This window comes from Passer domesticus, chromosome 1 (assembly GCF_036417665.1).
Source record: "Passer domesticus isolate bPasDom1 chromosome 1, bPasDom1.hap1, whole genome shotgun sequence".
NCBI lineage: Eukaryota > Metazoa > Chordata > Aves > Passeriformes > Passeridae > Passer > Passer domesticus.
This window is the reverse complement of record NC_087474.1, coordinates 156,038,584-156,101,214: the sequence shown is the minus strand read 5'-3', so window position 1 is coordinate 156,101,214 and position 62,631 is coordinate 156,038,584. Positions and strand designations below refer to the sequence as shown.

The following is a 62,631-nucleotide window of genomic DNA, read 5'->3' as shown; positions in this document are numbered from 1 at the left end:
TGACTCCTACACCTTTGCTCCCATTTCCAGGGCAGCTATTAGCAGTGTCTGTGACTCTGCCTGCTCCAAGCACAGGTCACCCTGAGATATTATTAAATATTACACAAGATATTTATTTCCTGGGGAAGCCCTGCAGCCCCGAAACTGCCTGGTGGCTCTGAGATGCATTGTTTCCCAGATCACTAGATGGCACTATTAACTTAAAATCATGGCATAGTTCACCGGGAATCTGTCTCCAAGCCTCAGACGAGGAAAAGAAATAGCAAAGGGTCTCTCTGTGTGAGGAAAGGGAGGAAGAGTGGAGACCATTGACAAAAGAGTCTAGATTTTTAATTTTCCCAGCTTCTAAAACAGTTGCACTTCTGAAAATGGTCCAGGGCACTTAAAACCACATGAGAAAAAGCCCCAGGCTAATTTGGCTAATTTGGATCTGCTCACAAAGAGGTCCAGGATGCATCCTTGCTCCTAGGTGGGCTGGCTCCTTTCTCACCTCCTGCCCGGGAGCCTGTGGAGTGCTTGTACCTGTGGCAGGAGGATAAACACAATATAAGTTGTCTCATTAAGTTGTTACTCTTCTTAAAGCCTTGAAGCCTATGGGATCAGCCCTGGGTCCATATAGTAATGAAACATCCATATAGTAATGAAATAGGAAAAAAAAGGTGCTTGCACAGAAAATCACAGTTAATTAAATTATGTTCTGAAAGCAGCAGCCGTTTTCTGTCCTTTAGTGAGCTGATATTATCTGTCTCTCATGGTTGGTTAGTGGGAGAAATTACTGTTTGTTGTAGGATCCTTTCCAGTTTGGGTCAAAAAGCAAGGGGATGCGCCAATTTGTTTATGTAATTGCACTGTCTGCTCCTCTCCCTCTGCCTGTGGTACATTCAGTCTCTCCTGCCCACTCTGTGGTGTGGGGCTGCTGCTGAGGTCAGTGGAGCTGTGAGAGTCCCCTCGTAGCCCCTGGGCTGGAAGTTTCTCAGCACTGAGCACAGGGCCAGGACAAGATGCTCCAAGCACAAATAAATTCAGGAGCAGAATTCATTGCTTACTTCTGGGAGCCCAGAATAGACAGGCTGATGCTGGTACCCCCTTATAGTGGTGCTGGTGGGTTAGCACCCAGAGTGGGAAGGTTTAGTGGTTTGACTTACATTTTTGAGAAGTTTTGAGTTGAGTCCCATGCTCAGTGCCGCCTTCTAGGCAGACACCACCATAAGGAATCTTCTCTTTTCCTGGCACTGCTGTAAAGCAGTAAAACTCTGACAGAAATTATGGATGAGACAATAAATTGTATTACAAGAAATACTTTTGGAACCCTCTGAAGTCTTAGCAATGGTTAAACTGGTGTGTGTTTCTGGTGAGGGCAGAGCAAAGGTGGAATCGCTCCTCCAGGATTCTGCTTAAGGAAATGAACACTGGAAACCTAAGAGATTCAGATTCCCCAGCTCCTAAATCAATTCACAGCCCTGAAGGAGATGCTTGGATTCCCTGCACAGTGAAGATGAAGAGGTAGGAAAACAGAAATGGGACCTGCAAATGTCCCATCTTGAACAGAGTGTGGCAAAAAGCAGGTTCTGAGAAAGGGGTTGAAAATACAGTTCTCTCAAAGATTTTGGAGCTGACCTCTGGACTGCCCAGAGATTTCAGTTTCTGCTCAGGGTCCAATTCTTTTGGCAACTCAGTTTTAAATCCTCCAGCATACTGCATACTCAGTTCTCCTTTTTTCCATGTCTAGCAGATAGAGATTCCAGGAATTCCAGAAATTCTGCTTTGCCTTCTCATGGAGACAAACACACATTTATGATTGGTGTTAAGACTCACCTTGTGAAAGAGGGAATGCAAATTCAATTACTATGTAAATATTTCAACATAAAATGCAAGAAATGAAACAATTGAGTGGTCCATGTCCTCCTCCCTTCTCCCCCTCCCTTTCCTTCAGGATACTTCATTACCTGATGATTACAGCCTAATCTTAGGGGATTAGAGATGAAATATTGAAATACAAGTAGTCCTTCTCCATCCAAACTATGATAATGTCTGAGGGAAGAACACTGTGTGACAGTGAATTTCTTGTGGGGGGAATATGAAAAGTTTTATATCAATGGCTTTATTTGCTGTTTTTTGTTAGTTTTTCTTTTCTCAAAGAAAGCTCTTTGAGATGCTGGAGGTTTTGTGCTATTTCTGTTGAAAACTGCAGACCACAACCAGAGCAAACTGTGAGGAAGTGAGTGTGGGAGGGAATGAATAATAAAAAAACCCAATAGGATTTAATAAAATGGGAAGATATTGACATGGTAAAGGCAGGAACTCAATAAGGAATGGACAATGCATGATTGATGGTGAGTGCTGTGTTGTTAAGCACTAATTCTGAGATCTCACTGTGAGGGAAAAACATTTTTCTTACAAGATACCAGGTGTGTGGGGAGAAGTACGTTTTCAAAAGTCATGTTTAAAAAAAGCTTTAAGCAGAAGGACGTGTCTTTTTATTTCCTCTCCACCCCTTGTACACACATGCACACACATACACAAAGCTGTGGCGAAAACAAAAACTGTCTGTTATCCTCCTGCCTCTAATTCCTTCACAGATTCCCCCCACTTGTTTTTCTGCTGTTATTGCAGCCAAAGTCTTCTGACACTTTTGTATGGCTGTGACACCTGCCAGGAGAGGGGAGAAAAGAACAAATCCTGCCTTTCCCTTCCACAGATCTCGTGTCAGTGGTGGCTTTAGGAGAGCACAGCTGCTGCTCTTATGGCAGGACAAATCAGCCTCTTTTACTTTCCTCCTGGAGGAGAGGCCACCCTGACCAGAGCAGTGATGTCTGCTTTTAGGAGTAGGTTGACTTTTGGGCGTTTTTCTTCAAATTAGGTTAGGGGTGGTAACTCTCAAAAGGAAGGAGCCACTGCAGAAGGTGAAATGCATTAATACCCTGGGTCTGTCATCAGCCCTGAAGATTTTCTTGAGCTCTGTTTTACCTAAGGAGAGTTACATTTCTCTTTTGTGCTTGATTGAAGATTGACCTAATGAAGCAGCTGCACCTATCATTGGACTAGTTAATTTTCTCACAGTCCTCACAGAAAGATTTTGAGAGGAAAAAAAAAAGCAGGAAAAAAAAAACAAACAAAAGAGAGGGGAAAAAACCAACCCATCTACATCTCCAGATTCACATCCCAGTCCTGCATCATTTAGCAGAACTTTAATTAGAGGTCTCTGTTTGGGGTTGTTTGTCGTTACCTTGCCCCATATAACACTAACCATACAATAACTATGTGGCAGTTTCTTTCTATAGAGCCTCAGCAGAGAGCTTGCAGCAGGATTTGCAGGTGGAATAGACAGTGCAGCTCATACATGTACATGTAGGAGGGAGGGAGGGAGGGGAGGGCTGGAGGGAGGCGAGTGGGAGAGAGAAACAAAAAAAGAATAACTTTTATTAGTAGAGTATAATTTTCTGTACACTAAATACAAGAGTAGAGATTTATTTCTGGGAAATGATGAATCAAGTCAGATCTGGTGCTTGTACAAGGGTGACAGCCTGGTTTTCCTCAGGCAGGAGAACAAAATGGAAAGCAGCCGCGTGACAGCTGCTAATCCTCCTCTGGAAGGCATCCAGCTGATATGGTGACAGGGCTGGCATGGGCCCTGTGGAAAAGAGAAGGGAATAGCCCCAGGGAAAGTGTGCCCAGAGGGTACAGTGCAGCACCAGTAGAGGTTTCTCACCATGCTTTAGCTAAGCTTTTATTTCCACCCACAACACTAAAATCCACTGGAGCAATAAGTAAGAGTTTAATGTGCTCTGGTTTTTATGTTAAAGGAAGGAATCAAAGCCACCTTTTCAGAGTCAGTAAGCTTAATGCTCTAGGAGTGAGGTTCACTGAGCCATGGAAATGCTTAACTTTTATGTTTCTTGCCGTGTAGGGGAAGGCATGAACTAGGCATTGGAGGCCTAAAATTGCTCTACAGTGGGGGAAGAACCAAGTCAGTTAAAAGGAAGTACTGATGAGAACATGCAGGAAAGCCATTCCTTTTGTATATATGTTATCTTTGACTTAAAATTAAGTAGAAATTCCTTGTGGGAGCATCTGGCCAGGGATGCCTACTTAATTGATCTAATTCCAGAGCTGGGAGCAGCCCAGGGATGCTCTGCTCAGCCAGGGTAGTAATGTCTCTGGGACAAGTGTGACAAACCATGGCGAGGCACAAAGTGGTTGGGATGGGACCAGTGGCCTTGACTTTGACTCCAGGAGGACATCTGGTATCTAAAACTCCTTTGGAGCAGGTATATGAGAGGGATGATGTGAAATCTCCTGGGAATGTTGCAGCTCCTTTTTAGACCAGCCTGAAAGTGCAAAGTGCTGATGTCTAAAGTTGAAGTCATAGACACACATAAAAATCTGGCACCACAAGGAGCCATCACTCCCACATTTTCTCAAGGGGAGCCAAAGTACACACTGACTTTAGACCAGACTGTGGGAACCTCCTAGCTAGACCCTGCTCTGCATGAAGGAGAGAAGACCCAAACCCAATGTAACCTGCCTTTAAACACACACACATTTTCACATTACCTTATCTTATTATTGACTAAGGGAGAAAGAAGGCCCAATATTGTGCTCCCATTCCAGTGGAATTTTTGACAAGGTAAATCAGAGCCACTTCCATGACATGGTGGAAAAAGGAAGAGGAAAAGGAAGGAATAGGAAGAGAAGAGAAGAGGAAAAGGGAATTAAGGGATGTTGCAAAGTGGTTTTACCTTCAGTAGAGGCAACATCCAGAATTACTTTGAAAAAACCTTGTATTTTGTCAGAAGGGTTTTGTTCCATTGACTGAGGGCATTTAGGAGCAATATTCACTGAATAGATTTCAAATTTCTCAAAAGAATTTTTGAGGCTTTTCCATAGTAGGAGCTTGATTTTATCTTGCATGGGGTTTTTGGTGTTTTTTAAGGAAAGCCCTGTGTTTGTGTGCAGTGACAGATGCTGCTACACCCATATACAAAAACATGAATTCCTTTTAACAACTGTAGGCTGTGTCAGAGTGGGATGCCATGCAGGTATGAATGGAGGGATGATCCATCAAAATACACATTCCTCTCACACTACAAAAAGCTCTCCCACCATATCAGGAGTGCTAATGGAAGGAACTACATTTGCTATGGCCACCTGGGAAATCCTTTTAACTAGTCATCAGTTTATATAAAATCCTGAAATAAGCTATTGTTTACACAAAACAGATTTTTTTTTTGGGTAAATTGTTACTTCTGAGTTGTTTTTTCTTTTTTCTCCAGCAAACTCCATCTGATACTATTTAAATTACTAAAACATCACTTCAGTATCAATTTCCCCTGTGAAGGAAGATGAATCTGGGAGAAAGACTGAGAACTGTTGTGTGAAAATCACATCACCCTCTCTAAGGGGTGTTAGTATAATTTCCTACCTTGAAATCAGGAAAATAAAAAAGTTATGTTGATTACAGAAAATGACAGTAACTTATCTGGAAACAGTAAAACAAAAGCAAAACAGATAAAACCAAGCATGGTACTAGATAAATTATCACCTTTTCTATTGCTCTGGTACACCACCCTACCCTCAAATTGGAGGCCAGTGGTGTCATGGGATATGATGGTCTTTTCTCCCTAAGATCATGCAATAGAACAAGAGGAAATGGCCTCAGCTTATGCCAGGGGAGGATTAGAGTGGATATTAGGAAATATTTCTTAAGTGAAAGAGTTGTCAAGCATTGGGCCAGGCTGCCAGTGTTTGAGTCAACAACCTGGAGGTATTTCAAAGGTGTGTAGGTGTGGCATTTGGGGACGTGGTTTAGTGATAGACTCTGGCAGTGCTGGGTTAATGGTTGAGCTTGGTGATCCTAGAGGTCCTTTCCACCCTAAATGATTCTAAGATTCTATGATTGACTGATTGCAGTGTCTCCTTTCAAGACTCCTACAGGCAGTGTCTTCTGCTCTTGCTGCAGACTTTGGGACTGTGCAGGGGGGGAGATTTTTCAGAAGGGTCATCAGAAATCTTCTGTAGAGAATCAGTCTGCAATCTGCAAACATCCATCCTGTGGAGGGCTGCATCCCCCAAATGCGATGGCAAAGTGCAACCTCCCTAAATTATAATAAACTTTGATTTAACTGACACAGTCATCTGGTTTTAAATTAGAAAATAGGAAGACAACCTGATTGTTCTCTAAATTTTAATTTCTTTGGGGAAGAAATGGGTGATCTTATAAAGAGCTGTTAAAGGAAACTAGAATGAGAGATGGTCTGGTACTCATGCAAAGACTTAACAGCTGATTGTTTTCATTTTAGAGGTAAGAAGAGCTAAATGAGCCAGTATAAAACACAGTTTTCCAGAAGCCTGAATGAGACTAAACTGATCTGTGCCCTCATTCACTTTGTCAGAAAAGAGGTGTTTTTCTACATATTCAGAAGATGGCTCATTTCCTCCAAAGGAAGATCTCATCTGCCTGTGGAGCATCATAGCATCCTCAGATCTCATTTTTCTGCTCTGGTGTTTTGCCTCAAGCCAAACGCAGATGTGAATTTAATTTGGATTGTGCAATTACATATTATGCACACTACAGTTTTTTGCTGTGTTCTGTAGCTACACTCTTATATCTGAAGTATCATAATACTGCTAACCTTTACAAATGTCTTATAAAGTAAATTTGTTTTCATCCCACGATTGCAGAGATGCAATTGTAGCAAATTGCTGGCATAGTGAGTTTGGTGGGAGTGATGGGAAGGATCATGCCTTTCAGTGGAATGTCTCAAGATGGCAGAAGCCAATCCACATTTTAGGGTCTGCATCTCTGATGACACCAACAGGGAATAAAATGATCAGTGTCTCATTTTGATGATGACAGGTTTTTACCACACAAACAGACAGCTGAAAATAAAACAAAACAAAAGCCTTGTGGAGCCGTCAATTTTAAATGTATTGAGTCTGCATTGAGAAAAATATTTTGATATCTGCAAAGCCCCTAGTAAGGATGTTTACAAAACTGCATTTTTGAGACAATCAGCTGACTGGTAATGAGTGTTTAAAAGCCATCAACACTCCTTCTCTACTACCATTAATATTTACCCTTGGCCTTCCAGCTAAAAGACACTTGTCATCTATGACTAAAAAATACAGACAAAAAGCCTCTTCTGAAAATACGTATTTGTGTTTCCCCTTCAAGTGGTCTTTCAAGCTCATGTTGCAAACCCAGGTAGGAGAAGCATGAACTTCAGCACATTTTGAACTTTAGCTCACATTTTTTTCTCAGAGCCCTCACCTTTTTATTGAACTGAGGCTGTTGAGGAATATATCTTGTCCAGGTATCTCAGCTCACAATCTGTACAAGAGGCCAAGAGCTGTTTGGGATAACAAAGGACAAGAGGGTGGGTGATTGCCAGCCAGGGGAATGGATGCTGAGGTTGCAGCAGAAGCAGGAATTGCTGATCTTTTGGATAACAAAAAGGATGAAGACTGGTGATGCCAGTGAGGTGGATGGATGGGGAAAGGGAGCTGGAGCTGAAGTCACACAATGAAGAGCAAGACTTGCACCAGGAGACTGTGAGGGTGTAAAAGCCCAAGAATTCATTTGTTGGTGACCCTTTTTGGTGGTGCCGAGCCTGAACTGTTTCTGTGTTGTTGCACCATCAATAAATGGTTTTATGGAATGAGACATCCAAGACTGGTATGGAAAACCTGGGGTTGAACTGGTAAGGAAACCTGCTCTGGCTGTGAGAGGGGCATTTGTAGGGAGTCAAGCAGGGATCCATGGGCTCTCTGCAGCTGCCCACTGTGCAGGGGCTTTGGTCCCTACAGTTAAAGTCCCTGGCATTGGGAGTGGGACTTCTAGAGAGTCTTGTGAATGGGCAGGCTGGTGAGTTTCCTTAACAACATCAAGACCATATGATAAAGACAACTTCTGATTGTTTTTCCTTGGCTTTAGTTTGTTTGCTTCATTTTTGAAGGATTTGAAAGCAAAGCTTTAAACAAACCTGACCCGGCTGTTCATTCCACATTTTCCAAAGTTATTTTGATCTGTATTACCCACACTAACAGGAATAATTGTACAAAATGTAACAATGTTGAGCTGTCCTGGCTGTTTTTAGAGAAATAAAGAGATAAATTAGTTTCCTTTGCATTTCAGATTCCCTTGGAAAACAAAAAATAAAAATCCTGTGCTATAAGAAATAGACTTTGAACATCCTATACCCTTGAGAATCTGCTGCTCTTGTTTGTTTTCTCACTTAATTTCTGGAATTAGGTCTATTAGGCAGTAAAATCATACACCCATTAGATGGCACTGTTAGTTTCCACTTTTCCCTCCATCACACCTGATGAGTTTTTAGAAAGAAGTGGGTCAATAAAAAAAAATAAAAAAAAAAAAAAGAAAAAAAGAGGAAAGCCAATCTGAAACAGATTTGGGCTGTGTGCAAGTCCTTTAGAGTCAGGAACAAACAGACCAGTCTGCACAGAGCTGATTTTCACAGATGCTTTGGGTTCCCCTGGCTGGAGCTGGGACCGCTCCACACATCTAATAATAACCCCCTATGATTGTCACTTCTGTCTGGGAGCTGTTTAGCTGGACAAACACGTAATTTCAATGGCAATTTCTGCACTCCTGGATGTATAGACATCTGGCATTTGCCAGGTACAGAATGTACTATACAGCCAGCTCTTAGCTAGGCTCAGTGGGATTATTGCTGCAATTTTCTGTTGTTTCCCTCGATGTGTGGCTGCCTCATATGAAAGGACAGTGGTTATAGTGTGGTCATGGAGTGTGCTTAAGAAGATATGAGCAATTTCCTGCTCTGTCCTTGACCCTCCCACATCCCCCCCCGTGTTCCCAAACAAATAAACAATAGAAATCCAGTCTCAATGCCTCTCTTTTCCACAGGAGTTTTTGCCAAATACTGCCAATACATAGCTTTGTGAAGGAAAATTGGTGGGCTAGAACAAACATCTAAAATACACAAAAGCAGATTGAACAGGAATATTTTTGGCAGCTGCGTGGAGGTAGAATGGGCTCTGTGACAGCTGATTTTAAAGCCACTAAAGTTAAGCACAAACAGGAAAATGATCAGAAATAGAGGGCCATCGGTTATCAACTTTTTTGACAAAGAGATATTCCTTTGCCCTACACTTTTAAAACATTTTTCCTTTCCTTTATCTTTTTTTCTTTCCTTTATTTTCTCTTTTTTTTTTTTTTACTATATTTACCAGAAAAAGAAAATTGAAAAATGGAGAAATAACATGTTCTAGGAATGCTTCTTGGCCATACAAAATCAAGAAAACTCCAGTAGTTTGGGAGTTGCAGCGTTAATGTAGCTGTTTTTGATTTGTGTTTTTCAGCTGACCAACCATTTACAAATAAACAGTTTCTTCTCATTTATGTCAACCCCTTAATGCAGAGTTTGAGTGTACATTCAGGCTGCTGTGTTTGATTACAGCAGCATATGAAAGCTTCTAGAAACAAAGTTATGAGCATTTGAACTGCCTTCTTTGCTCAGATTGTTAGTTTTGTGAAACTTTTAGGAAAGTAAATATCTCCGTGATCTCTGTTTCTCAAAAGGGTTGTGAAACATAGGAAGAGACTGCCCAGGGAAGTGATGGAGTCACCATTCCTGGCGGTGCTCAAAAGCCGTGTGGTTGAAGCCCTTGGGATGTGGTTCAGTGGACTTGGCAGTGCTGGATTCAAGATTGGACTTGATGATCTTAAGAGATCTTTTCATACCCAAATGTTTGTATGATTCTTTTGAGGGGAAAAAATGCCCAAAGAAGAGAGAAGGGACTTGGTCTACTGAAGTGATTGACCCCTGGGAGAGTTTCCTAATCTAAGCAAATACTTGTTGGTATTATTCCAGGGGTAACATTGCTTTTTCACAATTCTAGATTTGTCATAGGGCTTAGAAAACCCCTTTCTAGCATGTTTTGTAAATGTTGATGAGATGAGTTGTAGGAAAGGTCACACCTTTCCCTTGTTTTTTCCTCAGCCTTTCCACTCAACAGCCTTGCTCATGAAAAAGCAATGCTGCCTTATACAATATAATCTAAAATATTGCTCCTTCTACACACTTGCACTTGTGACCCAGGAGCTATGAACCCTGACCAAGCTTTTTATTTCCATATAAGCATTTAGAAATTTTTGTGTTTTATTCCCAGTTCCCTGTAAAACCTGTAAGACAACAGACATTTATGAATTCTCTAGCCTTTCAGTCAAGGTAAATGCCTTCTACCATTATTCCCAGCATTACTGCTGAGATGAGACTGAAGGCACACATACCCTTTGCATAAACATTGAGTACTTTGGTAGTGCACGTAAACTGTCCACGTAAAATACAGATTTGAAGCAAAATGTTAGAATGTAGTTGGGGAAATTTTCACTACCTTCATGCTCATTTATCACTTGTAAGTGAATTTTACCCTTTCCTGGTACCACATTTAACTCCATGGTCCTCCTGATGAGAGTCAAGGTTTAGACATTTACACATGATTCTCCTTCAATTCACTTTCAATCAAAATATTTTTGGTAAATCTTTGAAGGATTCTTAAATTTAACTCAGTCTGCATCCACTGTGTAAAATCTCTTCCTGCAGCAGCTGCTGAAATAATGGACCCTCTTCAGGGACACCTTGAGACAACAGCATCCTCAGAACTGTGAGGTTGTTTAAATGATAGGTTTTGATTTCCTGAGTAGCTCTGTGATAGTCAGGATAGAAATGTCAGTATTCCCAGTCTAATTCCACAGGGAGCAGTCATTGCAGCCCTAAAGGTGGGACTAGAAGCTTTTACAACTGCTTTCCCAATTGCTGTCAGTGGTAATGATTCTGGTGGTTAAACCTGGCCCTGTCTGGGAAATTTTCGAGCAGAAATGTACAGAGTCACTGGCACAAAAATATATGAGAAAACACAATATATTGCTAAGATAACTTCAGAAAATTAATATAGGTATATTTAGAAGCACTGAGAATATGTAAATATTCACTGTAATTTTTTTTTGCTAAAATTCATTTCAGGAAGATGAGAAGGTTGAAATGAAGGGGTCTTGTAAAGAGCCTCTTCACTGAGAGTAAAAAAGCTAATTTTGCAGTAATATCACTACACTTTCTGTCTTCTATATAAATATTTGTTTGTTTGTTTGTTTTGTGGCTAAGGAAAATACAATGAAAACTCCCAGAACAATACCATGGTTCCTTTTTCCATTTTCTCTAAAATAAGCATGGAGGATCTGCGTGTAATGGACTGCTCCAGAAGCAATGAATATTTCTACTGGCTTTTAAAACTAGCAAGTAGCCATCATCTCTATTCTTTGGAAACCACCAGAAACAAGATAGTTCAATGTTCCTTACTGTGGTGACGAAAACTTAGGTTTAGAGTAAGTTGTGGAGCTGATTCAAACCTTATTTTGTGCAGGCAGACACAAAACCTGTGGCCATCTCAGAAACTCCCACACTTCTTCAATTACAGTAAGTAATTGAAATTGATCTGGTGGTACAGCTTTCAAACACCCATGGCCACTTTTAATGTCATCTTGATAACAGACATAGAGAACCTCAATTCAGGAGACTGCATGTTTAAAGCTAAATATTTGCTGTTATCATTAATATGGCAGAATTAAACCCAAAAAAATCATTATGTCCTTTCACAAAGTAATTCACAGGGACTAAGTTCCTTTCATAAACTCTTCACTATTGTGCAGATTTAATTATTGATGGCTATTCCTGAATTATAGACATTCATGGAAAAGTGCAGATATTTGGGAGGAACACAGGAGACTGAACTAATGGTATAAAATTATACGAAGGAAATGGGCGGCATTAGGATCAAGGTTTTGTTACTGTGTGGAGCCATTGAATGCAGCATGCACACATTCTGCCTGGGAAGATCAGACAGTTGCAGTGCAATGACTGGGGAGTTTCCCTCTTAGAAGAGGGAAACTCCCTTTCCCTTTTGTGTTTCCAGTGGGAATAACCAATGCCCAACATAATTCCCACAAGACTTTGGAATCATGGCATGGATATCTCCAGCCTGGGTGGGCAACTCCTCAGATACATGTATGATCTTTAGGTGCTCTTCATCCACATCCATGAAGAATGATCTGGCATGTCTTAGAATGTGTCGAAAGCCAACAAAGACCCCCATGTGTCCCCAGACTAATTTCTGAGGCTTTCCACCAGAGAAGTGAAAGCTCCCCCTCCTCAGGGGAGGTACCTGGGCATTTCCACTGAGCCTGAACATATTTTAACCCATCAGACTTTGTGTTGCTTCCCCTGCCCCAATGGATCAAGACCATCAAACCAACAGACAGTCAAATTGCAGCAATCAAGACTTATAGCAAGATCCACAGGTGAGGATATGTTTTTATTCTTCAGGCACTTGATCAGTAGTCTCAGCCTTGGGAGCCCTGGATGTTTGTGTGGATTTTCCTAAATTGTGTCCTGAGTCATTCAGTGGAGGTGTCCAGATCTTTCTATCATCTATACAAGGAGTTGAAGCCCCAGCATTTCTAAAGCATTGGTTTAATCTAAAACAGTCTGAACTTGTATTTATGCATTCTTTTACAATATTTAATTTCCTTGAAAACTTAAGCAGCCACCTCAGACACCACCCTTTAGCCTTCAAATTAATAACAATCATATACTCTTTCAGATGAGCAGAGTTACAGTACCCTCAGAGCTCCACCTTCATTTTTCCTCTCTCAACACAGAGAAAAGATGCCTTATTATTATCCACTGAGGAGGAATGGAGCCCTGAAACATCCAGAGACAGAATATTAAGTAGATGACTGGGGACAGCTTGGTACAAATACTCACTCACAGTCAAGACAGATGAGTTGATAAAATACAGAAAATCACATGCTCAGTTTTCACAGTGGGACTACAATTTGCTGATACTTCTAGAGAGAGTTCTTGCTGCTTGGAGATATTTAAACAACTACTTGGTGTGAGGCATAACACAGCTTTGTTACCATACTGTGGCAGTAATTAGTTATCCTGTTTGTGCTTGTGTGGAGATGAAGGGATTGACACACTAATAGGTAATATTTATTCCTATATTTGTGCTGAAAAATTTCATGAAAGGAACATGAAAAATCAAATTACCACCTCTTGTGCTTGCTATTTGAGGATGTGGGTACGGCAGGAGATGGAGCAGCAGATAAATTCTTTCAAGAAAAACTATTTTGCTGATTTTGTTATGAAACAAAATGATGATTGTCATGATGATTTTGATTTCATCTTTGGACAAATCTTAAAAAAAATAAACCACAGCAAACAAAAATCAGTGAAAAACAGTCAGGGTTTCTTCTTTCTGTTTTTAATTTTATGTCTTGACAAATTCACTAGAAACAACATGGCACTGGAGTAAGTTCCTGCAGGGTGTAAACGTAAAGATATAAATGATGCATGTAATTTTTGATTTTTGCTCAATTCTGCATCCTCTTGAGTTTAATGATAGCAGAAGATTAAGACAGTTATCCTACTCAAGAAATCAGTAGATCTTTGGACTGCTAAATTCAGACCTCCTATATGCTGATATTTTGTCCTACCTAAAGAATCCCACAGAAACAAATGTGTGTGAGGTCACAGAATCACGGAAATTTTAAGGTTGGAAAGGATCTTAAAGATCCCTAAGTCCACCCATCAACCCAGCACTAGGATGATGTTCACCATTAAACCATGTCCTCAAATGCCTCACCTAAATGTTTTTTGAACACTTACAGGGATGATGACTCCATCACTTCCCTGGACAGTGTGCTGCAATGATTTACAGCCCTCTCCATTAAAAAAAATTAAAAAAGAATATTCCTAATATCTTATCTAAATCTACTGTGGTGAGATATTATTTCCAAAGTGACAGGGGCATTGCAAAAAAGAATGAGACCAAGGAGATGACCCAGTCCTTACTGACAGCCCTGGGATCACCACATGGAGGAACAGAGTTGTGGTCACAAAGGCCAAGCAGTGCTGATGTCCCTACAATTTCATACAAAATGTGCTCCTTTGCTTAATACTCATGCACAACGTGAGGGTTGTCTTGTAAAAGTTCCTCTTTCACCTAAACTTAGGTGCACAGAAGTTATTTCTGGGGAGCATTTGGAGCCTTCCAAACACAGCAGCTAGAGAAATCTTGGGTAAATGTGTAAATAAAGTTCCTGTGGAATTAAATGCTTCCAAATCTAGAGTAAAACTTCTGAAGGTAAAGTTCCACTTCACCTTTTGTGGAGAATCACCACCTCTTGTTTGCTTGGAATCTAACAATTGCATTTGGTGATTTGCAGAATTTTTGCTGAGAAGAGAGAAAAGGAAACAATTCCCTATTCATCTTTTCAGCGTCTGCTCACATTTAGACTATTTTCTTATTTATAAAACATTTGCCGTGCAGGTGAAAAAAATCAATTTGCAAACTGCATTTTCTGTTAGGATAAATAAATCCATAGGAATTACTAAAAATCCAGGGGCTTGGCATATTCCTAAGCTCCTAGGCCCAAGAACAGAATTCTGTTCATAGTTGCACTACCACCAAAGTGAGCTGAATAACCAAATCAGGATTCAGTCTGCTGTCATCTAAACCCTACCAACAAGACAGTGCAATCATGGGTTATTATTATGTGCTCAGTTAGAGTGATTATGTGTGGGACTGAGTCCAGTTGAACAGCCAAGGCCAGATTTTGTTTATTTGCCTGTAAAGCTTCTAGCACATTTCAGCCATGGCATAAAGAAGAACTATTACCATTTCATTAAAGAAGTCTGACAGTAAAAAATCCTGTGCAAATTGAAAGTGATATGATTGCTACAGCATTAGATTGTTCCAAAGTCCACAAATACATCTACAAAAAATAAGGAGAAAATAAAAGATAAGAGAAAGTCAATAGTGAAATGAACCTCAAATCCTCAAAGTACTTGTTTATAAACCCATGACATCCATACTTATTAAAACAAAGGAGGATGCTAAAAGTACAAAATTATGATGTGTCAGTTTATCTGGCAAACAGCTGCATGCTCTTTTCAAATTCCTTGCTACACACAGATTTCTGTGACTGAATCAAGAGCAAACAAAACCCATCAGGAGCACAAGCATATGAATCTATTAACAAATGAAGGATGTGTCTGGAGCAGTAAACAAGAGAACATATGTGTATTAAAACTGGTGAGCAAAAGTTCCTGGGAAAAGAAAAAAAGTGGAAGGAAGAAAAGCAAGTCAGCAAGTGATCTGATGTGCTGGGAGATATATAGATTAAAGGAAAGAAATATGCAAGCAATCTCATATTAATTTTAGCAGATTCTGTTTGAAATATATTTCTGCCCTCTCAGGAGAATGGCTGGAATTTCAAAGGTGTTTCAGTGATACTCTGGCTGAGGCACAGTTGGAAATATTGAACTGTGGAGTTGCTGATTGTACAATTGTATGTATTCCAACTTGTACTCCAAATAAACCCCCAAAAAACAACACCTCAATGGTCACCAACAAAATCCAAGCCCCAAAACTGATTATTGCCCTGCATTTTCATTTGACTCTGCTTCTCGAGTCCACCTATGTCTTTACCTATACTGGAAATTAGTTTAAGTGAAGGCTCTTTCTGCATAGTTGCTTTCTCCATTGAAGAAATCTCTGCATTTCTGGAATGCTGTGATTCCTGTCTATCTTTCCTGAGCAGTTGCTGGACTTGGATTAATTTTTGATTTTTAGTGGAAAGTTGCTAGCCATTGGTATGCCCTGTGAACCACAATTCATCCATTCTTCCATTTTATTTAGATTCATCTGGGAAAAAGTTCATTATATTACTCAAAAAGGCACCTGTTTCTTCCATTAGTGAATATGCAGTTAAAATTGGAAAATAATCCCTACAATCTCCCCATGCTCTTTCATACAAAGAAAGAATACATTTAGACAGAATTTGCCTGTGAAATCTGTTCAAATTTTCGTACCAGGTATAAAGTGTTAGGGAAGCCTGCTCATTCTTGAGGACAGAGCTTCCTAATCTTATGAACAGTGGTACTCAGAAAACTCTGTCAGAGGTGATGGGATATGACTTCTCTACAAACGTAAGTAACACACTGCCTGAAAGCAGTGAGATTTTTCAGTTAAAATAGGAAGTCTTTGGGGCATCTGCTGACTGAAGCTGGAACACTATTTTGCTGTAAGTACAGATGGCAATCTATCTAATTCATAGCTTAGAGAGAAAGGAATCAGCTAAACCAGATGAAATTTTTTAAAGACTTTCTGTTTTTCCCCTAAAGACAAATTTTCTTAGCATATCCTTAGAAATCACCTATCATTCTGAAAATGCCAATTCAACATTTAAATCACTTTTCATGTCATGCTTGCTTTAATTCTGTTGCATTTTCAGATGAAGTGTCTGAGACCACAGTTGCACAGTGCTGCTGGAGGCAAATAGGTAGGAAAAAGTTGCCCAGAGAAAGTTTGGATGCACCATCCCTGGAATTGTTCAAGACCAGGCTGGATGAGGGGCTCTGAGGAACCTGGTCTAGTGAAAGGTGTCCCTGTCCATGGCAGGAGGTTGGAACTAGGTGATCTTTGAGATCCATTCTAATCCAAACCATTCTATGATTTTATGGAACATGAAGCCTGCAGAAGTCCTGTGGAAGTGGAAGGTGTTGGTCAAGCACAGACAGGTTCTCTCTAATGTTTGTTGGACAGCAAACCCCTCAAGAAAAAAATATATAGATAATGGTGATGGAATTCACTCAGAAATTCAAACAATTTAGATGGCTACAGTATAGGAGTCTATACTGGAAAGACTTGTGAACATTTTTGCTAGTTACTGAGGATACATATCCTCTAGATGCTATGAGTGTTACCACAATGGTAATGAGGATGAATTTGGGGCATTATGAAGAACTTGAGTGCTTGACAAGGGGATTTCTTTAAACAAAATACATTTTAATACACCAGACTGAAAGATCAGTGTTGAGAAGTAAGACATTTATGCAATTCTACTGCACAAGTAAGTACAAGGCAAATTAGAACATGACAATGCTTCATTCTCAGACTAAAAAAAATAAAATTAATCTTTTATTGTGAAGCACAATAGGTGTTTTTCTCCTTCTTCCTTCTTTCCAACCAACATTTTTCAGTGATGCACAAGTTCAAAACTGCTCACAAGGTATTCTTCCTCCTCAAGCCCCTTGCTGAGGAGGCTTTTCCTACCACAGTACATTCATTTTCTGCATTTGTGTTGCAGACCTACCCAAGGTATGTATCATTCCTTCTCTGCACAGCAATTCTCCAACTGTTCCAAGGGAAAATCTTCTCCCTCATTCCAGCAGTTTCTGCAGCAGGCAGAGTACAGACCCCAGCAATATTGTGTCCTCCTTCCAGGCACTACCTTTCAATAGACTAATACGAGTAGTATTCATTCTACCAAATCACTTCATAGCAAATAAAATAGACCACTCACAATCTCTGTTGAAAAGGTCATTTGTGTTCTGGGATCTTCTAATACCTACACATTATTGAGCTACAGATCGTTTGGAAGGAGAAAATGCTTGTCCATAGATAGAGGGTCCCTTCTGGTTTTGAGAGCACTTATTCAAGAAATCCTGCCTACATAAAGTCAATCAAATCAAGATAAAGACAAATATTTTGCAGTGTGAATTTACAGTTACAGCATTTTCTTTTCAAATGTCTCTTCAATTCTCTACACTTCACTCCTCCCTGCTTACTGAAATATGAATATTAATACTTTTGTTCACATTTACCTGGCACATGTACAGCAGAAATCAATTTTCTACTTAGGGCAATTGTTCAGCAGGTATAAATGCTTCTCCATACTGCTTGTATCCATTTTCTGTTGGATTTTTTTTGTTTACAAATTGCAAACCAGTAGGAAAGTGTTACAACTTCAATCATAGTTAAATCTACAAAGTTCAAAAAAAGAGAAGGAAAAAAAAGAAAAAAAATTGAATTGCAATAACAGAAATCTGAATGTATGAAGTGCTAAGTGAAAAATTGGGTAGGATGTTGTGTGTCTGTGTGGAGAAATCAAACTGGTGTTCTATTAAGGCACTTTGTCACTTAAATGGCACAAGGTGATAGAAAGAGAAGGCATAAGCTGTACTTCTTCCAAGCAAAATAAATATTTTTCAGAGCTCAGTGAAGCCACAATGGTCACTGAAATTCTTACATGAGATTAATTTTCTTCAAGAATAACATGCTTCCATTTCAGCATAAGATGAGCAGTAAACAATACAACAGGTGGCTTAAAACAAAGAACACTTCTAGAACAGGGATCCAGTATGCTTCCTGTGAGAGCAGACAATATCACCCACCAAGAGAAGAAGCCTTTCTCTGCTATCAAAATGCTAAATTTGAATGCCAGCACTTGAGCTTGATTGTTTAAAATTTTCTGTCAGCATAACAGTCCAACTGCTGCTCCTTTTTCAGAATTGTACAGTAGTAATATTGGAAATCTTTGTCCTCTGACATCATTTCTTGGGCCAAAAAAATATATATATTCTGTGGTGCTTTCTTAGAAAACAGAAGGGGTGTCAACTCATTCAGACCTAAAGGTGGTGTCTTAAATCTCTAAATCTAAGATTTCCATTCCCCTTTCTTCCCAAGAGAGCATTCTGCTCTATAATCATCTTTTCAGGGAAACAGAATATTTGTCATGGAAGAGATAAAAAGTTTGAGATTAGTTCTTTCTGCAAACTTCAAGCAGATGTACTCTATTCTAGATAGCATGAGAAGTCAGCTAAGCCATGCAAAATAAGAGTTATGCATATGAGATTTTTGTCAGCATTTTCCATGATATTTGGTTAGAGGGAAGTCCAAGATAATTCTTTTCTATCTGTTTCCACTCCAGAATTAATTTCGAGTTCTTGTCTCTGAAATGGCCAGAACAATTCTTTTCAGAGGTGTCTAGTACATAATATACAGCTTTCCTACCCAACTTCAATTCATGTCCTGCAATTCATTTATATAATCCAGACTTGAACTACCTTACCTAGACCAATAGCACTTAATTCAAGATGTTCTTGCATTTGAAAGATGGATATCAATGTCTAATACAACACCTATTACTTTTAGATCTTCTGTTAGGTATGATAAAGTCTTTGACTGTTGCACGACGTGAGGATTAGGTTCAACATGGAGGTTACAAAACTAAAAGTAAAGGACACAGATCTATTAAAATAACCCCCACCATTCCCTCTTGTCCTAAAATATCCCATTAAGAATGAAAACACTGGTTCCAGCTACTCATTAACCTGTTTAATTTCCTAAGTAGAGGTTAGGGAAAAAAAAAAAAAAGCTTTAGTCAGAGAGAAAATTCCTGGTCATTCATCTAAATGTTTCTAATTGCAAAGCCTAGCTTGACCATTTAAATACAGACAAGCTGGAGTAATTTTTTTTTTTGTGTAAAAGGTACTTCCAGCTTTTGTGACTAAAAATAAATGATGAAACAATTTATCTCCCAGACTACAAAACACTTATTTATAAACTAATCCCAAAGGATAGTACATTAATACTAATGACTATGAAATTAATTGGTACTAGCTCAAATTGCTAGGAGAGGCCTACACTGAGGTATGTTATTATCAAATGTTTTGGCTTGTTTCCCTAATTTTAGAATTATTGTATGACCTATCTTCTGTATTTCATATGTTGAAGTAATATAGCTACAAATTAGTTGGCATTGGTAATAGAATAGCCTCTCATGGAGAGACTCATTACAACAGCATCCCACAGGTCTCTGATAGATACCCCTATTTGAAGAGCAATTATATAGCAAGGTAGAGAAAAAAATTCCCTTTTTCTTCTCTAGCATGACTGTGTGATAAGTTTCTGCACACATGGCTTCCTTTCCTTGACTTCCCTTTTTCTTGGTTCCCCCTGGGTCATAAGCCTTAGGAACATATAGTTGTTAATGAGATTTTGGAATTGCAGCCTGCTCTGGTTGAGGTGGCATTTGATGGTTACCACCCTCTTCTGGACCTCAGCTACTACCTACAGCCTTTTTAAACAGGCAAACAAAATAAATCCATTCTGCTTAGTAACTGAATTATAGAATCATGGAATGATTTGGGTTGGAAGGGATCTTAAAGATTAACTAGTTCCAACCCCCCTGTCATGGACAGCGACACCTGCCCACACTGGTGCACATGATGGTGCAGGCTGCTGACAGGATGCAGACATTGCTGACCAAAAAAGTCTTCAGTGGAGAGAATCGAAATACAGAAAAATTCAAATACTTATATTCCTTTGAATATTAACAACCTCATTGTCATTATTGTGTTCCAAAAGATAGGAAAACCCCAATTTGGGAATGCCCAGGTGCTAATAATGTATGTGTAATCTCTACATATATCTTAGGGATATATGGATGTATATTAATGCAGATGTATACAAATGTGGATAATTATGTAGGGAGAATTCATCGGTATGTGAAGCTGGGAACTGCTGGAGAAATTTGAGTAAGTATTGTGGTAAAAGGGAAAAGCATTGATGACTACTATAATCTGGTTTACCAGACTAAATTGAGAGAGGAGGAGGAAGATCAGAGCTTTGTTGGCACATCCATACACAGGATAAACTTCTGGAACCAGCTGTCTTGTTCCACAAGAGATGGGTTTGCAGTTTACCCATTATGCCATAGAAAAGCTAATTCTGGGATATGCTGAGGAAAGCAGACTAAATCTTCATTGTCACTGTCAGCCTGCCTCAAGAAACAATTGCCTTGACCAATACCACATTTTAGGAACAGCAGAGGAACATCCGGCACTGTCCTTAATGAAATTTAGGTTTTCTTCACGAATAAAAGCAAGAAGTGAACTCTGCTCTGCTTTTTATTAATTACTATTATTTACTGCTTGGCACAATACATAATAGGAAGCAAAGCATTTGCTTTGCTTAAATGAGTTCAGAATTGTATTATCTTGTGTGGTAAGAAAGAAAGCAGCACATTGAAAGTGTGTAATTAACTTGTACCATGAATGATGGGGTGGAAAACAAAGCCCAGTGTACAGCTAATGTGGTAGATGAAAATAATGTGCTCTCCTGCACAACATTCTGGAGGTGCACATTATCCCTACCATTCATTGCTTCCTGAGTCATGGTGTTATTTGGAAAATAATTTCAGCCAAAACAAAGACTGAGCCTAAATCAAATGCTTTTGTGCAGGAAAAAAACCCCCCAAACAAAAAAAACCTTGGTGGGAAGGAAAATAGTGCTGTCCCCACCCCCCTTCTTTGTCTAGCAGTGCAAAGAATGTCAAGGACCACAGCATAGCAAATAGCCCATCTGCAGCTGAACTGCTTGACAGTCCCAGGAGCCTCTTTGGAGCCATCAGCACAACTACCCTGGCTGCATCCTCCTGGTTTTCTGTAGTCCAGTCACTTCGTGTTAGCCATGTCACTCGTGGTGTGCAGCAGGTCAGACAAAGCATGATGCTTGGTGTCATGTGAAGGAGCTGGAGGAAAATGTTCTCTGAAAAGAGTGATGATTTTGTCCTGTCTTTAAGTATCTCAAACTAAAATATCCTTCCCATATATAGCCTTTTTTTTTCCCTGAGTATTCCTGTGGCTGTTGTCAACTCTGACTGTGAAGGAATCACTGCACTCATCTATTTAATGCACTTCTGGGACAGAGAGTGGCACACAAGAGGCAGCCACAGCACAGGAGCTGGAGAAGGAGCTCTGGGACAAGGACACCAGGGCATCTTTCTGCAGAAAACTTCCTGCAGAAGAATTCAAAATACCCTGTCATAAATAGTTTTTTTTTCCTTTTCTAGCCCTTTTCTTAAAGGGACTAACTCACTTTCTGCAGCATATTGGAATGGGAAAAACCAGACAGTTATATACACAGCCAAAATATTTGAAACTTTGAGACTTTCAGTTTGATAAGCACCTTCTGTCCTCACACGCCTTATCTCCACTTTGGTTAGCAGAGTCTGCTTTGCATGTGAAAGGTGACTACATAGAGATCAAAATGACCAAATTCATAATGTTTCTTATTAAAGCATGGTTCAAAAACCATTAAAAAGCAGTCAGAAAATATTCTTCAGGCACTGACAGGAATCTCCAGACTGTATGCAACCCGAAAGACCCACACCAGAAACAAAATGAAAAGCTACAACTTGTTTATCTCATTACCAAAATACTCCCTGGAGCTATCAAAGTACCAAATATAAACAACGAGAACTGGGCCATTCAAAATAAAAAAATAAAAAAACCAAAACAAAACAGCTAATTTATTAGGATACAAGACCAAGTAGGAGAGGAAAATAGGGATAATTCTCCTTTTTTCCTTTTTAATAAAAATGGCAGTAAGGTTGTAGCTGCCTCATCTGCTGTGAAAACACTTGAGGTGGAGCAGAGATAACCCTAAGCCAGTTCCTTCTCTCCATTTCTCACTCAACAACAATTTTTTGTCTTTGAGACCAGACATTCTTAGTATAAAACTGCTGGTACCATGCTATTATAAATAAAATCTGAGCCCCAAAAAGGAAAGGGTCTGTCCTTCCTGTAATATTAGATTTGTGCTATGGAAGACACTACTTTGATAAATAGAGGCAGTTCTGTGTTAAACTTCAACAGAAATGACAACTTGCACACTGAACCCTTATCAAAATACCCCTTCAGGTGAGGAACGAAAAAACCCAAAAGCCCAAACTAAAGCTAAAAAAAATAGTCTCTAAACTAAACAGCAGATTTTCACCCTTGATCCAGATTATGTCTACATTTTTCATTTTTAACAGCAAGTAGGAAAAAAAGTGAAAAAAACCAAACCAAAACAAACAAAAAAAACCAAAACAAACAAGATGAAGTCCAACACAGCCATCCTCATTAACAGTATGTGTCCATTTTCTGGGTGGAAAAGCTGGCTGTGTGGGCCCATACTTTTCCAGTCTTTTCATCTGAAATAGTCAAGGACTGACAGACTTTTCAGACCACAGCCAAGACATAGTGAGCAGCAGGACAATTTTTCTCTTAGCTTTCCAGGGAAACAATCCAGGGCTTTCCATCATCCTCCACCTCAGACTGTGGATCAAATAACCCTCAGAAAAGTCAATGCTTTTTTGTGTACTGGGGGGCTGGTTGAAGTGAAAGAGGCATTGTGCTCAGCCCATTCTTTATAACCACATATGGAGGGCAGCACACAGCTCTAATGCACGGCAGAAATACAGGAAAATGGATCCAGATTTCTTTTGCATGTTGTGACCTCAACCTGTATTCTGGATTTAAAGGATAGGCCTGAAAACCTCTACACAGACATGCTTTCTTTATACTAAGAAAATACTTGGTCCTTGCCACCTAGACTGAGTTTTTCAGCACCAATTTTTCCAAAGAATGAATTGTCTTCACACTGGAAATTTGGATTGCTGAGAGAAACTGAGTAGAATTAAAATTTGAGTCCATCTCTCTTTTTCCTTCTCACAGAAATGTATATTATCTATAAAAAGATCAGTGATCCAGACAGTTCATTCTCTCCCTTCTTCATTAAAAATTACTTAGAATAAGACAGTCTCAAAACCTCAAATGCAAAGAAACTTATTGCTTGTCAATCCTTATACATTAGAACAGATTTTAATCTCCAGACAAACAGTCCTCTGGCATTTTTAGATGCAAAATGGAGTGTGAGTTTAAGTAAAAAAAAAAGAGCCTTTGCCTGAAGGATTGCATTTGGTCTGCCTACTAATGCTACTTTGCATTTACTTCATTACCAGCAGGGCACAAATTGGGTCACAGGCTGTGTGTCTGTACAGCACGCTGCTGGCACCGTGGGTCTGGCTGCTTTGTTTTCCTCTCCATTGAGTCACACCTTTCCCTCTCCTCTCAGTAGCTGGGCAACCAAGCAAAAAACCTGCACAGAAAAGGAGCAGGATGGCAAAGCACACCCTTCCTAACTAGGGTTGAGTTGTTACCCATGTTTTCTCCAAGCCTTCTAAAGAATATTTGTCCAGACTAAAAGGCTGGCATTTTGTTTTGCCAAAAACTTGAATATCTAATCATATAACATGAGTTAGAAGAAATGCTGGTTTTGGGTCCTTCTTTAGCCACTGAAGGAGTGATTCCTTCAGAAAGATATTCTTCCCTTTGACTGTAAAAGGAACCTTATGTTCTTCACTTAAGTGAATATAATTAAACGTTTTTGGGAGAAACCTCTGGAGATCTTTAACACAACTCCTCCATCAGACAGAATGTCTGTCTCCAAAGGTAAGTTGATTTCTCACAATCTTTTCCAGACTGTCTTCCAAAAGCTCCAAAGATGGAGACACAGCATTTATCATTCTACTGAGGGAAAATGTTTTCCTCATTTCCAGTAAGAATTTAGTTTCTTGAAGGAAGCCTGCTATCTCTAATTCTCTAATCTTCCCTAATACTAGGAGTTTTGATCTGTCTTCTTTTAAAGTGTTTTTTTTTTCTTTTTTTTCTTTTTTTAAAATTTTTTTTGTTTTGTTTTGTTTTGGGTTGTTTTTGTAATGGTGGGGGCCCTTACAGCCACCTTTACCTTTCTCTTCTCGAGGCTGAGGAGAAATTCCATTTCCAGCTGAAATTCCATTTACCCCACCCTGACTTTGTATACAGTGCTCTGTAGACCCTGATCACCTTAGTGACTCTCCAGTGGATTGCCACTGGTTTAGTCACAAAATAAAGACAATAAGCAGCATGAGATCACCAAAGATATCAGCATTACTCAGCAACTCCCATATATGCAGGCAAGTTCAATGGTGCAAAGGGAAATCAGAATTTGCAGTTGTGCAGTTTCTTCCATTTCTAAGCCATAGCTCAGTACTGATCAAATTCTGTGAAAATCACTGCATTTAGAGTCACACTAGGGCAGCCTTGCCAACACTATCCACTTTATCCTCCAGAAAATTATGCCATAAAATGAACAAAATTATTCTTGCTAAAAACAAAATAAAATCCAATTAAAAAGTAGGCAACCTATTTTAGTAATATCTACAAAGTGCAACAGAGCTGGAAATCTCTAAACATTGACTTTTACATAAATCCTTTGTGCATATCTAATCTGATTTTTCACCATAGGTATGCCTGCACAACCAGTGAGTAGTAAGTTTGCAAGGCATGATAAGTCAGGAAAAATCTCTACATCTGGACAGGGATTTTCTAATTGCTCCTTAAGCAAGTCAGCAGAAGCCCCCTCAAAACATATGATGCAATATAGGTCAAGTATGGCCAAACAAACTCTTTTCTTTCCAGGCTTTAGTCTTGAAATCATGGTTATGCAAGCACATTTTACTTATCCATCCGGTTGCACTCTATTTAATAAACTTAAATGCATGAGAATGAGTCAATACAGGAAGAAATACAGGTTATGATAGTGAAGATTCAGTTAAGATGGATTCTAATTCCTCAGTAAAATCAAACAGTGGTTCATAATAGAAATAGAATCATTTATGAAGAAAAGAGCATTGCAAAAAGGGAAAGCTATATTATCCAGTTCTACATATTTTTATTTCTTATCTTGCTGAAGGACATTGTCTCATGTGTATGTTGTATATATTATTGCTCTAATTTGAAATAGAAGCATGTTGTCAACTCTTTAAAGTACTTTGGAAGGACAGTAATACCCAGTGATTTTTATTTCTTTAAATGTCTTGTGAGTAGTGATTCTCAGCATATTTTTTATTATTTTTCACACAAGAAAATAGTTTTGCATGTGGTTTTGAGCTAAAAAAAATGCAGACATGCACTGACATAGACATGCACGTGCGTAAAGACAAAGAACTGAATACATTGCATTCTTTCCCTCTCTTTTGGATTTCAGTGTCAACAAATAGAATCTCAATTATTAATATGCAGACAAATTTCCCTAAATTACACCTTTAACTATTTTTATGACAGTGCTGACAGTGTTATTACTGAGCAGAAGAGAACACCCTGCTGAACAGTATTTTCCTGCTTTTAGCACGAAAAAGAGGAAAAAGCTAGGGGAAAAAGAAGAGCTTTTATTTTTCTATATTTCTTTTGGTGATGTGCTTTTTATGCAAATATCTCATAGTTTTCTACAGTAATGGTACCATTAAATGCCTTGAGATTATTTGTAAGAGAAAAGCGTTACCTTGAGATTAAGACATAAAGTACTAACTGCATTTTTAGGAACAGAGAAGATTTCTCTGTAAAGAAGTTAATGTTCCAAAGAAAGCTTTGTTTATTTGAAAGGTTTTATGGTTGTGCTGTTTTCTTCACTTAGCACCTTAATTCTCACAAACCATACGGCTGTCCAGATGTTTAAAATAAAAAGCCCATTTGGGTATTATCAGAGATTACTGAGAAAAGATATACAGACATGATGTTTAGCCTTGCAACATAAATTCTCAGGGCATGTAGTACCCAATAAATGCCCTATACTAGATCTGATGAAACTGAACACATAAATCATAAAAAAATAGGGAAAGGTCTCATAATACTATTTACCTCTAGCCAGATGCTTTCTGAAAAGAATCTACTAGCCAGGGTGATAATCCTTTTCTATTTTCCTATTTATTTTTATTTCTTCTCACCAAGGCATTACTGGGAAATGTGCTTACCGGGGTGAATATGTTTCTGCCCAACCCAGATGCACTTTTCAGATGTTCTTGTTGCTTGTAATGCCTTGAGAATAGGGTTGCCTAACATCTAAAATACATACATTCTCCTTATTGCCTGAATCTTTCATCTCCTCTCCTCTGGGGTTGCCTAATATGCTCACCAAGCTATTATTGTTTTGCTTCAGATAGCTTGGCCCTCTTGCCGAGTTTCATTTGCTGTCACACAGTCACAAATTACAGCATTTACTTCACGCTACCTCCATTCCAAACCATCAGTTTGTGCTTGCTGAACTGGAGAACATGATGATGGATCAAGGCACATTTGTGCTAATCCATTGCAAGTTGATTCTCCAAAGAATGAAGCACTGTAGTAGTTTCTGGCATTTTCTTTCCATTTTAATTTGCTTATGCTGTTTTCTAGTAATAGTTTGCTATCCCTGGCTTTTTTCCTTTTCTTTTTTTTTTTTTATTTCACTTTTCTTCTTTGGCTTTTGACAGATGATAAAAAATAAGAAAAGAAAAAAAGGAGGAAAACAGATGGAAAAGTGTTTTTTGTTTTTTAGTTTTTTTTTTTTTTACCTTCATAAACAAACCTTTAAAGCAAGCCAGCTTTTCTGCAGGTGTAAATCACTCTGGCTCCATTGTGCACACCATTTCATGGCAGCTGAAGCTGTAATACAGTACTTGGAAAATGCCTGTGCTGTAGCTGTTGTCTAGACTTGAGTTTCAAATGGAGACATGTATCTCCTAAAGGACTCAGTTGCACCACATTATCTATATTCACTGACAAACTGCATCTTCTGTGTCAAATCCTTTAAAAAATATTTGCTTCTTCATGTATGAGAATTCAAGGCTAGAGTGGTCAATCAAGGGACATTACATCAAAATCAATTAGTATGTGTTCCAAGAATGGTTCAGTAGGAAAATTCTGAAGGAATGGGTTAGCATTTATATGATTCCTGAGTGAGTCAGGGTCTGGCTGTAGCTTCTGGATCTTCACAGGACAACAGGAGGGTGCTCCCTTCTTGAAGAATCCATTTTAACTTACCATTAGGAATATTCAGTCAAAGGATCATGGGTAAGTGTTGTGTCCTGCACCTGAGCAGAAATAACCAGCACAGGTTGGGCTGACCTGCAATAGTGCAGATCTGCTGAGAAGGACTTTGGAGTGTTGGTGGGTGACAGCTGACCATGAGCTGGCAGTGCTCTGGTGACTAGGAGGGCCAATGTAGCATTTATATTCTCTAGAAAAATCCCTTTGCTTAGGATTTTTCTTCTAGGAAGCTGAGAAGCCTCAGAGAAAAAAGAAAACAATTCATATTTAATTTCCTTTTCTTCTGTTTTGCTCATGTAGAATGTGTTTAGAGATTGTTTACCAACAAGTAATTGTTTCATTAGTTTCTAGTGTGAGTTATTTTAACTCATTAACCAATCAGTGCCAAACTGCATCGAGACTCTAGAAAGAGTCACAAATTTTCATCATTATCTTTTCAGCATTCTGTAAGTATCCTTGCTGTATTCTTATTATATTTTAGTATAGTATTCTTTAATATAATATAGTATCATAAAATAATAAAGTAACCTTCTGAAAACATAGAGTAAAATTCATCATTCCTTCCTTCATCAAAGCACCCCGCAAATACAATAGGCCAAGAGTATCCTGGGCTGCAGTGGGGACAGTGTGGCCAGCAGGTTCAGGGAGGTGCTCCTTTCCCAATACTTGGCCCTAATGAGGCCATTTTTAGACCTTAAAGATCATTGAGTTCCAGCCCCAGACACAGGAAGGGACACCTTCCACTAGAACGGGTTACTCAGAGCCCCATCCAACCAGACCTTGAAAAATTCCAGGGATGGGGAGGCCACAGTCCCTCTGGGTAACACGTTCCAGTGCCTCACCACCACTAACACAGTAAAGAATTTTGGTTTTACTATCTAATCTAAATCTACCCTCCTACAGCTCAAGGCCATTCTCCCTTTTCCTATCACCACATGCACTTGTGTACGTGCCCTTCAAGCCATTGAAAATTAAAGAGTTATTTACTTATCCAGAATCCCCTGTACTATCACATGTAACTTAGCTCTTTGTACTTGGCTTACAGTCCCTGAGGTCTCAGGAATGTAAAATGTGTAAGAGGGGACCATGTTTCTGCTGGCAGGGTGGGATTAATTTGGATTTGCTGGACTTCCCGTGTGGTTCTCTGGAGTCTTATTTTACTGAAGTATTTCCACTGGATTCTAAAGAAATATCTCACCAAGTTGAACTGATCATGAATTGCAAACATTGTTCTTAATGAATAACAATCTGTATTTTTCATTTAGTTATATATTTGGAGAGTATCCTTATTTTTTTAAACAAGTGTCAATAACTATAAATTCACCTACTGGACAATATAAAAATGAGAATTACTTATTAGAATAAATTTTGTTAATTGTAAGAGAGATTGATAAAAGGACGTTGTGAGTTATGATCTAAAAAGAAAAGTTAATGATTCTAGAGATGCAGAAGACAATAGAAATTATTTTATTTATTTTGAACAAGGTTCAAGTACATACACAAAAATAGCAGGATGTGTGGTTCAATTAGCAGACAAATTAGTTGCCTCTTCAAATCCGTCAGATAGTTTCACATGGGTTTGAGTTTGAAAAGAATCATTCCCATAATTGAACAAAAAAAAAAAAAAAAAAAACAAAAAAAAAAAAAAACCAAAAAGCAAATACTTCAAGAATCTTTAAAACTTCCTGAGTCTTTGAATGCTGTGTGATTGAAAGTGTGGTGGGTACTGAGTGCAGGACCCACCATGTACATCCAGGACACAACAGGCCAAATTCCAAATTTCTCTGCTTCTCTGCCCAAGATTCATCCTGTCATCAGAGGAAGGAGGATGACAACATCTCAGAAAGGCATTCAGACCACAGGAGACTTAAGCTGGCTTCTGTAAAGCCTTACCCACTTCTTGACTGAACAGAAATTATACCAGCAATAATAGCACAAATCTAGATTTGTCTGGTAACAAGATTTCAGTGAAATGATTTGGGGCCTCAGCATCTAAACCCTGCAGAGCTCATACAAAAAGCTGTGTCTTTGGGAGTATCATACGTCTGCCAAGTCATGAGTGGTCTGGGGATGATGAATAGGGAATTGTTTCTTTTTCTCTCTTCTCAGCAAAAATTCTGCAAATCACCAAATGCAATTGTTAGATTGCAAGCAAACAAGAGGTGGTGATTCTCCACAAAAGGCGAAATGGAACTTTACCTTCAGAAGTTTTACTCTAGATTTGGAGGCATTTAATTCCACAGGAACTTTATTTACACATTTACCCAAGATTTCTCTAGCTGCTCTAAGTTCCTAAGTTCAGCTTCACAGAGTACTTCTGTGCTGGTAGGGCTGTGATATTTTCTACCCAGGTCATTCTGCTTAATCAGGATCCTTCCTAGAAAAATGTGGTATATTAAAGATTCCCACAGAATGTCTCACAAGGCAAAAGTTTGGAATGGCATTCATTTCTTCTCTCTGCCTTGAGCCTTTCTTTATTTTATATAATAACTCTCCTATGAGGTGGGAGAGTGCAGTTTGATATTCAGCTTTATCTGTGCAGATTCATACCTACTTCTCTCATTTTTTGAATAAGCTACTTTAACTGTCCACATATAGAACAGAGAGGGAGAATGACTGAATTTGTGCATATTTCTCATTCTTTACTCCCCCCTGAGGATAGTAATCTACTAGATAGCAAAATAATTTGAGATTCATGAAACCCAGCAGAGCACAAGTAGCAGCATAAGTCTGTAGCCTAGTGATTAGGACCCCCTGGAGACCTAATTTACTCCTCCAACAATACGATTGAATGTAAAAAGTGTTACAGGATAAACCACAGAATATTCACTTTTTCATTCTAACCAAAATGTGCAGGTGTGATCTCCTTTCATAAGAATTATTTTTTGATCCAGCAATGCTATGTATGGAGGTGATTTAACAGAAATGGGGCCTAACATAATGTTTTGTAGCAATACATTCTGGTAGTTGCTAAAGCCACTTTTGCTCACACAGCTTTGTGCTTTTCAGTAGTGAAAGAACTGGTTCTGGACTTTACTCAAACCAGAAAGTTATGCCTGATCTTACCAAACACCTCAAAACAGCCATGTGGTTAAGGAGATTCCATTAGCTACTGAAGGTTCTAAGTTATGAAGATTTCCAAATAAAAACAGTGGCAGCTTCCTAAAGAAGTCTCCATTAAAAGTAAGTTCTCAACATTAACATATTTTGGGAAATTGAGCATTTCCCTTTCCAAGCAGTTAACTGGGGCAGCTGGCAGACACAACAGACAGTACAAAATACTGAAATATGGAGATCTCTATTCCTTGGCTAAGTGCATAATTTTGGCTTCTTTCTCTTCTAAAGCTCCTTATGTTATAAAGACTCCACATCTCCTCCAGCAAAGTTAATGGTGGCAAAAGTCCATTACTGATCTGAAGATTAGACTAAATGGCCTGCAGAGATCCTTTCAAACCCATATTCCTATGACTCTGTGAAACCCATTCCACTGCTTTGAGAAGCTTTGTCCTGAAACTCTGGCTTTTGTCCATAGCTCTCTCTGATGTGTTGCTCTAGAAGCGGCCTCCCCTGTGCTGAATAAATTAAAGGGATAACAGCATATGGGACTGAAGGTTATGCTACTGGTTTTACAGTCATGATGGTGGGAGGGGGTTGGAGGGGGATGATTGTTCACTTATGACCCACTATAACTTCTAAACACTTCTCTGTGTAATGGCTGCTCAAGCAGCTGGTCCCCATTCTGATTTTTTACAGCTGATTATGCCTGTGAAGTGTTTTTTTTTGCATGAGTCCCTAATGAATTTCAGCATAGTTTTTCCAACCGTATCTCCCGCGTCTCAGCATAATTTTGAATTCCAGTCTTGTTCTTGAACTTCTTGAAGCTTGTTGTCACCTGCAGATTTAATAAGTACACTTTGCATTCCATCATCTGGATCATTAGCAAAAGTATTGAAGAGCTCCAAAATGAAGGCAGACGCCTGTTGGATCCTGCCCAGCACTTCCCTCTGTTTTGACTATGAACCACTGACAAATAATCCCTGAGTACAGCTTCCAAATTGTCTTTCCACCTACTCTGTGGAATCATCTAGTCCAGATTTCTCAGGCTTATTTGTGGAAATAACCACTGAGCTTGCATCAGAAGTCTTACCAAAGTAAAAATATGACATAACCAGCTTCTGCTCAATCCACTAATAATTTTATAAAAGAAACAAAAAAAAAAGAAGTTGGTTTGATATATCTTCTTCATTACAAATGATTGCTTTCTGTGGCTCCCTGATATTTCCAAGGTTCTTGGAAAGAATTTGTTAGATTTTACAGCTCTTTTCCACTGCACAGATCACAGTCATAAACTATTACTTATAATTTCATATATTCTCTAACCAAATCAATGTTAGCTTTTTACAAATTTCAGTGAGTTAAATTTGTCTTAAAATTACATTGAAATACACATTACCTGCAAACTAATAATGCTTTAATCTTTTGTGGTGAGAAAGAGCCATTCAACATAAATATCTAGATTTATGAATGGAGATGCAAATCATATTTTGTATCTATGCACATGTAGTACCTCAAAGAAGTCTGCCTTTCAAAACTGCAAGTATCTTTCATTCATAGAGTCCATTGACTGGGAAAAAAAAAAAAAAAAGGGATTTGGATGTAAATGCACCATAGATGTTCATCTAAGGTGGTGAATAAATCCAGAGGAAGACACCACCACGGGCACAGTCTGAGAGAGTTAGGGCTGGAGAAACGAGAGCTACAGGGAGAACTTAGACCACCATCTAGAGCCCAGTGGGGGCCTCTGAGAAGGCTGGAGAAGGACTTTTCCTGAGGACTTGCAGTGACAGGACAAGGGAGAATGACCCTGAGCTGAAGGAAAGTAGGTTTAGATTAGGTATTGGACGGAAATTTATTGCTTTAACTAAACTATAAGGAGTTGTGAGGCCCTGACACAGGCGGCCCCGAGAAGTTGTAGGTGCCCCATCTCCAGGACTGTTCAACACTAAGCTGGATGAGGCTTTGAGCAACCTGATCTAGTGGAAGGTGTCCCTGCACATGGTGGGACATTTGAATTTTAAAGATTCCTTCCAACCCAAACCATTCTATGGTTCTGATTGTGGTGGGTTGACCTTGGCTGGATTACAGGTGTCCACCAAGCTGCTCTATCACCTCACTTTCCCTGCAGGACAGGAAAGAGAAAATAAGAATGGAAACAACTCACTGTTTCTGTTGTGACCCAGCCCTGAAGGCAAGGGTGACCCAGATTGTTGTTAATAACTCTCTTGCTGCAGATTAGAGCGAAACAGCACTGCATGATCGGTGTTTGTAAATACATATATATTTTTATATGGAGGGTTTATTCTAGAACAATTTGGTTAAAATGGAAAGCAGGTATGCAACCATTTTGGTTGTTATTATTAGTATCTATAGTAATATAGCAACACAAAAGCACAAAAATATCACTTAAGAAAATATATGAGGGAAAAGGAAGAAAGAGAAAGAAAGGATAAGAATAGAAAGTTAGCACCATGCATGAGCTTGAGGATTGATTGACTGAGGCTTATCACAATGAGACTTGATTGTTGTGTTGTGATGGTAATCCATTGGGGGTGGGGAAAGTCCATGAGACCAAGTCCAATCTGTTAATATAGGTTCAGGCTTGGTGGGATGGCCCAGGTACCACCCTGTTGGGGTGAGTGGGTGTGGGGAGAGGATAGCTTTTATTGCTGTCATGGAAGACCTCAGAAATGAGTCTTGGGGCACTTTGGGAGTCTTTGATGGTTTATGACTCCTTCTAGGGCATGTCAGTGTCTCCTGTCCATGAGTTATGCCCCATTAGAAGGGATGAACACCCTCAGGCCTACAAGTGAATGTGAATGTCCTGTGTGAAGTGACCTTCCTGGGGAGCAGGGGATGTGTAAGGGAGCATAATTGGTATGATGAAAAGCACTATCCCACGTCACAGGATCTGCCTCTTACCTGGCTCAAAGCTTGGACTGCAGCCTTCAGTGATGGGTGTTCTCCCTCTCCACCTTGTGTGGACCAGTGGCTTTATCACCAAACATCCAAAAACTCATCTCCCCCTCAGCAGGTGCAAACCTGACCTCAACAAATCTGCCTCCACAAAGGAGTATTCATTTTGAGTCATTAACCATTGACATTTCAGTCTCTCATAGCCTGGCATAAGTAGTTTACTAAAGCAAAGTTTGTGTGTACACAAGCAAGAGAAAAAACCCAATGTTTATTTTCTACTTCCCATCACCCACTTCCTGGGAAGCAGGAGTTCCTCAGGAAGCTGAACTTTGTAAATAATGACTTTTCCCCTTTCTTCCTCCTTTCCTTAGTTTTCAGTCTGAGCTGACATTCTGTGGTATGGAATATCCCTTAGGTTCATTTGGATCAGCTGGCTATGTCCCCCCAGGATCTTGCCCCACTCCACTGATGTGGGGTATATTGTAGACAGTGATGGTGCTGTGCCAGCTCTGGTTAGCAGGAGCCAAAACTCTGGGATGTTACCAACATCTTTGTAGCCAGAAATACCCAGCATAGAACTCTGGGGCCATGGGGAAATGAACTCCAGCTCAGCCAGACCCAGTACAATTACCTATGATATGACAGAAGAAACAGCTTCATGGTTATTTTAATACCTAATTATTCTGTTAACTGAGGCAGAATAGCATGAAGGAAGTGGGTATTCTTGTTTTTTTGCAGATAATTTTATCTAAGTTTGCATGCTAAGCTTTTAATACAGCCAGAGAAAACTAAGCTCTGAAACCCCCCCAGAAGGCTTTTTTCTTAGGACTCCAACTAGAAGTCTAAAGCCAGGCTATGTAATTAACCTGCATTGTTCCTTTCCTTCCATTGCCTGGCAATACCACACTGGCCTAGCCTCAATCAGCTGCCCATCACCTTCACTTCTTCACTTCTTTATACCTCTTAGGGTCCAGCCTTGATTTCACTAATGTATACAAAATTGAATAGATTATTGCCCAAATCCCTGATTCAATTTCCCTTTGCTTTATTGTTACTCCCACAAGCAGGATGAGGCGTAATAGTTCATCCAAACTTTCTTTTTTATCCGGATTTATACTGGGTCTTGCTTCTTCAGGGAAATCAGGACCTGGCAGGGCTTTCTGCACTGCAGTTATAGGTTAAACAAGCAGCAAGGCACGATCAAGTTTATAAACATTTCTAAACATAATTTCCCACTGTTCTTTGCTGCTGTTCATATGACATTCAGCAGTGAGGCTCTTCAGGGGATCCTCCTGGGATGCTCATTAGTGTTTCCTAATTGCTCCATGCAGAGGGAAATAACTGTACATGGCAGGACTCTGTTGTTACTTCAGCCTGTTTAACTCATGGGGTCTTAAGTTATGTGTCAAACCACAGAGAATGAACTAATGAGAGAAAGATTAGTCTAACAACCCTCTAATGTGTTATCAGGAAGGCCTCTGCTATTGCATTAAGCTGTCTTTTTACAGACTAATTTCAGCTTGTCTCTGCTAGACATCAACAGTTTCCTGTCTTGTTCTCCTTGCTCCCTCTGGATGCTGGGTTCAGCAGCAGTCTGGTCTGCTCAAAATGGCCATATATACATTATCCACCCTATTTCCCATCAGGGATTTTCCATGAAACAGCCAGGGGTATGCTTTAGGAGAGGGAAATACCAACCTCCTCTTAAATTTTCAAGGCAGCAAACAAGAAAAAATTTTGGAGAAAGAGAGATTGTAGAATCATAGAGTCATTTAGGCTGAAAAAGACCTCCTAGATCATAAAGAAGAAGCCATGTAAAAATTGAAAAGCTAAGAGTTTCTTTTATTTGTTTAACATGTTTCTGTAATCATGTAGCAGGATATGATGTGGGACAATGAATTCTAACAGCAGCTCACATAGCTGAAGTGCTGAAGTAGAAGAGGAATGGTGCAATTTTCCAGAATGCACATTTTGATTTCTTCTGTGTAGATAAATCTGTCTATTAATGGGATCTGAGATTTCCTTTGAGAAGACAAAGTGATGAAGAAGCAGATGAAGAAGAATGAAATAGAAGGAAATAAAATGAAATGTCTTGCACTTGGGGCTGTCCCTTCCACAAAAAAAAAAAAAAAAAAAAAAAAAAAAAAAAAAAAAAAAGCAAACAAAAGTCAGCATATTTTTGGGTTTTCCCAGTTTGCAAACTTTAATCCCTACACTTGGTCTCTGCACATACTGCTCTGATGTGGCAAACAGTTGCAATGGCTTGGCAGACACCTTGAAAGGTGGCTTCTTCAGATGCTCTGTATAAATATGACAGGGACCATAAATCAGATGTTTTATTTTGGTTTCAACCATCTTATTTCACTTCCACTTAAAAATAAGAAAAGAAGATCCAAAACAATTATTACACTCCCCATAAATTATATTAATCAGAGAATTAAGGGATGTAGGTATTACAAAAAATTATATCGATTTTTAGAGAAAACCATAATTTTTCTTCATTTAATAGAAGGAGAAAGTGTAGGCATTCAACTTTTATCTTTTTGGTCTTGATCAAAAGCTTTTATAAAAACTCTTTTCTTCAGCTATGGAGGCAAATTTATAAGCACTGATAAGCTTGGCCAAGTTAAAAATTAATCCATTCCCTCCTCATATCTTTCATAACAATAACAGAAAAAGTGTTAATATATAGGAATATATAGATTTTAAAAGATGACAGCTACTTCATGACATTACAGAAGTCTACAAATAATCAAGTCTCTTGATGAAGAACAAGTCAGCTTTTAAGATGGTCAGTGTTTCTCATTTACAGTAATCAGAAATCATCTTTGTCTCTATTGACAAAATCAGTCAAATCCATGCAATAAAAAGGGGATAGCAATGGTTTTTTTTGTATCTTCAAGGTGTATAAAGAGGACTGGAAGTTTTGTGAACTATGAAAAATGCTTGGTTAAAATACTCATACTGAGGCAAAACCCCATATATGTATCTGCCTAAAATATAAAAATCAGAAGCTTTGAATTGAGGTAATCGTATAATTAAATGGTTTTTTCTGTTCTCAGTTTCATTTAATGTGTAACTTTTTTCTACTAGCAAAATAAAATTCAAAGTTAAAAAAAATCAGACTGAAAATCAGAACCTTGTCTTTAGAAAACTTATGTTTCAACCAATCTAAAATTGTCCTTAGTAGAGGGAGCTTTTAAAATTACCATTTCCTGTGAAAACTTTTGCTTATCACACTGTAAATTATGATTTAAAAAATTGTTGAAAAATAGATGTGCACTTTTACTAATGGCAGTGATTCAACTAGGTGTGGTACTTAAACACTTATGTTTCTGTACAGGTATGTTCAGATAATTTTCAAATTTTCAAAAACATTTTAAACATTAAATTTAAGATTAATATTTGTAAAATGGTCTGGTATCTCTTACTGGAATAATTAAAATAGCTTGGTTTAGAAGGAAAGATCATCCAGTTCCAACCTCCTTGTGGTGGACAGGGACACCTTCCACTAGACCAGGTTGCTCAAGGATCCATCCAGCCTGGCCTTGCACATTCCTAGGAATGAGGCATCCACAGCACTTCTGGACAGTCTGTGCCAGGGCCTCACCTCCCTTTTAGTGAAGAATTTCTTACCAATATCTAATCTAAATCTACTTCACTTTAAAGCCACTTTCCCTCATCCTGTCATTCCATGATCTCTAAAAGGTGCATCTGCAGCTCTCTTTCAGCCCCTTTAGGTACTGGAGGACGTTCTAACAATTCCCCAGATCCTCTCTTCTACAGGCTGAGCAATCTTTCCCAGCCTGTCTCTACAGCAGAGGTTCTCCATCCCCTTGATCATCTTTGTGGCCTTATCTGGATTTGTTTCAACAGGTCAATGTTTTTCTTGTGTTGGAAACCCCAGAACTGGATAGAGCAGATCCAGGTGGGATTTCAAAGAGCAGAATAGATCCCCTCCTTTGACAAATACCTGGCCAGATGTCTTTGAGGCTTCTTCTATTAGGAAGTCCAGGGCTGAATCTAAGGAAAGAAACCATTACATGTCTTACTTTTTTCTGTGGAAGAAAGAGAGGGTCTCGGGATCCCCTCTGGTCTGGTTGGGAAGATCCCAAGGTATGTCTCTGTTAAAAGTCTCTTTTTCCCAACCCTGCAGCAAAAGAAGGAGTACAGAAGTCTTGGGTTCACATGCTCAAGGCTGTTTATTATTTCTTTATCTCAAACATTTTCTGTCTGGCCTGCCAAGTTCTACAGGTCAGTCTGAGGCACACTCTCTGCCTCTCAGGCTGGTGCTATCTTTTATACTAAAAACTACATATACTATGTTTACAGTTATTTTCCAATACCTATCACCTATGTTAGACAATAACTTTCTACTCTAAACCAAAGTGAATGCCAACATCATCCTGAACGTGACCGCCAGGGAGAAGAAAGAAGAAGGACAGGGCACACCCAAATCCTTCCATTTTGGAACCCCTGACCCCCAGGTACAGAATTCCAAACCACCCTGTACAAGGTTCAAAACCCCCCTGCACAGTGCTCCAAAATTTTTCCCTTCACCCTGTGATTGCTACTGCTATGCTACTTATATTTTTGTGACCTGTAATTCTTCGTATAACGTTGGTAATTTGCTCCATAAGTTGCAATCAAATTTCCAGGTGTCTTCGGCTTCCTGCCAGGGTCTCCGAGCCCCTGCAAGAGCTTTGAGGAATCCAAGGCATCCAGAGAGATGTCTTGGATTCCGACAAGGGGGTCTTAGTGGCAATTTCCTCATTGTATATAGGACCTTCTGTACCTGTTCACAGGAGATGAAGCTGCTGTAACTAGAGCTAAGTGTATCTTTATTCATAAGCTTTTCAAAGAGTTCTCACCAATGATGTGCAGGTTTGCTCCTGAACACATCATTGTCATTGGACCATGAAATAAATGTATGAATCCATTGCAGAATTTTCTGACTCTGAGCCTGTCCTATGACAGGAATTAACCTTTTATCTCTTAAAAGCTCTGACTCTTTACCCAGTAAGGCAGCTCTCTGAGCAGCCTTCATCATACCCCAAACTGACACCCAAGATCTGGAACTACAAATAAAATGGAAAAAAAGGAAGAAAAAAGGAAGACAAGATCTTATAGGGCAGGTAGAGAAGCTTTTAAAATAGGAGTATAGCCTTGCTTACTGGAAATAATGACAAAGATTCTGTTATGGAACTTACTAATTACAGAGAAGATATAATTTGGTTTGTAAAAGTCTGTTTCTGAAGCATAAAGAGCAGGAAATAAGCCTTCAGTTAAGCCTAGCAGACATTACAGTGGCAACCCCTGGCACATTAAAAAGTTAATGTGACTTTAATAGGTCATAATCACACTAATAAAGTTTATAACCACTGTAGTAGCCAGAGTAATTTGACAAAACTATAACTTTTGTTCTTGGGGTTTGTTTCAGACTCAAAGTACAATTAAGTTTAACAGGGCAGAGCTCCACTTTAATGGAGTTCAACAGCAAGAAACTCAGGCCCACTTCTTGTTAAACAGCAGTTGCAGTGAAGTGGGGCTAAAATATCCTGTTGCTCAAGGTAGATGTGCACAGAAAATTTTATCTGCAGTGGAAAAGAGAGGATTGAACATACCCAGGGTGCATCTCTTATTCTGAGACATCATGTGCCTCCTGGAGGTCACTTCAAAGACCTTCCCTGTCTGCCCCAGCCAAGCCAGTTAATGCTGAAAATTTCACATTGTTCTGTGTGCTTTCTTTTTGGCTGAATAGGCTAGAAAATGTTTCCATTGAAGGGCATTTTTTACCCTTTCAAATCAATCAGCTCAAATCAATATACTCACCTTAATCCAAAAGATCATTGAGGTGGACCCCCTCAAAGAGGAAACATTGTGTGCCAATTTGGCACTGTATGAACAGAAAACAACCTGGGCTAACAGGACTGGAGATTGGTATGGGTAAATAAGATTAAAACTTATTTTGATGGGCAGTTAGAAAAGCAGTCAATAACATTATACTTTCCTTTGAGTGATGCCATACTCCCCTTGCCCACAGCAGAAGTATTTATCCTTCAGTAGAGCTGGCAAATCAAAGGTGGATTGGTGCCACATCACTGCACAAAGACAGTGACAGCAACCCCCATTTTCAGAAAGGTCTATATTGCATGAGAAAACATCAGGGGACTAAAGGCCTTTGAAAGGCAAAAGAGTTCCAGTCATTTGAACTTCAGTTTATCTGATAGAAATAGCTGTCAGATAAATTCAGCTTCTCTTTCTTCTTTTCAGTGACTCTGAGACAGGACCTATTGAGATAAGCCTAAGAAAGAGGAAGAAAGGGCAGATAGTCAGCATAAAGCAGTTGTATTGTGTAATGTGACAGAAAAGAAAGGCTGAAGAGCTCAGCTGGAAGCCTGTAGTTAATGTTTTAAATATTATCCTATTGAGCTTAAGTGCTGGCCGAAGCAATTTCATGTTAATGACTATTCCACTTTCCAGGCATTCTGCCTAAAAGGAAAATCATGCTGTTCATGCATTTAGCACTTCTTCAGAGAGAGAGCTGCCTCTGGAGGCCATGGTGGGTAAAGGGGACTGGCTCCTTGGTCCAAAAACAAGGGAATTTCTCCCAGTAACACCTGAGTGTTCCTCCGGTGCTCAAAAGATGCTGAATGATGATGAATTAAATGTTGAGATAAGATTATTCTGTTCTGGTTTACCTTAATACCAAGTAGAATATTGATATGATAACATATTTTTCAGAAGAACATTTATTAGGATCTTTCCAATCACCTTAAAGATGCTCTGTGAGAACATCAGAAGAAAAAAAAAAAAAAAAAGGAGGATACATGTTTACACTTGAAACTCACAAATAAAAAGAAAGAAATAGCAAAACAAACCAAGGTCCATTCTGACACTTCTGGTGGTATTTTTCTTGTACAAGCATAGCTGCTGTGGCTCCCTGCATGCATGTAGGTTAAAAATGCTTACATAGCAAACATATAATTTGAATTTAAGATCTAAAGCATTTAAATAAATGACTGTATTCCATCCTTTCCTTTTCCAAGTCTTGGTTTGAAAACTTCCATTTGTCCTGACAGGGTTAGCATTATTGATTGTAAAAAAGCCCATATACAGTTCCAGTAGCTTAGCCTAAACTGTATTTTTTCCAGTACTCTCATTTTCAATTAAAATATATGCTTTGAGATTTTTCCTGTTTCCTTCACATGTATTTTTAGGCAGCATTTGGGCAGATATTCAGTTATTATTTTACTACAGACACACTAAAAAAACCCCAAACATTTAACCAAAGTTCTTACACATTCTTAGATATTGACCAACAGTAAAATAAATCACAACAACAAGCCAATCCCAGATTATGCTTAAAAACTTAACAATAGCTAATAATACCTGTGTAAGGTATTTTCTTCTTGTCACCCATCCCTCTAATGAAGGCTTGATTCTGTGAACTTTGTTCAAGTCAGAGAATATTTGCTATTTTGTTGAAGAGGTAATACCAGAGGCTAGGAAGCAGCATTTACTTCATAACAGTATGCTAAATTGCTTTTGAAGGTATTTGTAGATGATTTGCAGTAATGAAAATGGCTTTATTGTATGTATGTAACTTGTAGTTGAATGCATAAGGTATCAGCTCTGAATACAATTACAGGCATAAAGACAAAAAAACTCCTGGATAAATGTTAGGGTCTACAGTACAGGTGTCTATATTTCATAGAACCAATGGCTTTCCCCCCGCCCTTTAGCAGTGCATGGAAGCCTGGCCAATATTGCCATTGAAGTCTTTGATATGATTCAGCCTGTATTAGTGTAAGAACATATGGGTCAGCTGGAGCTGCATTCACTCTGCTTATTAGGTACAATAGGAACCTAAGTTCTTTCTCAGACTAGATTTTGGTATTCTGAACCTGTGGGCTTGTGGGAGCTCAATCCCTCACAGACTAGTTCTCTAATTTAGGGAATCAGATTGCCATGCTCTTAGAAAACCATAAAAGCAACCATACCTCCAGGTAAATTCATGCTGGTCTCTGGCTGGCTGAGACTACACATTTGGGAAGCACATTCACATAGTAAGGGGTAAGATTTTGTGATGAAGAATATTCCTCTTATTTGTTGTTTTTTTTTCATTGCCTTGCACAAGGGGACCCTGGGCTACTACAACAGGACTCTGATCTTGGTGGAGACACAAAGATGGTGTTTAATACTACTGCACATTAAATAATACCCACCCAAAATACAAGGCAAAAAAGACCAATTTCCCTTCACTTAGCAAAAGGAAATAAGAAGGGAACAAAGCATTATGTCACTCAGATGAGATTTCCTTGGTGCACAGATGTGTTTGTAGTGGCCTGAACAAATTTTAAGTAGGAAAATCACGTTCCTTTACTCCCAAGTTTGTTTGTGACATCTAATGATGGCTGAAGTAACAGAGCTTTTGAAAAGCTGAGGAATAATAACTAAAAAATATTGTGCAAGACATGAATTTTTCTTCTTTCTGCCCTTTCATTTCATAGGAAACAGATGCAGGATCAGTTGGCAACCTGGCATCAGTCTGCATGGCTTGTTTTAAGAGAGTCTATTGTTCATAAAATGTTAGGAATACAGTTGCACCACAGCTGTGTGGAACTGAATTTGTTGTGATGTCAGTTTAATGGAAACACATGAAAGATTCAGAGGACTTCTGTTTGCGCTGCCTCATAATCTGTGTGATTGCATGTAAAACCACTAATAAAACACAGAACCTGTGGAAATGACTCATGGATGTTGGCTGCTGGGTAAATCCATAGTTATTCAATATTATCTTAATGAAACCAAGAAAAAGTTGTAATGACAATTACCTAATATTCTTCAGCCTTATGAGACATTTTAATGATTGCTTCACTATTGTTTTGATATCAAAATTTCCATAGAAACCTTGTTTTCTTTTAGCAATAGGAGGGTTAAGAATAATCTCTAATTCATTTGATGAAGGGGGAAACATGATGAAGAATGACAAAAGGATAAAGGAAAAGAAAAAGGCTGAGATGTTTCATGCTATCTTTTCCTCAGCCTTTAAGAGGAAAAACTGGTTCTCCAGGTACCCAGCCCCTGAGCTGGAAGCCCTATAACCCAAGGGGAAATGGCTGGTGACCTGCTACAACACTTCTAGAGATACAGTCTGTGGAGCCAGCTGGGATCCACCCAAGGGTACTGAGGACACCAGCAGTTCTCACCAGACCATCTCCAATCATCCACCAGCAGTCCTGGTCAGGTGGGGAAGTCTCAGTCGACTGGAAGTTAGCAAATATGATGGACTTCTAAAGGAAGGGCTGGAAGGAGGCTCTGGGGAACCCCAGAGAACCTCAGAACCACTGAGGTCAGCCTAACCTCAGTGCCAGGGATGGGCATGGAGCAGATCACCTTGAGTGGCACAACATTGCCATTCGTGGGGCTACCAGGTGATCAGGTGCAGCCAGTGTGGGTTTAGGACAGACAGGTCTTGCTTGACCAACCTGACCTCCTTCTAAGACAAGGTGACCTTCTTAGGGAATGAGGAAAAGGCTGTCAATGTTGCTCACCTGGACTTTAGTAAAGGCTTTGACAATATTTCTCACAGCATTCTCCTGGAGAAATGATCTCCTGTGGTGTGGAGAGTTGCACTGATTTGAGGAGGTGTTTAATCTGGAGAAAAGGCTCAGGGGGGACCTTATTGCTTTCTAAAACTCCTGGAAAAGAGGTTGTAGCCAGGTGGGGGTTGGTCTCTTCTCCCAGGTAACAAGCAATAGGACAAGAGGAAATAGCCTCACATTACATCAGGGGAGGCTTAGATTGGGTCTAAAGAAAAAAAAAATCACTGAAAGGGGAGTTAAGCATTGGAACAGACTGGCCAGGGAAGTTGTGGAGTCACCATCCCTGGAGATATTTGAAAGATGTATAAATGTGGCACTTGGGGACATGGTTTAGTGGTGGTCTTGGCAGTAGTGAGTTAGAAGTCAAATTTGACAATCTTTGAGGTATTTTCAAGCCTTAATGCCTATGATTCTATATATACAGACATCAGTCAATGATCAGGATTTATTAAGGAATAATGCAGAGGAATTGTACCACTTTCAGAATAGTTTCCTATTCTAATTTTTTTTTAATGGGGAGAGATAATAGTTGGGGGTCTTACAATGGGTACCTGCTCTAACTCTTTTGCACTGCAAATGGTACCTTGAACAGCAGCAGCAGATTATAAATTCATTCCTAAATTCCTGAGCCACTACTGAGTGTCAGTGGGCATTACATGACACTCCTCTCTCATAAGTTATTTGTCAAGTAAAGTAAACGCAAACCATGCTTCTGTAGAACCAAGAAATTGTTTGCTTGGATTATCACTGGTGGCCATATCTCATGGGACTGGATTGCAATGCCTTTGTCATCCATCAGAGTCTTGGACCCCATGCACAAGATTCTCCTTTCCTGAGCTTCTTATTCCAGGTTACCTTGGCTTTTGGCAGAGTGTGTAACATTGGGACTGCGGGGGCTGATGGGGCTGGACAGAAATGCACATTAATCCAAATTAAGAATTTGCATGTGGCTGATTGAATTGAGATCCTGCTGTCTGAGCTAGCTTGATTTGTAAAGGGTGTAAAGGTGGCTGAGACACTGATTGCAATTTTGAATGTCTGTATATGTTGAAATTAAGGAGAGTTCTCTATGGAACTAATTTTAACTTCCACTGTAAACCAAAGATTCAGTTACCTGGTCTCAGACAAATATATAGGAAGAGGCATTTTATTAATATAATTTATATAAATATTATTTTAATCTTCAGAAACTTCTGAGAAAAAAAAAGTTCACAGAGTTTTTTCTTCCCAATTCCTATTTTTTAAATATAGAAAGTCAATGACTGATAACCACCTTTCACATTTGCAAAGTGCTGTGAATTTAGAAGCAGCATGCCAAGCACTACCCATCATTATTAAAAGCTGCATAGTAATTAAAAGAAGAATGATAGCATTGCCTGCAAGGTGAAAGTGCTAAATAAATATTTATTTTGCACAGGGCAAGTAATCTCACAGAAGTAAAAATATGTAGTATAATTACATGGACCAAATCAACAACAAAACGAATGAGAGTTTCCTTCTGCATTCATGCCTGGGCTACTCAAACTCCTTTTCAGGCTGCTTTAACCTTCCAGTTATTGACCCCACATTCACTTTGTGGAGAGTGATGGAGATCCTAAACACACAATATTCACCTTCAAGGGAAACTTTGATTAACAAGTCCAGGCATGGAAATGATGCTACCAAGTGTCTTTATCTTACCAAGATGCTGGATCAGCACTTTTCTTCTGCTGCAGATTGCTTAGAGGCAGGAAAACAGAACCAAACCCCTCAACCCACATTCCTAATGAAGGCCCCTTTGCAATATTAGTTATGACTATGTCAAATTTGTTTAGCTTGCTCTGAAGGAAAGGAGAGAAACCTCTCCCTTGCATGACATCATAAAGAAAAATATAAAATTTCATCTGTAGGTAATTTCTAAGCCCATTGCTACCTTTTCCTGGTACCCTGACAGCTGGCTTGAAGTGCCCTTCTCCTGTCTTACTGTCAAGTAAAGATACTACCTATATATCCTAAAAGGTAAGATCTGGAGTGTATAAAGGAAGGCAACTACAATGAATCCTGAACTTACAGTATATTGGTAAGGTCATTCAACTAAGAAGGGAAAATAACTAGTGTTGTTTAATTAGATAAAAACTGGATAAATAGGACAGAACTAATTTGGGGAATAGGAACAAGATTTCAATGGTACTCCTAATTAAGGCACAAAGGGTCTGCACTCTGCAAGGCAGACCTGGATGTGATTTACTAGAGGTAAATGAGCTCAAACCAAGAACAGAAGTACTTGGAATTTCTTCTGCTGTTGAATTATTGATCTCTTTTGGGTTGGTAAGAATGATGAAAAAAGAGCCTTATCTCATCCCTCTGCAAGGGGAACCCACACATTTAGCCTATCTTTGTGAACTCCTCTCAACCTTGGTACCTTCATCTTATACTTTTTATGACCATCATAATGTCTAGGTCCCCTTGGTGAAGGCTTGGCATCAACCCTCTTCAATCTCCTGATTCTCTTTGTCAGTTAAGCAATTGTGTGCCTAAATTGTTCCATGGATCTCTATCATTGTCTAATATGCTCACATACATTTTTCAGCAAGAACCTAACTGGAATTTCAGATTTTTAAATTAATTTCCCATCTTGATTAGCCTAGTTTTAGGAAAGTCATGATCCAGAATTTAGCTCAAGGTTAATTAGAATTTGGAAAATGGGGTGCATGGATTTGTCTCAGAACCATAGAGACAGAGAGGACAAACAGGCATCAGTACTTAGGTTTTTTGACAATTAACTTTCAGCTATTCCAGTGAGAAATATATTTGCTTTAAAAAAAGAATCCCATTTGAACACATGAGTTTTTCACTTCCAGAAAGCATTCATTCTTCAGTTCTAGTATTAGGGAAGAATCCCAACTACTTTCTTTTCCTGTAAGACAAGTTTTGTTCTAACTGTTAGTACATTATCTTACACTCACATAATCCGTTATTTTAATTGCACAGCATCCCCCGGGTCTCACCAAGGGCAGGCACTTTATCAATAAAACGATAATTATAGCAACTTAATGAGGCCAGCAAGGAAACACAAAGAATCTTGATCCACTTGTCAGAAAAGCATGGATAATTTAGTGGAGCTTAGTCTGTTTCTGGACTGCAATCTGATAACTCTACATTCTATCAATCACCCTATGGCAACCCAGAGGCTTCATTCCTAACTGCTGGCACCCTGACTTCAGAGCTATCATCGGCAGGGTGCAAGATTCCCTTCCCTTCCCTTCCCTTCCCTTCCCTTCCCTTCCCTTCCCTTCCCTTCCCTTCCCTTCCCTTCCCTTCCCTTCCCTTCCCTTCCCTTCCCTTCCCTTCCCTTCCCTTCCCTTCCCTTCCCTTCCCTTCCCTTCCCTTCCCTTCCCTTCCCTTCCCTTCCCTTCCCTTCCCTTCCCTTCCCTTCCCTTCCCTTCCCTTCCCTTCCCTTCCCTTCCCTTCCCTTCCCTTCCCTTCCCTTCCCTTCCCTTCCCTTCCCTCCTGGGGAAGGACAAGGACTCTCTGGGAAGCTGAGGTCCTCCATGGCTCACACAAATCCTGAAATCCCTGAATCTCAACATGGACCTCACAAATCCCAAAGGGCAGAGCCCCAAGGGCAGCAGATTAGGGCATTGCTCATCCCTACCTCACAGCCAGAGCAATGCCAAAGCACTGGAGCTTTGTTGTCCAGCTGAGGTTTGGAATCCAGCCCCTCTTCTCAAACACCTCATTTCTCCAGTCAGAAGTGGGCTCCTTCCGTGTTGCCCTCTCAGAAGCCATGACCCAGCTGTGTCCTGCACTGGCACAAAGGACATTGCTCAAGAGTCACTGCAGAGAGGTTTCCCTGCACACACAGCTCCTTTCACCTCTCTGGATGCTGACACCTGAACCTCGAGCTCTTGTTCAGCACAAGGTGCCTCAGGAGCAACAGTGAGCATCAGGCAGGAGCTGCAGAAGGGGTTCAGAGTGCAGAAAGGAAAATGAAAGGCACCACAAATCACCTGTGATGAGGGACAAAGATACCAGTTTCAGTGGCTCATCCTCACAGGGAGGCGGTTTGTGAGAAGGGCACACAGGTGTTCTGTTCTCTCCCTTCTGCCCTTCCCAGGTATCACACTGCTGCCATTAAAGGGAGAGAAGAAAAAAAACACCCAATTTAAGTAGCCTTAACACGTTTTTTCAGGCAACTCTTAATGGCATCTTCAGCAATTACATTTTACTGAAAGCAATAGATAAGCTGACACAGTTTCCAATATGCCCCTTCATTTTCTTTTTCCCTTGTGCTGGCAAGTTTTGACAAGTCACAGCTGTTGGTCGAGGATACTGAAAAGAGAAAAGGAGATAATATGTAAATTTACCCAGCAGTACTGAACAGTGAAATGAAGCACATTTCATTTACATTTTAAAAGAAAGTACGATTTTAGGAGCTGGTTACATTTATATAGGTTTGTTTGTTTGCTTTCTCTGGCCCTGAGCTTTCCTAATACAGGGTGTTCTGTTGTGGTTGCTGTTTTGTATTTTCATCCCAGGTTTCTTAAGGTATAAAACAATTAAATCTTGACTTCCAAAGCTCTCTCCATAAAGACAAAGTATATCTTAGCATGTAAAATTTTCCATTTGGAAATTTACAATTATAATTGTGAGCTCACGGTAGACCTCCAGGGCAGGATTTATACTGAATATGAAATAGGTATGAGGGTTTGGGTTTTTGTTTTTCCAAAATAGTTTGAATATGGAAGCTCATTTTTGAAATAACTTGCACTCAAAGAGATATTTTCCACCAGGCCAGAAAAACTGCCTCCAAAATATTCTTTTTTGCCTGTATGATTTTGATAATTTTACTTCATAAATTAAACACTTTTTAATACCCAGGCTTCCACTTAAAAGAAGGCAAGAAGGTCACTTCCCGGATTACATCTTCATTACATAGACTTGTTGACTTCTGAAGAATAAGTCTGCAAAGAAACAAGTTCATGTCTCTCATCCCAGATTTAAAAAACACTTTAAAAATGCGTTAACTTAAAAATTATGCATAAATTTACAGATTTCAAAGCTATTATTGCTATTATTATTATTTCTTTTGGGACACTCAAATGGAAATAAGAATAGTGACAGTCAACTAGTTATTTTTTAAAATGCAAAATATTAGTCAAATTTCACTGAATGTCTATCTCTTACCCTTAAGTTTATTTCAACATTTGACTCAAACTTAATTTATCATGGTTACAAGAGATATCTGTTGCTTGACTATCAGCAATAGTTTTTAAGTGTTCTAAACAAAAGTAAATTTGCTATTACATAATAACTTTATAACCTATGAACTATTAGCTATTTTAAATAAATGAGCAGATAACTAACAATAGTGGCCAATAAGTTCAAAAGCCTTTGAATTTGGACAACTGGTTGGTCTCAGTCACCAGATAATATTTCTCAATCAAAAACTTTATGTTGTGGTATAGATAAAGACGTAAAAGCACAGACAACATTTTGAATCTTCTACACTTTGGGCATTTTCTTTATTTTATTCTATTTTTTAAAAAATTTAATTCCGTCTCACTTATGTTTTTCTTCAAATCCAGCAGGTTTAACCTGTGAAAAATGGATCAATGCAACCCATGCTTTCAAGAGTAATAGTAGAGAAGAAACAGGAAAAGAAAAAAGTGTGTGAGTCATAGAGCTCAGAACAACATCAATTCAATTTTGGAAACAATAACAATTTCTTAATAAGGAATCCTGTCTTGTGGGAAATAGATTTCTAGCTTATAGGACTAAGAGCTGTGATGACAAAGCAAAATCCAAAACACACACAAAAATACATTTTTCTTTCTTTCTATTTCTCTATAGTTATATATATATATATATGCACACACATAGATATAAAGATATAATTTATATTTCTACCCTTGTTCAGGTTAGTTTGACACTAAATTGAATATAACATCTTATGAACTTGTTGATTACTTTTCATATTAAGTTTCTGTACCTTTTCCATTTGACTTATTATTCATTTTACTTCTATATTTTTCCAAATAAGCTGTTCTGCTTCTGGTAAACTTATGATTTAATATATTTTCATTCCTTGTAAAGCAGACTATATTACAAGTAAGAATGACATGAAAAGGATAATAATGAGGAGAGAAACTCCTAATTAGTGGGAGATAAAAATACTTTTTCTGTTACATTGGATTAAAATTTGAGCACATTTCTCTAGAGACAACAACCAAGGTCCTTCCCAACATTTTTAATATGCAAAAAAATAATATTGTTGCAAATTACCACATTATCTCCATGCATGTCATTTTATGCCACTTCTCACCACAGGAAAAAAGGAGTAATATTTTTTTACCCCAAACAAAAAATATCTAGAAAATACTTTTAAAAAGTTGTTATATTTTTAAAAAATATTTTATGCCCCCCCTGAAAAAAAGAGAAAGGACAAGTCATGGAAATGCCCAGAAGTATTTCAAAATAGACAACAAAAACCCTCAGAATTGAGAGATCAACATTCACATCTTCCTTATTTCTGAAAGACTTTGAACCCACATTACCCATTTCCCCAGAGTGTGCTCTAATCTTATGTGGTATTCTCAGTATCTCCTCTGACTTTATTCCATATTCAACTCTATTAAATATTCACCAGCTCAGTACTGCAACACAAATATGCCCTTTGGGTGTTCTGTTGGCCAAAATACAAAGTCATTCCTTCTACTACTGACTTTCTGCTGCTCTATCTCACTTGACTAGCTTGATAACTAGGCAGAAATGAAGATATTTTGGCATCCACCATTTTGGGAATCTGATTGGATTTTTTTTTTAAGTCTATATTTCAGGAGTGTAAATATCCTTTGAAAATTACTAATTGAATTGTTTTCATCATGTCATAATTTTCAAAAGTATTTTTTTCTATTTATCTGGAATTATTCAGCAGGCTTAAACTAAATTCAGGAATATATAAAATTACATATTTTTCTTATTTTTTTTTAACTATGTACTTAATTAACCCAAACCACGGATTTTTCTTTCACTGTTTACACAAGGAAAAGAGGAAATGGGCAGAAACTGATGTACAGGGAGTTCCTCTACCTGAATATGAGGAAAAAATTCTTTACTGTGGGGGTGACTGAGCACTGGAAGAGATTGCTCAGAGAGGGTGTGGATTCTCCCTCACTGGAGATATTCCAGAACTGTCTGGACACAATCCTGTGTCTGTGCTCTGTGATGGTGCTGCTTGAGTAGGGAGTTTGGATCAGATGAGCCTCTGTGGTCCCCTCTCACCTGACCCATGCTGTGATTATGTGGGGTTTTTTTTACATATTTAGGGGAAAAAAATAGAAATCAGTCTGAATGGATATTTGCAGAAAGCTAAGAACTGGAAAAAAAAAGGAAAAAAAAAACCCAGAAAAAAAAATCCCACAACCTGATTAACAGAGAAAATCATGTAATATTTAGAAAGGAGTTTAGGCTCTAAGATAAATAAATTTGGTCATTCTATCACAATTACAAAATAAACTCAGCTCATTTTTAGCTCACTGCTTATTGTCAACATGTGGCAAAATAAGTGTTATTCTACAGACAAGAAATAGTTCAGGGAGTGTTACTGTATAATAACCTGAAGGTTCAGGATATTATTTGTTTATTTGCACAACAAATTAATTATATTAGCTTATCTTAGATACTGGCCACGGATTGAACAGATGAGAACAGATGAGAAATTTCAGTTTTTGCAATTAGTAGTTCTAGCTGAAGGAACTATGTATAATTTAAATGGTATAGTAAGGGTCAATTTTTATGCAAATAGTTTGTCAGTAAGTCATTTGTCACGTTCCCATCAGGCAGGCTCTCTCAGTGGGCTTCACTCTTTCCTTCTGTATCAATCTCTGACCATGGGACTTGTGCTGTGTTTGGGAGCTCCCATCGAACACATGGGCTCATCATATGCATGAAATAAAATGCTTGGTGAATGTCACCTGTGCAGTACAGGCAGAGCTGCAGCAAGTTTAACTTTTCTGTGATATAGATCCTTTCTAAAAAGTGGAAAATCTACAGAAAGCAGATTCTGCCTGAAATAATTTTACTTTTTTTTTTCTTTAATTAAAAAATCAGATACTGTTCTAATGACTTGTATTTCACAAGCCTCTAGTAACAGTGTGAGAGATTTTTATCCTCCTCTGATCAAGGCTGATGCTGGGTCACATCTTCCTTAGTGCAACACCATGCCAGCACCACACAGGGCATGTCCCAGACTCAGCTGTTTAATTAACCCAACAAATCTACCTCAATCACCCTTACAGCAATATCCCAACCAGCTTTTATAACACAACTCTCCTACATTTCTCTGGAGGAAGTGAGGGAGTGCACTAGGTCCTGGGAAGGGGGCAAGGAGAGGAAAGGTATTGCTTTAAAGTTTGTCTCTGTTTCTCATTACTTAAATCCACATAAACTAGCAATAATTTAAGGATTTTTGACCTAATTTAATATGTCTTGTCTGTGAGAATAATTGGCAAGTTTCTCTCTACCTCATCCCTCATACTTTTGCACCCTGCCTACCTGAGGAGTGGGAATGTTTGAGCAGCTGGGTGGGCATTTGAGCCTTAGCCAAGGTTATCCCACCACAGCTCTTCTTCATGATCTGTTTTCTTAGCACAACTGCATATCTAATATATCATCTGAACATCTAATCTCACTTCTGATATCAATAACTATCCAGGCATTGGACTGTATGTCAAACCACATGGAAAATTTTTCTTGCTTTTTTGTAGGTGAAAAAAAATCCAACCTAAATAGAACTTACTCTTCTCTGCATGACATGCTTTTTTATATGCTTAACTGCTATAGCAGGAAGTGACTAAAAATAATTTATTGTTTTATACCATAAAGTCATTTTGAACCTCCTGCTGAAAGATATTTTTGAAGTCAACAATTTAAATAAATTCTAACCTGTGGATGTTACTGTTGTGGTACAAAACACTTGTGCTGAAATTTGGATCCTTTAAAAATCCTAACTGTCTTTTGCATTTGAAATGTCTCATTCAGTACTTCACAGAACTGTAGCATCGCACAAATGAGAACTCGGGTCTGTATTTTTCAGTTGCAGAGCTAAGCAGATTGGCTGCATCTTAAAAAGTTATTTCCATTAGCTGTTTTCTGTTGGCACATAAACTTAGTCTGGGAGTGCCAGGGCCATAAAAAAATATACAAGAAGTTTTATACTACTTGGTAGTGTTAAAACTTAACAAAAGTTAAATATTAGCATGACCAGTGAATTTGTATTCTTTTTTGCAGAGATTATATTTACCATGTTGAGATGAAAACACAAGTAGGATACCTTTGAGAAGGCATCCAGATTTCTTGGCAGGATAAATCTTGTCTCTCTGAGGCACTGATGTATCATCAAATTGTGAAAAAAATAAAGAATATGAACTTTGAAAGGCTCTTTTTATGCTGCTTGCAATACCAACAGATTAATTAATGTCAAAAGAAAAGGATCCTGAGTAGCTGCTTAAAGCTGCCTTTAGGCAGTAGAAATTGCATTTGTCAGAAAGCAGTCAATGAGGGGGACTCCTGGAAGTCAGGCCACAGATCCTAAAATAGGGGATAAAATGTGTTGTAGCTCTGAAAAGACTTCCTGAATTGCATAAAAGCCGTGGAAGTAGGAGACAAAACATGAGCTGACTACAAAACTAAGGTTATGGAGAGGAGAAACTCTCAGTCTCAGCATGGATGAGCAAAACTGCCTGAAGCTGTAGAGAGCACTGTGGAGAGTAATGAGCCATCCTTGCACACAGGTATGCACTGCACAGACGCCAGGAGTGTTGTCTAGTGAGGGGAGCTCACTTTAAGGACAGCTCTGTTTCTCATCAAGTATTACACAGGTCTCTCATGAGCACAACTCACATCCCCAAGCTCCCCAGAGTGGCCTCAGCAAAACAGCGTGGGTGGTTTCTACCATAGGGTCTTGGAATAAAAAACAAAGATATGTCTCAGAGACAAGATGAGGATTTTCCACATCCTTGAGGGGACCTGTCTGTGCAGAGCTGGCTGCTGGGGCAGCTGGGCCTCCTGTGGCAGGAGGAGAAGGTGAGTGATTTAGAGAATAATATCGTTCAGAAAAGTGCAGCCAATTGGGAAGGATGGGTAGGTTTCTCTGTAGGATTGGCAATTTACAGAACTTGAAATTAAAATGGCTGGGGAAATCAAAAGTAAAAGTATTAAGGGGGTATATCCTTAGAGGCTTTAATCTTTCATTTAGTATCAGTTCATGGGAAAAAATGTCAGCTGAAAGTCTACCTTTTGAACCCTTGTTTCCTGTTCCAGACTCTTGTGGTTTTGAACAATTACAGAAATTGAATGTGATTCTTCATAAGAAAAAAAACAACCTTATTGATTGTATTTCAGTTTTCAGACCAGAATGCACTACAGTTCTTCCATTTATTTCCTTTCGTTTTTAACTTTTCTCCTTCACTTTCAGGGTAAACACAGTCACTGCAGCTTAGCTCTGGGACAAGCTGCTCCAGTAGACATTTTAAATACACATTTCCCAAATTATTCCATCTCTGGGATGGCGAAAACCTCCAAGGGACCACTAGGTCAGCCCAACAGTTTAGCTGAATTGTTACTAAGGAGACAGTGTGATGCCACAGGCCTTGATCACAGAGTGCTTGGGCTGGCAGAGCAACTTGCTTTGCTGCTGATGTGTGTGGAGGGAGTGAGGGAAATACTGTTTTCATTAAAGGGTCCCTTTCCACTCAAATTATGCAAGCACTGACCTGTGCCACAATCATATCCTTTGTGGTTGGAGATAGCTGAAAGAGCTACCAACAGTTAATCTGCTCTTAAGAAAATTAGGATAAAGGCAAAAGATGGTAAAGGAAAGAGGCTGGCTAATTAGCACAGGTGAGTTGGTTTACTGGAAAAAATATACAAGAAGTGTGAAGCAAGAGTTGTGCAATTATTTGCATTCCCCAGCTTAATGTGTCTGTGCATGGCAGACAGTTTATAGGTAATTAAGCATGAGGAAAATGATATGGCTATTAAGTTATATGTTTGCAGAAGTTACATCCTAAACAAGACTCATTCTACAAGGATGGACAAATTCGATTAACTCTATGTGTTCTGACTTCTTGGACTTTTTTGGTCACTCCCTGGCTGCTTCTCAGAAAGGGACAGGACATAATGGGCCAGACAAGAATGTACCTAACGAAGCACAGAACAGCATGAGATCTGTGAAGGTAAGTCTAGGTCGATGAAATAGCGATAAATAGGTCGATGGAATTTACTACCAACCAGGGTCTATGTACAAATCGCAAACAGAATGGGACTGCTAGGGAACATATCTTAAGCTCTTTTATTTTCCAGCATCAGTCTCATGACATGGTTATGACAATGGGAAGATGCCAGCAGCTCACATCCCAGGCAGCAGACCAAGAACTTAATGTTACAACTTACTTTATAAGTTTTTTGACCAATCACACAAAGCAAAGGCATATTGACAGTAGTTCTATTCAATCACTATAAGCACACGTACCTTAGGTTAAAACAATGCTTGCTTATTTCAAATACAATACTTGTAAGCCTTCAAACACATTGCACAGAGCTCCATTATTAAGCTTAGAACTTCCTAATATCTCACTAGATATACTTTTTTGCAGCTTAGGTAGTTATTCTAGACAAGTGTTAACACACAGACCATTGTTCTATTTGTCCTTTCTACTTACATAATTTTTCTGATGACCTATCTTGTGGCTGCTGCTTAGCTCTAATCACAGTTCCACTGACTCTGAGGCCCTGCCTTTTGCAGCTTTCCCAAAACCCTCAGATTTTATGGATTCCCACACTCTGGTCTTCTTTCTGGGGAAATGTACCCCGTATGTCCACTACCAATACCCTAAAACTCTGCAAACCTTCTCTAAGAACACTCTCAACGGCACACAGTCTGAATACTTTGCTCTCTCAGAAGTTTATTGATGAGCAATCCTACAGCTTGGGAACAGGCACACTCAGGTGAAGGAAAATCCTGGCAGTGCCCAGTGCTCGAGGGTGCGTGAGGTTGCATCTCCCTGCAACATCTGTAAGTTGAGGATTTTTTCTTCAGACTCGCCTTCTGTCAGGCAACACATCCACGTTACTTTCTAATGGTATTCCAGGCAGGTCAAATATTTTTCTGGTATACCTAGAAATGCATCCCTTAGAATTCTAAAACACTTATTTGTACAAGATTGAATTGTAATGATTATTCTACCTTAAGATTTTTTTTTGTTTTGTTTTGTTTTTGGTTAGTGTTTTGTTATTGTCTGATGGTTTTTCTTGTCTGAGACTTTTTTTGGGGGGAGCGTTGTGGGTGGGGTTGTTTTTCTTGTTACAAGCGTTTTATTATTCTTGGCCCTTTCCTGTTTGCATTTTATGATGTAACTTTGCCATCTCTCTGTTTACAAATTCTATTTGACCTGATAACTTTGGGATTCAGTGGCTACTTTAGAGAACATTGAAGAGGTGAGTATAAGCCACAAAAAGACTAAAATATATTTTTTCAAAATTTGTGCCGAAGTAGGGTAGAGATCCTATTGTGGACTTTATTCAGCCTTTATTCTCTCCCCAAGAGATGACTGAGCTGCCAGCTAGTCATATAAAGCAAATAAATATTTAGATATCTCTGAATTGCTCACAGTATTGCTACCAGTTATTCATCTGCCTTATAAGATTAAAAAAACCCCCCAAACATATATAAAGGGTGTGCAGGAAACTGACAGCCATCCTCAGCCATCCTCCAGACTTCAAAATCTTTGGATTTCCAGCAGCTAGTTGGGATAATGGATTTGTGACACAGTTGAGGAACTCAATTAATTTCATATGCAGCTATAGCAGAAATATTTCAGCAGGAATGTTTCAGTCCTTAATGGTCTGGACCAGCTTTAAACCCGCAGAGAATGGCTCCATAAAGACCCCATTCACCAGGCACTTAAACTGGCTCAAACCTTTGTTTTAAAATTTATCACAAAGATCTGGGAGAATATAGAATCATAGAATCATTTATGTTGGAAAAGACCTTTAAGATCCTTGAGTCCAGCTGTTAACCCAGCACTGCCAAGACCATCTCTAAACCACCCCAATGCCACATCCACATGTGTGCTTTGAACACTCCCAAGGATGGTGATTCAAAACATGTCCCTGCTCAGTCTGTTCCAATGCTTGACCACTCTTTCACTAAAGAAATTTTCCTAATATCCAATCTAAACCTCCCCTGGTGAAACTTGAGGCCATTTACTCTTGCCCTATCACTTGCTATTTGGGAGAAGAGACCCATTTCCACCTCACCACAACCTCCTTTCTGGTGGTTCTAGGGAGTAAAAAAGGTTATTATTGACCCTCCTTTTCTCCAGGCTGAACACACCCAGCTCCCTCAGCTGCTCCTCATCAGACCCATGCTCCAGACCCTTCTCCAGCTCCATTCCTTCCTCTGGCAGGCTCAGTGCACTCCCTCCATATTCTTCTGCAGGAGTTTTCATGGAACCTTTTGAGCCAGGTCCTTGCCTCTCACTCCATCAATTGGATATCTCTGCATATGTGTGTATACAATACATAAATATATACAATATAAATGTATATATATTGTGCATACAAATATAGAAATTTATATTAAATCTCTTCTTTTTTTTTTCTTTTTCTCCAAATGAAATTCTGTTTTTAAACTCAATATACAGAACTTGTGTCTCAGTCCTTATGTTGAGGTTGGCTAACAATTCACAGAACAGAATTTTGGGAAGGTTTTTTAGGCTAGGATCATTCTGCTGTCCAGTGTCTGTGTCCAGAAAGAAAAGTTGATTTGCATTGGACATGCCAGATGGCAAAGGCAGTTAGAGTGGGAAGAGCCTTGGTGCTCTGCCACTGTACTGCACAGTGCAGAAAGCCAGCACGGTAATGATGTGGAAAGAAAAGAAAGGTTACAGATAAAATCTCAGCAGAAAGATCTTTCTGCAGAACTGAAGGCAAGGAAATTTTCAGGAAAATGGGATACCACAAGTGAACAGCTGAATTTCTATTAAGATGCCAGATCCATGTAAAATAGTCTTGTGTGAGGGAGCTCTGTGGTGAAGTGTAGGGAGCTGCTAAATGTAATGGAACCCCAGAAGAAAATGTGAGCAAGAAAAAGGAAATCCTGAAAAAGAAGAGGAAGAGATCAAAAGTGAAGGATGTGACGAGAACATCTCAAACCCAAGGTCAGCATTAGGATAAAAGCCATAGGCACTCTAAAGTCCCTGCATTTTGGGGCACAAAATAGGCCCATAGTTTCTGAGGCCTTTCAGGTATTTTATTCAGTGGGAGAAAGCACTTTCCATTCATTTACATAAAAACATTTTGGTCTTTTCATTCCTTCTTGAGAACAATGGCAGTTATAAAGGATACATTATCATGTTTTCTGTTTGGGAGGGAAGAACAGCTCTCATTGTTCAACAGAAACTTATTGTTTCATAAAATAAATAATAGAAAACACAGGCAATGAATGCAATATTTTTTCCCAGTTTTACTCCTTATGACACATCTAACACATAGGCTGTTCACTTGGCAGGACTGAGAAGGAGCTGGGGGGTTAACAACACTTCTGTTTAATTTGGAAGAGAGGAATGCTTCTTTTAATATTTTTTTTTCCTGATGCATCCTCTCCTCTCTTTTCTCTCTGCTCTTCTTTTTACACAGTAAAGAGGAAGGAAAAGATCCCAACAAAAAAGAGCAATCTAGTAGAACACAGTAGGTATCAATGGCAAAAAATATTCTTCATTTTATAGCTATTTTATATTAAAAAATATATAAGACAGGTTCACCAAAAATTAGTGGGTTAGATAAGATCAGCAGAAAAAAAAAATTGCTACAGGCAGGTCCAAACAACATCATCCACTTCCAGTGCAGCAGTTATGAGATACAGATGCTGAAGGCCTGGCCTATAACCTGTGTGTAATGTGACTTTCAGGAATACACAGATTTTTTTCAGCCCTCCTTACCTGCACAAGGGTTGGCAACCAGTCTCCTGTTCTGAGAACTCATCTCCAAAGGCTCATTTGAGCATCAGTTGTCCTTAACTGGGACTTCCCAAATTTACATGGTGCTACTGCTGCTATTTCATCTTGGAATTGCAAATTTCCTAAGTATGGGAATCAGAAGAACCTTGTGGGCATGCCTTAACATGTCAACAGAGCAGAGGGAAATGTCACTGCTCTCACATTATGGAAATGCCAAACTAGCAGCCAATAAATGGAAAATTGCACCCTCTAAACTTATGGCCTGGGACTTCATCAGCCAAAATCAGCAAATATTATAATTGGTAAGTGCTTGGCTTATTCATCAGTGTCTAAGTATGTTTTTTTTAATACTAATATATATATATATATAAAATTTTTTTTTAAAATAAGAATAAAATCGAACTTTTATTGCAGAAGGAATGGATATTTCCCTACCTTAAACAGAATTTTTGTTTCCAGATTATTGTTCATACATACCTGGCCTATTTTTTTTTTATTGTTCCCTTCTGGGTAATAGTGATAAAAAGTAGGTCAGATTCAAATGTAATTTCTCTGGCTGATGTTTTTACTTACACAGAGACTTTATATGAAGACTGCACACCACTTCTCAGTCCCTTGTTGGTGATGGTATCCACTTGCTCCTAACTAGATATGACCTTTTTTTCTAAGATCTCTCTTTTAAATGACCAAACAGTAATATTTTCAATTTATTCAACGTGGGGTTTTTTTGTTTGTTTGTGTGTTTGTGGGTTTGGTTTTTTTTGTTTTGTTTTCATTTGTTTTGTTTTGTTTTGTTTTGTTTTGTTTTGTTTTGTTTTGTTTTGTTTTGTTTTGTTTTGTTTTGTTTTAGGTGCATTTCACAGAATGCCTAAACATTGTGCAACATCAGATCTACAATTACCTCCTGCATGTTTTTAAAGTTGTTCCATGAGCTGTCTTTATCAACAATTTGTTTTTCAGTATTTTTCTTACTGAAGGAAAACCACCACTTCAGTGGTTAAAAGTAAATCAATAATAAATTAATTTGTTGCAGGAACTCATCAAAGAAAGAGAAACACAGATGGAAAAAACAACAAGAAGCAGATCTGAAACCCAAGAAAGTGAATGCCTTGTTCCCCTGGAGCCAGCAGCACCTCATGAAGTGCTTTTGACAATCTCAAGGGGAGCTTCTTTTAGAGGGAGCACTGTAACTGAGCTGGAGAGTTAAACAAACCCTTCCACTATTTCTTTCTACATAAATATAAATGGCATGTGAGGCATTTTTAACTGGTCACAGCTTCCACAGACCAAGCCCTGTTATCTGAGATACTCCAACCTGGTCTGAGAGCAGGCAAATAGCTGGGCTGCAATCCATCACTGCAGGACACAACTCGTGCCATGCTGGGTCAGAGGTTCACGTGTTTGTCAAATACCACCATAAATCATCTCACACAGGAGTTCCTTTAAGGATAGGAACTGGGTGCAAAGTCGAGTCTGGGAAACCAGAAAACACATCTGCTTCATGCTGGGATTTAGGCACCCAGCTGCCAGAGGGTCCTGTGACAATCCCAGGTGAAAATAGACACATATGGTGGTGGTGACTATAGAATATGAATTGAACTCAGTTAGTTCTAGGCAGGACTGTGGGTAGCAGCCTTCTCGTTGCTGTGGTTCATGTGCAAGTCTCATTTCTGATTCACTGTCAGAACCCAACCTGAGAGCAATGCTGCTCTCAACAAACACATTTCAGAATGATCTTTCCCAGCCATAAGTATGGATTCTCTGAAAAAATGCAGATCCCTGATATTGTATCAAACAGATGCCAGAAATATCTGGCTAAGTATATTGCTGCTTCTCTTGCTTTATTTTTTTGTTTTGGATGATTACATAAAGCAGTTTCCCTTTAACATCTGCTGCTGCCTCTAAATGATGGACTAGGTTCCAGACACAATTTCTGCAGGTAACCAGCTGTGATACCCTGCAGTGATTCATAATACTAAAGTGTTTATGGAGATTTTTGAATTTACATGTTTATGAAGTTTACAGTGTGACATAAGAGAAAATAATTGAATTGATGTTGTTTATTTTACTGCAGCCATGTCTCTGAAGTGCTCAGTACAGTAAATTAAGTTAGTAGATACTTCTCACTATATGGTTGCAAACCTCTACACAACAGGACATATCTTGTGGAGGGAGAAGTATGTGAGATAAAGATTTTTTACTCTGAAAGCCATTCACAATGAGTCTGTAATACAATTTAGTCTTCAGATATAAATTGTTAAAAAAAAAAAGCAGTGAAAGGTTGTCCATCTTTTTACAGAATTAAGTGTCCTTTGGGAAGTCAAACATAGACTGCAAAAATGTCTCACTGCATGAAAAAAAAAGTAACAGGTTCACTGGAGAAGATCCCAAGGCAGGCTGCTGTCATAGGATTTTATTGTAATTCAATATCTTCTCATCCTGCCTGTCATAAGAAACACACTGAGAGGAGGCATCTGTTTCTATGTGTGCAATACAAATTATTGTGAGGGACTGTGTTTTGGCACAAGCTACACTGATTTGGTTCAGTAGGGTTGCTGAGGTCAGGACTGGCCCTCAGCTGTTCACACCAATCGATTTTGGCAGCGTTGCTGAGTGTGTGACAGTAACTCAGTAGTTCTGAAAAGCACTGTCCTATTTCTGGTGTTCTGGTGGAAATCAGGGACTTGGAGATATTAGTGAACTATAAGGAGGTTTAAATGGTAACTTTTTTTTTTTTAATTGTACTTTAAATTGTACTTCCTTTCCTCATTTTTCCTAATTCCTCCAACATGCTCAGAGTATGATCTAATTTTGCCCAGGCTGGTGCTGGAATCATCCTTCCGTAGGATGATCTGTGCTGCACAGGCACCCCTAATGGCATGGGAGAGCTGGGATTGCCATGCAGCAGGCGAGGGCTATGGGACATCCCCCAGGAGTGGAATAACCTGACCCCTTTCCATCTGGGACCTTTTCCCCTCCTGCAATATGGGATTCTTTATCCCAGGCTCCAGGCTGGACCCCATGTACTTTATTGGGTCCTTCCTTCCTCAAATATTCAAACTGACCCTGTGTGCATGATAGGCTTTCAGATTTTGTCTTAGGTCTTTTCTGGTAGGTCAGGAAATGCAAGATTGGATTAACTATGAGAGGAAAGGTGGGGAGGGAGGGAGGGAGGGAGGGAGGGAAGGAAGGAAGGAAGGAAGGAAGGAAGGAAGGAAGGAAGGAAGGAAGGAAGGAAGGAAGGAAGGAAGGAAGGAAGGAAGGAAGGAAGGAAGGAAGGAAGGAAGGAAGGAAGGAAGGAAGGAAGGAAGGAAGGAAGGAAGGAAGGAAGGAAGGAAGGAAGGAAGGAAGGAAGGAAGGAAGGAAGGAAGGAAGGAAGGAAGGAAGGAAGGAAGGAAGGAAGGAAGGAAGGAAGGAAGGAAGGAAGGAAGGAAGGAAGGAAGGAAGGAAGGAAGGAAGGAAGGAAGGAAGTTTGAAATCACAGTTCACAGTTCTGGATTTTTTGCTTGCAGAAGTGTAGAATCCAGTTTTGCTTTAGCAGCATCTGGACTCTTCAGAGGAGTTTGTACTAAACAATCACATTCACATACTGTTTTTCTGCTTGGTCTGGTTACCATTCCTGTGGCTAGCAAATTTGCAAATAAATCTGGGAATGAAATAGTAGAAATAACTAAAATTATAAACAACTATAGATAATAAATATGGAAATAACATTTTTAGAAGCAATTATAGGATTATGGAAGAGAAAAACTCAGAGCCTGATATTGTGGGGGAAAAAAAACCACAGCACAAAACACCCCAACCAAACAAAAGCATGCGAAAGTTGAACAGTTTTCAAAAGGACTAGAAGTAAAAAAATGGAATAAGAAAAAATTACTCTTCTAAATTTGGACGATAAATAACAATTATATATAGATTAGCATAATGTTACTGCAGTGAATTAAACTTCAATTCAACCAATTTATCTTTTTTAAAAACAACGTTTTCTACACTCTACTTCTAGAAAATGTTATTTAAAATACATTGTTAACATATTTAAAATAATTTTGAATCATTCTGGCTTCCTGCTTCATGCTTAAAACATTTTCTGAACAAAAACATTATGTAGAACTTGACAGAAAATATCTAACATTCAATAATTTGTTTTTTACTTGAAACTATAATTTGGTATTTAGTAGAGCATTAGATCCCTGTTATTGAATTCCATAAGATGACTCAGACATTCTACAGAGAATAAACTTTTTCTCTGTTGTCTTAGGTTTTTAGAGTAATTTCTAGAGAACATCATTTATTAAGCCACTATTAAATTCTAAACTACTTCCCCACCAGGGTAAAAACAATTAACATTAGGCAGATTCTTCACTGTCAGGCTTCTCTTGCAGAGTGAATGAAAAATTCTTATGATGTGACATTGTACACATATTTTCTACTTATTATGCATTAATGTAGAGGCCACAAAGTGCTCTCTTGTATTTTTTTTTCTTAAAACTCTTC

General features: G+C 38.9%; 1 long non-coding RNA gene across 1 annotated transcript; it reads left to right on the top strand.

Moving 5' to 3' along the window:
- Window positions 1–23,920: 23,920 nt before the first annotated feature.
- Window positions 23,921–56,592, top strand: LOC135290167 (uncharacterized). The gene is made up of 3 exons (XR_010352871.1): window positions 23,921–24,164; window positions 54,283–54,354; window positions 56,503–56,592. It is a non-coding gene; the product is annotated as an uncharacterized LOC135290167 (long non-coding RNA).
- Window positions 56,593–62,631: the final 6,039 nt, after the last annotated feature.